We start from the raw sequence: 72,089 nt of genomic DNA, 5'->3' as shown, positions 1-72,089 counted from the left end.
ACCTGTGTAAGGATAAGAGGATAGAAGTTATATTGGTTTTTATGTCAATAAATTCAAGTTTACTGTGGCCATCCACTCTTGTATGTCTTTTGAAGCATTAAAACCTATCTGTATGCATGAAATTGTAAAGTTTTTTTCTCTTGTTACAATTTTGTAGAGTGACATGTTCTCCAGTCCGCGTTTTATTCATCAGGATACATCCCTTTTTTCCATGCTACAGATGATTAAAAGGTCATGGCCACAATTGTGAAGTGAAGACAAAATGATGAACTTGTAACTCTACCAAAGCCAATGTTCATTTGTAGTATATTTATTGTATTATTTAAAATAAAAAAATAAATGTTAAATGATACCATAGTGTGTAAGTGTAAGAGGCCCCCTCTTTACATGCACACAGGAAAACAAACGTTATTGTCAAAAGGTTATTCATTTACCACATGCTGATTTACACAACATATGAGCTCTTTTAACCGAGCCTTTCAAGATGTGTTTGGCCCCATCTTTTAAATATAACATCCTCATGTAAACAACCGTGTGTGTGTGTGTGTGAGAGAGAGAGAGAGAGAGAGAGAATGCATTTACTAATTAAACCCTGAACAAATGAGTGGATGTCTGTTGCTGAATAACAGGTAAGGCTACTATTAATTGCACTATCACATATGTTTTAATAGTGTGAAATAACTCTTGCTCCACAGATGCTCCACAATAATAAAGTTCTCAGGCTGCATCCATGATAGGACATGCAGTCATCCACTGATGCCTCCACCAAAAAAGACTGCTTAAAGAATCTTCCTGGCTAGGCATTTTTGGACATCTACTGTACGTAGGCCTACTTTTTTCACTCCGTGTTTATTTTTTCTACACTGCCTGCAGCGCATTATGATCAGGCAGCAAATATAGATACGATGGGATGTGTGATAAATCCTCTGCTATGTATTTCATGCAAACCTTCATCAGTGATCATTAAAACTAAATTCAGCTTTTTTAACCCGCTCATGAACCACTAATTTCAATATCTGTAATCGTTAAGCTTTGATGAAATCTTTGGTGGTGAAGATGACTTGCAGCACTTCAACTGTCTCATTAGCAGTAAACCTCACACAGTGCACATTAAGCCTAGCACAGCAAAACAAAAAAAAAGTGATGTGCATGATGCCATGATCAATATTTAATGCAGTGTTTACAGGAGGGATATAGGACGATCAGAATGCATGAATTCTACCGAGGCAGCGTCCTCGGTGAGTAAAGCAGAAACCAAAGCGGGAAAGCTAATTCCTCATCTAAGCACAGACCTACTTACAATGCAGGGGCGATGAGTGGATCATCAAAGTGGGTTGAAGATAGAAAGAAAAAAAAAATAGCAGCTAGGGATTTAGCTCTGTCCATTTATGTCAACAGGTGATGTTTCAAAAGTCTACAACAGCCCCTACGTGTAAAATGCTTGTAAAACATTTCAGAAGAGCAGATTCAGGATATGTGAAGAGGTCACTTTGGGACATGTAAATGTGCTCGGAGAAAAGTAGTGAATTTATAGCGGAGCAAATGTATCAACCAAACATTGAAGTGTGCATAACTGAGCTGCTCAATGACTCAGTACTCAGATCCTTTTCTTATTAAATAAAAGTACAGAAGCATGCTTTTTATCAGGTAAATAAACTTGAAGAATCAAAAGTAAAAGTTCTCATTATGCAGAATGGCTCTTTTGTAAAGTATTACCAGAAAATTATTATTATCCATTGTTTAGTACTACAAATACATGTAAGGACATTTTTCACATCCTGTAAGAAAGGTGGCAGTGCTAGTTTGCCGTTTTGTCTTCAGCAAAGAACAGCAACTTTGTCAAGGAAGGATTTTCCAGAAAGGGGAGAGTAACTCTAAGGAAATGCAGACTGAGTCAGTAGTAAACCTTGTAGATGATTGTTTCAATTTAAAGAAAAGATGAAAGAAGAATATGACTTGGATTAAAGACCTCATATTATGCTCATTTTCAGGTTCATAATTGTATTTAGAGGTTATACCACAATAGGTGTTCATGGTTTATTTAAAAAAAAAAACTCCACAGTAGTACTCCAAATTGCTGCAGCTCCTCTTTTTACCCTGTGTGTTGAGCTCTCTGTTTAAGCTACAGAGTGAGGCATCTCGCTTCATTCCCATTTTTGTTGGGAGTCGCACATGTGAAGTACCTAGGCAAGGACTACTAGCTAGTCAGACAAACAAGCTAATGTGATCCAAAACAAACCCCATTCAGCCGGTAACCTATGGCTATGTCTCAGCTGTATATGTTTGAACCTGAGTCTGATCCTGAACCACATCCTTGACCAACTGCCACTTTGCTCATTTAAAGCCAAAATGTTCCTCTCTCATGGGTGGGCCAAATTCTCTGGGTGGTCAAAGCGAAGAAAGGGGAGGAAATTTTGCCCTTTATGACATCATAGGGGCAAGATTTCAGATCGGCTCATCTGAGCTGTCATTTTCTCAGGCCAAGCAGGGTACCCAGGGCTCGGTTTTTACACCTATCATCATTTCTAGACACTGGGGGATCATAGGCATGCGGGGGGAACTCATATTAATGACAACTCAAAGGGACATTTTCATGCCATGGGACCTTTAAATGTTTAGCACTTTGTGATTTTGTATCTGTGAAAGGTGCCAAATAAATAAACCTTACTGACATACTGTATATCAGTATTATATCAATTCACACATATAGTACATAAAAGTCTACATATTAAATGTCAAGGAGTCCTGTGTGGTCCATGCTGGTTAGGGTAGGGATAAAGGGTCAATACATTAAAAGGGAAATTTGGGACGGAGCCCTGTGTTAATGTGTAATTGCTTTGAGCCTGTGGATCTTCGGCTAACAGAGCCCATTCATAGCCGGGCCCCGGCACCACTGACCTACTTACATATGAATCAGATAGGGGAGAGAGGACGAGATAGTGTTACAACACGGGCTGTCATATTGGGATATTAATAACAGGCTTTTCCGCTCCAATTGAGGAGTGACTGTAGTTCAAGATGTTTAGCTTTTCTAATAAAATTATAGGCTGGCCACCCAAACATTACACATGGCTGCACCTTTCCAATATCACTGCTGGGTTTTGTGCTGTTGTGTCACATTGGAGCCTCATCTACATCATTTTCTACTGAAGATCCAAAACTGACATGTTACAAAACACTTTTGTCCCCATTCTGTGACTCAAACGAAAATGTTGTTTAATGGTTAGCAGTTATGATCTCTGGCCCCCATTCTTATTTTGAATCAAGTAGTGATGACGCACCTTGCCAAGCAGATTGTAATGTGACACACCTGATGGACTTAAGGGGCTCACGACCATCCACAACCTTGTGTCAGCTTTAAACATGGTGCACCGCTGTTAGTTCTCAGAAAAGTGTTTGTTTACACGTACCCGTGTATAAATGCCGTCCCGAGCACGCCAAACCTATAGGTGGCAGTGTAACGAGAAGCTCAAGCTCATGTTGGCCAATCAGAATCCCAATAATAGCAACAACAGCAACAAATCACTTCTTCTCCGGCGGCAAAAACCTCCTTTTGTCTCGGCTTAAATGGAAACGTGCAAATGAAGATTTTCAAAATCTCTGGCAGAAATCTCTTAAGAAAGAATCGTTTTCAGAGGCGAAGGTAAACAAAGGGCACAAACAAAGGGAAATGCCTCAGTTTTTCAAAATGACCATGTACGGGTAAATGTGGTAATCATGTGTGCGATGCATCTAACCACATCAACTCAAAACAGTCTGCACTCATTAAACTGGTATAAGAGCTCCGATTCCTCTCGTCATATTTTATTAGCAAAGACAGAATACAGCAGAAAAAAACATGCCCGCCTCAACCCATCTTTAATGTGTTGTAATAATGGACTCCCCCCACCATCTTACAGCTGCAAGCCCTCAGTCATTAGCTGATCCAGTTAGATGATGCAAAAGGTATAAGGAGCAGTAACAACCTCATAGCAAGTCATTAATGTGAGACAGTCTGTTCAACCAGTGAAGAAAAACCCTCAAATTGCAAGCAACCGTTTTATAAAAATCTGTATGTAAAACAAACAAGTCCTTCTAACCAAAAGACCACATAGGTTGGTTGTTCCTACCGTCTAATACAACCCAGCGTTTAATAAATAAGACCCCACCGGGCGCAGGAAATGCAACCCACGTGTGTTTTCCATCCTGAAATTTGAATGTAACCGCCACGGTTTAAAACATGTTGGTTAGATTTAGGCAACAAACTGTTTGGTTAAGTTTAGAAAAAGATAACAGATAACATCAGTACATTTGTTATTTTACTTCACTTCCGTGCATACATACATGACGTAAAAGCGCATGTGACTCAGAAGGTGACGTAGTTCTGTTGTTTAGTTAAAATTACTTGCCGTTAGTTTTGGATTTTTCAAACCGATTTGAAATGGGACAAACTTGACTTCCTGCTTTCTCCCATCTTAATCACTACGCACACTAGAGGGCTAATACGATGGCGTCTCGTAAAACTATACTTTATGAAGAATATTTGGACGTGATAAGAAATCACACATCGCTATGATTAATTTACACAGAATCATCTTATAAAATGTCCAAGAAATGATACTTAGAAGTACATGGCATACTTGTAGTAGGGAGTCAAAAGTTTTAGAGTACAGGGAAAGTGTGTTTTGCATCACCAGATTAAGGCCCTGTTTATTTTGAAAAACTGAAACAGTTCCCTTCGTTTACATGAAAACCGAGAATTTGCCTCTTAGTACGGGTCTTTATAAATCCACCGGCCAGAGTGGAGATTTTGGAAATCTTTTATTCATGTTTGCATGGAAACTGAGACAATCAGAGGTTTAGGCAGCCGAGGAAGTGATTTGTTGCTGTTGTTATTATTGGGATTCTGATTGGCTAGAGTGGCATTGAGCTTCTCGTTACACTGCCACCTACAGGTTTGGCATGCTCTTGAAGAAAGTGACGACATACAGAGAGACACAGGTACGTGTAACCAAACACTTTTCTGAAAACTGACAGCGGTGCACAAAGTCATTTTTGAAACTGGAGGGGTTAAAATGACCATTTTAAAAATAGCCGGCCACGTGTAAACGTAGCCTTAGGGAGGCTGTGGACATATCTTCATTAAGTTTGTTTCAAAACCCCTGCTCACACACAAGTGTTTGAGTTATGAAGGCTGATTAAACCCCTTTTTCAGGTTGACATTGGGTAACTGCCATGCGTTTTGAGGACACAAACCTCCAAGCATTTAAAAACAAAGACATTTCACTGATATTTATATTTAAAAAGGATCTCAAAAGATTGCCAGGAGAGTTGGGCAGGTGTCAATCAGGAACAGTGTGTACCCGCCCACGCAGTGCTGAGAGGTCTAATCAGCTAAGTGACAACACCTGTGCGGGGTGTGCAGAAGCTCAGGAGGCCACCGGCTCCAGAATTGTATGCATTTTGGTGAATACTTGGAAAGTCAAGTATTGAAGCTCACCATAAACATGAATACGTTTATTAACTGCAGCAATGTCTGTCTCTTCTGTGAGATTGCATTCATTCAATTTTAAACAGTGGAGCATAACAAACAATTTCAAGATTATTATTTTAAGATTGATAAAACAAAGATTATAAGATAATTTGGCCCTTTGAGAGGAGGTAGCACCAGAGATAAAAGTAGAAGGCAGGGCATCAGTGAAAAACTAGAAAACAAAAAAAAGAAAAGCAGTGGCGGGCAAGCGAGGGAGATGTTTGATGTGTAAATACGCCACACAGCCGGTGATGTTTTCCCTGCAGAAATGCAGGTAAATAACACATGAGTTTGGTTCATATTTAGAATCCTATTCAAATGGGTGTCAGCAGACATCATTAGCATGCGAGAATGAATCATGTGCTTCCTTGATGCTATTGTCATGAGAGGTTCAAACCGCTAAGATGGCAATACATTCAATTCCTGAGAAGATTTTCAGATGTCTCCAGAATTAAAATTGTTAAAAAGTTCAGATTAAAGTTTACCAAATGAACATGAACAACACATTTCCATATTGTGTTTCAGTGTAGTTGGACATGCAAGGGATTTGTGGAATATTTTTTGGCATTGAATCAATGAATTCTGTGCCCAAAGGAATAGCTAACGACGTAGAACCTTCTCTCAGCAGGAGAAGCTTTGTCCCGCTCATGTAAAACTTAGCACTTGATTTAATTAGATCATCTTGTTTCGAAGCCAGAAGGAAGAGCATATGGTGCACTTTTTCCCCTCCCCTTCGCTCACATACAGTAGCTCTGTTCTATTTTCAGTATCACGGAGTATCAGCTTTGAAGCTGCGGGTCTCTCCTCCAAACTTTGGCGGCGCCCTGTAGTGAGACAGGGTCAAACAGACCTGTGTGGTACAGGACCCGAACAGCAGCCAAGGACGGGCCCACATTAAAAGCATTAATTACTTCTCCCAGACACAGTGTGTGAGCAGCTTTTTCCCCCTTAATGTGATTCAAAAGAGACAAACAAGGACAGGGTGATATATTCACTTAACTGACTCGCTCGTCGGGTCTGTGATTGGTTCTGTGTCTTAGTTTTGCAGCCTTATGCCCCCCTGCGCTAAAACTGTTGTGTTAGCAATGCTGTTGCAATTCTCGGTATGCATACGTTTAGACTTTTTGTAAAAATTGCGCTAAAATACCATGCTGTCTGACTGCATGATTAAGTGCATGGGTGCCTGCTTAAATGTATGCATGCCCAAGCAACAAAGTTGGGGAAAAAATATTTGTTTGCAATTTTTCAAGCGTCTATTGGTGAAAAACTCCATTCAAGGGGGGAACCAAAACAGCATCATGTAAAATAACCTGGTCAAACTTGCAACACATTCTCACTCCCAACGTATCAAAAAGCAACGCTTGGTCAGGTGCCTTTGGAGTTTGTTACCGACGCAAAATTCTCCTTTAGCGTTCTTTGGTTTTCACATTTAGACCCGCTTTCGCGTTCGGACCTCTTGATGCCACTTTTTGACGCTCTCTAAATGCCGAAACAGATATATGATTCGGGAAATGCCAATATTAGATTGGCCAATAATATCGGCCCACCTATATATCGATCGAGCTCTAACATCCACCGCCCCACCCCAATCTCCCTAGGCAGATTTTTGGTCTTTCATACCAATCGTCACAGTTGTCGCTGTTAATACTACTTAATCTTACAGCGCCGTGACCGAGCTGCTGGTGGATTCCATACAGGCGCTAAAGGGTGATTTTTACGTCGGTATGTGACGCTGAGAGCCACTGATCAAACATCAGTATTTAACGTGTTGGGAGTTAGAACAGGTTGCACAGTAAAAAGACGATCGAGAAAATTGCTTTTCATGGTCTTTAAGTTTAATCTGTCAGCTGAAGCCACAGGGAATCTAACCACGTACAAGCCACCAGGTAACAGGGAATTTACGTAACCTTTTTACACCAGCACATCTTCATTTTTTTGGTCAGAAGACACCGTCCTTCATCTAAAAACGCTCTCATAGATTGTTTGCTCAAGCAGCGGTTACGACTCATATTAAAACTTATAGTGGCGCCGCCCTCCAGTAGGCTCCCGTGATTTTTACGGGATTAAAACACGATAGTTACAAAGTATAAGAGTGCCCAATTCCTTGTAAGGAAGGATGGGTTGTTATCAAACGTAACCAAACTGTGACCGTTTCCCAACAGCTGTTGTGTTCTTATGTCTAGATATGAGGACCGCTCCTGTGACTTGTGAGATGAAACGCTCCTGTTGGGTCTTATTTAAAGGTAGGAATTAACAACTTATATTGTTGGATGTTTTGGAGGACTTGCTGGGGCAGAAACCAAGACCATACCGGCCCATTGACTCTAATGGAATGGTACATATATCATGGTATTCTTTCCTGAGCTTCACTCTCCAGTGCACAGAGGGAAAGGTTGTTGGTGGAGTGGCAGGAGGAGATGAAAGTCTTGTGCGGCTTGACATTTGGAGACAAAAAGGAAGAAAAAAATATTATATACTGAAGAGGGCTTACTAGGTCGATGAACAAAGAAAGCAATATGGTTTGCTCTCAGAATAAATTGGGAGATTTTTTATATATGGCTCTGTTAGCTGTCAACAAACAATTTCTCATATTTCTTCGACCCTTCCCCTACCGTCTCCTCCCAGATGTTTTATATCTTTGCTGATGAATTGGTCAAGTACAGTTGGGAAACAAATGTGAAGTTGTTAATGGATTTGGGAGAGGTGAAAAGCAGGCAGTTTCCACATTGTGCAGTTGTTTATCATGCAAGTGCACTCTGTGCTGAGTGGTTGCATTAGTTGCTTAAGGATTCAGCCAACGGTTGTAGTTTGAACAAACATTTTCGATTCATTATTTCTTCTATGGGTTGCTTATTTTAGCTCATAATTGTATATAATGATGTGCAATATATGATATTTGATTAGTTTAGGAAGAAAATGCATGACTAATTGTAATTATACGCACAAAATCTTAGTTCTCAGTTAGCTCAAATGTCTATACTTGCATACCATTTATTAGCATTTCTTTTACAAGATAAGGAACATATAGACGTATTATTATGAATATGTCAGTTTGATTCAGTCATCAGTTCTATCGTATTTCCTCAGTTGGGAGACCACATTTCCCATTTCTCCATCAGCATATGTCTAACAGAATAAGGTGATAAAATTATTTCAGTGAAACTCAACTGAATATTTCATGATGCTGGCAAAAGCTATCGACAGCAGGATCTCACACTTCTCTCCTGTGCTTTTATTTGCCATTAAATCATTCGAAAAATGACAAATAGAATCCAGGCTTTGTCATTTGCTGATGCAAATTCAGCCACTAAAACATATGCATGAGTTAGCATAGAGAGACTTATGCATGTGCACGCTGATTACAAATACTGGCTTTGTATATCACAATGTGACACATTGTGTTTTATGTTCTATATATTAAAAATAGAAGAACCAAGGCCCTTCTCTGTTGCTCTCCGCAGATTGAGACGCCTACAAGAACAGCCACTAAACTAGCCCCTGGTTGGCTCCTTGGACTGGCCTTACCCACATTCAGTGCCTGAGATAGTTCAGTCTGTTTCATACAAATTGCCATTTGAATGATTTGCAATCCTGTTCCTACAATGCGGGGCTTGTCTGTGTCTGTGTGTGTGTGTGTGTGTGTGTGTGTGTGTGTGTGTGTGTGTGTGTGTGTGTGTGTGTGTGTGTGTGTGTGTGTGTGTGTGTGTGTGTGTGTGTGTGTGTGTTTGTATTCTTGTTTAAGTATATTTGTGGGGTCCAATAACTGGGAGTTCAGTATACTTGTGGGGTCCAGACAACTTTGTGGGGTCAAAATGCTGAACCCCATAACTTTACAGGGCTGTTTGAGGAAGAAGATTTGGTTTTAGGATTAGTGTTATAATTAAGTAGGGTGAGGGTAAAAAGTGAATGTTAGGCATTTAGTTGTGATGGTTAAGGTTAGGGTAAGGGGCTAGGGAATGCATTATGTGAATGATGGGTCCCCACAAAGATAGTGCCACGCACTGTGTGTGACTGTGTGTGTGCGTGTGTGTGTGTGTGCTCGCTCTAGTGTGCGCATGTCAATCTGCCAGTTGATGTCTGACCCTTTCTGCTCCTATTCTGGTGTTTTGTCCCTTAGCCCTTGTAATATCTTTCTTTTTGGTATTTCAATTTTAAAAAAACACCTGGGGACCAACTTGCCCAAACTTGATTTTGTATAGATAAGAGTCACCTGGAATCATCCCCCTCAACCGCATTATGCCAAAAAATAAATATATATATTTTTGTAGACAAGGGAATATTCATTTATGGAAGTGTGAATGTACCACCTGAGGTCACAGCACATGGAGGTAATTCATCACTGTCATTTCAACATCAACACCTTTCCGGCAGGTCAAAATGCTTCCTCTGATTAGACATCAAGTGGAGACAGCGATGCCAAGGAGAATCAAACCAGTGAAGCATCTTTGGCCTGCAGGAGGATTTTTGCAGTCAGCTAAGCATCTTCATCCAGTCCTATGAGAAACATTTGATTATAATGAGGTTATGTCACTCACAGCAATTTAACATCATTTTACGGAGTGCTCCTTTGCTCCACAAAGAAAACTGCATCCTTGTGAATCATTTTCAACAACAACAAACAAAAATCAACAATCACAACTGACTTGAATAAGCACCTGTATCTCAATGAGAAATGATGATTATGATTTGCAAAGCCATCAGAACTATTATTTTTGAATGTATTATGCTACGTGTCAACCCTGATTACATGCCTATACCCATAACATTTAAATTGAGTTTAGTGTTTTACAAAATTCCTATTTAAGCACAATTACCATGCATTTATGTGATGTATCAATTTTTAGTATTATCAGTCCTCACAAAATGCATTTCCATTAGCATCCATGTATTTGGTTACCCAGTTTGGATCATCATCATAATTTGGTTCAGATCATGTTCCTGTGGTAGCAGGCCACATCTTGAGTAAGAGTTAATGAAGGTTTGATGTAAAATTACTGAGCCTGACACATACAGTATTTATTGGGAATGTCCTTTTTTCCCAATGTTATGTGTATGTGTCATGAATATTTTTTACAATTGAGTTTCTCTGATTCTGAGGAGGAAAAATATTATAAATATAGCAAATAGGCCTACTTGAACTGATATTGATGTTAATTTAGATGGCTTAAATTTGTTTTGCTGCTGCCCCCCTCCACAGCAGAACATTGCTTAGGTCCTGTGCTGGTACTGTTGCCTGTGTCTTCAAACTGAGAGCGCTAGGTTTACCGTCTACTGTAGCTACTGACTACATTTAGGTAGGCTACTTCATATAACCCTTCATATAACTTTGAAAAAGTAGCACAGCGAAATTCTGTGTTTTCTTAAAAAAATTGGTTCCACAGGCTTGATGTAGCTGTGTGCTCACTGACAACATGCTAGCCAGCTGGGAACATGCTAGCCAGCTGGGAACATGCTAGCCAGCTGCAAACTTTCTTGCATTAGCTAGTTACAATAGCTTTTAAAGCATCTTTTTCTGTTGTTTTCTCTGTACTGGGCTGCTTACTTCCTACTGGCATTGAGTTCTCTGAACTGTTTATCATTTTCTTTTAATAAAGTCATAGAAGTAGGACTAAAGACTGCTTAGCTAGGAAGCTTGCTAACTGTAAGGTAGCAGACTCAATAGCTTGGTCATACATTTTGGATGTTGTTTTTTACTGTTTGTTGTATTGCTTGTTGAATTGCTTCATTAATGTTTTTAGTGGAATTATCTTTTTGTAATCATTCAATTTTTAATTCAGTTTTCTCTCTCTTTTATATAAGGGAAGGACAATGAATCAGCCTTTTATGCTTCTTTCCTCTCCTGCACTGAAATTGCTTGTTTCTATTATCTATTGAATGCATTTTATATCTTTGTGCAAAAAAAACTAAACTGTTTATTTCAAAGACGTAAGCTATTGAGTCCTGCCTCACATCTGTCTTAGTCTTTTGTTAAGCAGTTTATGCTCCAACAGAGTAGAATTAAATAAAAGAGGAGTGGTGCAACGCAGCTAATAAGCTACAATAACTTCTTCCATTTTAAGCACTCTGGCTTTCCGTTCCCTCAAAGCTTGCTATTGCTATTGCGTAGCAATTGCTATTATCATTGCTTTTGCTGACCCTAACCCTTACACTCAAGTCAATTGGACTGCAAGTCAACTTAAGTTAACTTAAATGCTGATGTGACTGGGCCATTACCAGGACACTTAATGTTATTAGTTGTGCTTCTCACGCAACATGTCAACATTTCATTTGTGAAAAAAACGTATAGCTGACTAAAAACTGGCAAACAAACATCACGGCCATGCTTTAGAATCCAGTTGTTAATTGAGTTGTATTTTTTAAAGTGAAATATGTTGTTAACATATGTCTGTTGTTGTTCTCTTCGTATTTGCATTGATAAAACTGGACTGGCTACAGCTTTTAAAGCTTGTGCTATAGGCCCACACTGTCTAGAGCCAAGCTGACTGATGGGGAGAATAATTCATTTAATAGTTTTCAGTTGACACTATTCAATGCTGTCATCAGGCATCTCCCCTGGTACCAGCAGAAGCCCAGACTAATGGCCCTCCCACGCATGCAAGCACACACACACACACACACACACACACGCACACTCCAACATCACTGCAAACAAGAATTCATATATTTATTTACATAATGTCCAGGAGGAAAACTTCCACTCAACTGCTTTACATCTCCCAACTGGTTTCTCTCTTTCTCTCACTCCTACGGTATACTTTTTGCAAAAGAGTAAATCTATTAAACTCAATAAGTTTCATTCCATGTGGAAAATAATAGAGCAAACTGTAAATGGTCCTCAACATATAGAAAACCTCTTCAATCTTGAACTGAGTGTTGGAACGTCTTTACCTGTTGTGCCTCGGCAGCACGGCTCTTATCACCCCTGATTCAGTCAACCTGATTCTGTTTAAGGGCTGACTTCACATTACCTTTGCATGTGCGACGTGTCATCAAACGTTACCCAAAATGACAGCTGGATCAGGAAATGCCAAGCACACGCTGCTAGAAGTACAAAAAAGATGTTTCATCATCAAAACCGAGCTGGATCAAATAAACTTGGATGATGCATCTTTAATAGCGCCAAGGCAGGCATCAGAAAGGTTTTTAAGGAATAATACACCCTTCGGTATTCTTACACTGTTAGTTATCAACAATATGTAAAGCGAGCCTGCTAATTAGTACACGTTGATGTGTGTGTGCATATAAATACTGTCATGCCCTTAATACAAAACTTTGTGTTTTGCACTGGTATCTATTGCATTCTGCTCTGCTGTGGCTACTGCAAGAAAAGAGCGTATCTTCTTATTGTATGATTGATGATTCTAGTCATCCCCTGTCCAGGTCCAGATCACAGAGGGAGAAGGCTAAACAGGGTAGCCCAGACATCCTCTCAACTGACTCCATTCCACTGAAAAGAAGAGTTTTCCTTCTCCGAGTTCCCCTCGGATGTCTGACCTCTTTACCCCTATCTCTACGACGTAATCCCATTCTTTTGATCATTACCCAAAGATCATAACCATATATGTGAGGTTAGGAAAGGAGAAAGGTCGTTAACTTGGTTTTGCCTTTGGACATGCCCCCTCTTCACAAAAGTCAGCTACAAGGCATGCATTTATAACAGTACTGTACCAATCCACCTGTCAATGTCATGCCCCATTTCTGATTTCCACCAACTCCGAAGCAGATGTGCAGAGCTTCTATTTTTGCCGGACGCCAGCGAGCTCCGCAGTAATTCACCACACGACACATAGTGCGGGATAGGAAGTGGAGCAAAGAAACTAAATTAAACATCTGTTTAATTTTCAAAATAAAATACACCATGCTCACCGTGGATCATATTTCCCTGCACTACACCTTGAAAATGTCATAATGGGCAGAGAGAGGCCTGAAGTCAACAGGTCAGGGGTCTTGTGGTTATGTTTATAGAAACTACAGCCTGTTAATTTGTGCGATTAAATGTGAATTTGTGAGTTCTCGTGGGTCTTTGTGACTTCAACTGTCATGGGGACAACCCTTCCACAACAAATCCAGACCTGGTGGGTATTTAAGGACGGTGGGGCACAGAGCCAACACGCAGCGGAGCCGACACGCAGGCGTTCTGCAGTTGGTGAAAATCCAGGGTCATACATCTAGCTCCTGACTCTCATCCTAAACCTTCCCGGTGCCCAGGAGGACACAAGCCGATGGAGCCGATGAAACCTAATTATCCGCAAAAAGCAGACGATGCTGATGCAATGCTCAGATCCCAGTACCAGACATTCTCCACCCCCTCCCGCGCCCTGGGATTCTGTCCATGGCAATCACAAACGGAATAGGCTGCAAGGCAAAATTATTGCAGAGCCAAACACCCACTGAGAGCCCGCTTGCCTTCCTGCTGAGTACACAGACACAACCAATGATTGTTGTCGAGGCGTTATCATGAGCATTCAGGCCCTTTATGGTTGCCCCTGTCAGATTTAAGACCTTGCAGGGAACTTTTCAGTTTACTGTTTATATGTTTCATTTTTCAAAATGTATGTGCAAATGCCTACTATTGAGCAAATTGGAGGCCAGGTATCGTTACAGTATAGAAAAAGAGAATGGCAGCTACAGAGGTTAATAGGTTCCCACCAGCATCTCATTTTTAGTCTCCCAGCAGGTTAGTCTGGCCATGCTGCTCAGGAAGTGTCATGTGATGTCATGTTGTTTTGATTTACTCAGTGATCGACGGGAATAACACAAATCTGGCATGAAACCACAACACGCGCCCTGATAGAAAAGGAACAGAGTCAACATATGTGTTTATTTAAGACAATATTGCAAAAGCAGAAGCCACATGCTGTTCAACATGATGTATCATATCAATGAAGGCAACAGTGTGACAAGGTCTTAAATTTAGTTTTGAACAAACAATATGAACCTATATGACTTCAAGCAGGTAAGGCACACCTGCAACAGACAGTAGCGCTTTATTGTGGTGAATCAATCATGGCTTTAGAATCTTTACAGCCATTAATGGTGATGAGAAAATACACATGGGATATACTTTAAGGTAATTTCGGTTACGTTCTTCCCTTAGGCATCAGATACCAGATGATTTGGATATCAATTTATTGAGATTAGAGGCAAATATAATGAAAGCACCTCAGTACAGTCAGATTCAGATTCTTTATTGCACTTCTATACGCTAAATTGATTTAGTTCCACTTGTATTCCTCTTCAAATTCAGTCTCCTGCTTTTATAGTAAATCCACCTGAATCTACAACCCTCTGACTCCTGTTTTATTTATTAATGTACGTCTATTTTTTATCTATGTTTAGTGTTTTGTTTTACAAATAGTTGCCTTTCTTAGTTTCTTTTGACACACATATCCATTATTTTCATAAATGATAAATCAAGAAGATACATATACATGCCCACTACTTCTTTGACTTGCTTCTTTTGTAACTCCTCCATAAGCAAAAAAGGGGATACGTCTTATGAGCATATGCTTTTCCTAACTAATTACTAACTAATTACAGCGCTAACATTCAACAAGGAATCCATTCGACCACTCATTTGTCATAAAGTGACAGACTATCATCAAAATCCAGACGCTTCTCTCTTCCTTTCCACCCCTCCTTACCATTTTGTTGTTGTCACAAACTGTTAAATTCAGTTGCTTTTCAGAGAAGGGTGCAGCCGTGCCTGTCTGACATGTAGAGGATACTGAGTACTAGCACAGGTGTGCACTTGGCAACTAGAGTCTCACGCAGAAACAGCTCTGACAGCTGAAAAATCAGTATGATATCTCACTAACCTCTTCAAAACACAGACATCACTCCCCTGCGTTTTAATAGCAGTACAAAATAAGGTAGGGAATGTATATAGGGCGGGCAATTTTACTTGTGAATTAGAAGTTTGTACAACACGTGAAAAATTATGTGTGAACTCTGAGGACCAAAACCAAAGCAGACTGTCCACTGTGAATACTAAATACATGGAGGAAACTTGCGCTTAATGTGTTAATGTGTTAACCTACACCCAGGTGCCTGGAAAAGCTCACTATGCCAATTTGTAGGATTCCACCTGCCTAAGAATGACTTGTAGGTTAACAGTCTGGATACATAGCTTGGCATCATGTTCATTCACAACCGTTAGGCCTCCTCTGCACCCTGCGTCCATCTTTATCAGCAGGATTCTGTATTTGTTTTGAAGAGAGCAAAACCCTGCAGCAATCGGTGTGTGGGGGGGTGGTCATTATGGGAGCCACATCTCCAGCAGTAGCTGGTAGCTACAGCCTTCGCTGTGGGGCAGCTGCTGACAGGATGGAATTAAACTCAATTTGAGCTTGGAGAGTGAAGGCTGTGACCATGAGAATTTTTTACAGCAAGCCCTTGGACATCGCAGACACTGTTATGAGGTTGTTCTCAGCAAAGTGTCCTGCATTGCATCAACTGTCAAAGGAGTGTGAAAGTTGCAAGACATGGTGGAGAATTGCAGAACCTCCAGTGTGATATTGTGCCCTATAATGTAATATGTATTGCCATTTCTCTGGCAAATGTGTGTGGTGTGTGTTCGCAGGTTTAGCAGTACTTGTGAGGAACGATAACACAGACTGTCTTGTGAGGACATTTGGGGTTGGAAGACATTTTTTGCTGAATGAAAGTTGTTGAATTGAGAGTGGGAGCGTTCTTCTCATTGAACTCTCGGCAAGAAAGTGACACGCGTACTTTCCAAATATTTCCATTGTTGGTGCGTGTGAACAAATTACAGACAAGGAAATTTTGCTTAGGGTGCCCTCTATGAGCTTTACGTTGGTCACAGAATATACATCTGTGATCAGATTATGTCTGAACGACAACCACATCTTTGTTTTATTTTGTCTGCAGGGGGACATAAATTATTATGTGTGAAAGCCTGTATGTTACATATCTTATGTATAATATGCCACTCAGGAAACATATGTGTAAAAAGGATGGAGGGTTAAATGGGATTGATTCACCAATGCACTTAGAGTACACAGCAATAATAACAGTCGCAGCCTGTTCTGCATTTAATGCATCACTCTGGACATAGGCATGTCCTTGAGTCATCTGTCTTTGTTGACTCATTTCATTTCACCCATAAATCCACTTTTGTCTTTGCTCTTCTTTCTGTAATTTACTATTTCTCCTCGATTATGTCCACAGCGGTTGATGCAATGTGCTAGCAGCCACTCATTAATGCCAAAGTCAATGGGAAGACGAAAGGGAGGCAAAATGATTTGCACAGGACTGTGGGAGTTAGCTGCACGGCTGTCAGATACCCTGGGGTTACACAGGAAGGAAATTGGATCTAGAGGGAATGAGAGGAGGGCGGGTGATGTCATATATTACGATAGATCAGTGGAGAGAGGTGTGGTATCACTCATTACAGAGAGCAGTGAACACAGCCGAGCTGCTGTGTAACATGACAACTGGCTGTATGAGCCATAAACTCCAACAGGGTCTTATACGTTGGTGGCAGTAACTAACGGAGCAGCGTACTGTGAGGGTGTAATTTACTACCAGAACTATGAATCTGCATTGACGATTGCACCTGTAAAAAGGCAAGACAGTCTTCATATTGTTGTCAATATCTGTAGTTATTTCTGTTTGTCAGTGTAAGCTCTTTTAGTTAAGGTTATTTATCATCTCCTGTAACAAACAAACAAAATGTCGAAGGCTCATAACTACTGTGTGCTCGCCTTTTTTTTGTGGTTGCTGCAAATAAAAGACGAATCAGTGTGTTTGCTTTGACACGAAAATAGATTTTGTACTGCGGCCCACATGGCTCTCTCAGTCAGTGCATTATTAATGATGTTGTGCTGCGATAACACTGCAACTGTCCGGTACAGGATGGGCTGGGACACAAAAGGAAAAAAAAGACTGTATTTGGCACCAGGATGCTCAGGCATCCAGGCTTCATGATCATGGCTTAATACGATTAATATTGTGTTAGTTCGTTATTTACTATAATAGGTAAACAGCTTTTTTTTTTTTCTGAGAACCATCTTTCATTAATTTCTTGTTCTTCGATTGGTTTTCTCGTTTCTGGAGGAATGAAAAGAAAATTGAAGCAAATAGACTACAAAATGTTGATGTTTTGGCTCAGTAGTGACAGAAGGAGTTTGCAGTATCGTCATTTTGACACTCCTTAGTTCCAGGGTGCAAATTGGACCTGTGCAGCTTAGTGCCAGCATCCTTGGACTTTCAATTGGGCTCATTTAGGCATAAACTGGCCTCAGAGAGATAATGAGGCTGGGGAACACGGAATTAGCTTCAAGCCAAGTCACAAAGCATTCAGTACCTGATTCTCAGTTGGACAGATGGCAGAATTGCAGCCCGATGGCGTAAATATGCACAGAGACAGAGAGAAAGAGGGAGAGGCAGAAGAACACACACACACATACACACACACAGTCACACAGCCATGTCTCAGTGTTACTCTAGGCCTTTGGCCAAGAAAGAACTCAATGTTTCATACGGAATAAAGTCCCTGTATGAAACCTGGGACTGACTCGTGAGACAATGCCAAAACAGCTGTCAGGGGCTAGTCACAGTTTCGGTCCACAGGCCATTTATTTTGTGATGATATGAGGATTTGAAAAAAAGATTTCAAATTTAGCGACCATCACGCGTAGCACACATAGACCGTTAATATTAATAATATACAGTCTGCGGTAGCACACCATGTTCCAAATCCTCCTCCAGTCAAACGTCATGGACCTCTGAGTTATTGGACTTCCTGTGCTAATAAGGTCCACGGAGCTGATTACTGTAGTTTGAGGATCATGATATCTTTCAAAGTACACTCAAACGTGTGTGGCGGTATTAGCTGTACCCTGCTAAGCTTCCCAGTTTCTCAGGGACAGTGTTAATCCACCTATACTTAGAGTTGTCTCCCACCTCTTCCATGATCCGTAATGATCAGCAGAGCTAATAAAAGCATGGGCAGACAGCAGCTGGTGATAACATGTTATCCTCACCATCTAATCCCCCTTCTAATTAGAGATGCTGATTTAGACAAAAGAAATGTGAAAAATTGAAAGAAGACGTTTTGAGACACCCAATGTGGTTGTTTTTATTGAAGTAGTCAAATAAAGGTCCATACTGGTGGATTTGTATGTCTAAGACCATTAATTCCACATCACACACAACATTGCTGTCGACCAATTTCCAAAGCATACCAGAAGTTTTTAGATTGATTTCACTCCTTCCAGGCAGCCGTTTGTTTCCAGACATTGGTTTCATTTCAGCACTTCAGAGAACCTCATTAACTTAGAGATAAATTAAAAATGGCTTTAAATAGATAATCCATCACAGTGAATTTAGATTTTAATCCTTTTATTTTTGGTATGAGGTGTGTTACCAGTTTGGAGTGCATCGAAAAGTCTCCTTGTTGGAGCATTCACAGACACTGACTTCCAAGACTATAGGCTGCCAAACAACTAAGCTTTAAAACTGAATTTATTAATATTTATTTTAGTTGCTTAATGGCAACACAGTCCACAGAAGTATTACTCAGTATTACAGCTGTTACCTGGAATACAGCGTAGGCTGCAGTCAATGTAGGCAACTTCTGATACGATCCTGTTAGTTATGGGAATTTAAGAATTAAAAATGAACAAAGGCAGAAAAGAATTTAAAAAAAACAGAGAAAGAGATACAAAAAGTTGCTGAGACGAAAAGAAAACCTGATTACCAACTTGTATATGTCACATGTTTTCCTTTGCCTGGGAGGTTGTGTTTTTGGTTCAGCTTGTTTGTTTCAAGTTGTTATTTTATAAAACTTAAAACTGGTAAAGTTTTTAATTTCACCATTCCCCTCTTGATTTGATCCCGGTTTTTGTGTGTGTGTGTGTGTGTGTGTGTGTGTGTGTGTGTGCAAGGACAAGGTAGAGATGTGTTCCCGGTGACATCATCTACTCCTGTCACTCACCTCTCCTCCCCATTATCTTGCACATGCTGTCCTTCCATCCTCCTCCACTTTCTCTGGATCTCATTTTCATCTTTCAGTGAACATATATTGTTTCGCGGAATTTAAATCCCCACTCTCTGTCTTTCACTGCATATTCTCCTCTTTTTTGTCTGTCTCTTTGTTTACTTTCCCTATCTGTAGATTTGTTTGTTTTTTAAACCAACCCACAATTTTCTTTCACTTCTCTTTTAAATTCTATCACTTGCTGTGATTTTTGTTGGCATCATACATCGTGGAAATCAGTTTTGTTCTTTCCCTCTGCTGATGGAGGTTTGTTATGTCTCGGGGAGCGAAGATGTTACAGTCAAGATGTATGATACTTTAATTAAAACAAAGAGAAGTTGAATCTAGATTTATAACTTAAAAGGGAAAACAGCTTAGGTACAATGGATTTGACTATTGTGACCTGAAAAGCATGGCAGCTACATTTCAAAAAAGAAAGAAGCTTTTTTTGTCAGTTTCAGAAGTTAACTTGCCTGGTCTGCTGATGTTTCGAAGATACTTTGCTGACTCTAGAGAATACACCGGGGATAGTAAATGGCCTAATGAAGGCTTTTTGAGGTGTTACTTTAGTATCTTTCTGTTTCTCTCTACGGGACAAATTGAAGCCCTTTTAGTTCTGGACAAATCCTTCTCAAACCCTGGCTGACGCCCAGTGTCAAGAGTTATAAAAGTTTTATTGAGCTATGAAGGTAGTGATCTCTAATTGGCTCAGCATGCCTTGCAGTTAAAGCACTCCTGGTGACTTTTATGACTAATGGACAGCATCAGGAAACACCGATCAAAGATGTCAAAAGGTAAAAGTATGACAGTCAGAGATGTGCTCTCAACGCTGTGTATCCAATAAACCTGAATGGTTGTTTTTGTATCATTACAGTTTATCTCTTACCCCATATCCTGGCTGTCTTCCGCCGACCCCCCTTCCACCCCATCCCTAAACTACCACAACTGATCATTTGTTGACCAATTTTGGCTGTTGATGGAGTCGGTGAGAAAGCCACAGGGTGGTGTTGTCAGACCTATCATTCCCTTCTGATACACAACACTACAGCTTTACTGACCGCAAGTTCAGCAGTTTAATATCATACACCTACTGGGCAGAAAAGAGGGAGCCTCAGTTTTTATTCATAGAGCATCTTCTAGATCACGGTTATATCAATTCCAGGCAGAACTCCAGGCAGTGTGAACTATTGTCAGTGGAATGTAACACGCCTATATTAGCCAGCTGAGAGCAACATTAGCAGACAATGGAGCTTAATGAAGGTAGTGTATCCTCCTGTGGGGAAACGCAGCTTCCTATACTACTAGGATAAAAGCCGGAGCATCTACAGTAGAGGGAAATCTCAAGTTACCCCGAGGCAGAGAGCAGCCTGTCCACTCTCACTCCAGGCAAACCCTCATCTTCTCCATCCTTGCCAAATGCCCCACTGCTTGGCTAAAGAAAAGTGTCAATGTCTCGCTTTCTGCCAGAAATCCATTGGGCTATCAATCTGACAAATTTGATTTCCATTGGATCAGACTACTGTCACTTTTCTGCTTGTTCTGCTAATCGCTGCCTTTCCATTTGACGTATGGATATTTACAGTACATATATACTTTACACACACATTTTATGGCAACTGTGTATTTTGTTGAAATTCTGAGGACAGTTTAAAGTGTAGAAACATGTGTTGTTTTATCCCATTCAATATTTCCTATATTTCTAAGCAGATTTTCTATGCTATATTCTGATAAATTCCCCCGGGCCTCCCCTGACTGATTATTGGTACCTCCTGTGCCACCCCACATGAAATTCCTGGAATAGCCCCTTAGTATTGTTATTTCTGTGTTTTTAAGATGCATATTGTGGTGGAAAGAATCACGTGGGATGTTGAGGTCTTTTACCAATGCAAAAATTCTCCATCAAAAGCGTTTGTCAGCAGGTCGGCCGAGCTTTGGCTTTTAGCAGTTTGAGCTTTTCCGAAACCAAAAAAGAAAAAATTGTAAGGAAGGAATTAAACAGTGTCTTTATTTAGCAGCTGCCTTGCACTGTGAAATAAATGAGGCACAAACCTGCACTTTTGGCTTCAACCAGCCGTTCATTCTGGTAACAACAGAATAAAATTGGAGCTCCCACAGTCAACTTTGTGGCACCAGAAAATACACAAGGAATGACCAATCAGGTTTTATGGGCTTCCAAGCAGGTGAGACCAATCCTTAAATGTCAAATTATAATAGCTCTCAAGAAAGTGTGTCTGCCATTACTTTTTTGTTATTGTCTTCATCCTCAACGTTCCACTTCAAGTATTGCTCTGTTGCCGACCGAAATTCTGCCAGAAGTTTTAAACAACGTGTTCCACCAAAACAAGTTCCTTCCGGAGGCTATTTTGCAGAGTCGCCGTAGCTCCATACGCAGCTTAGCGCCGCCCAAGACGATTTTAATTGGTTTAAAGAAATGCCAATAAACCACAGCACATTTTTCTCCCAATTCGGAATGCTGTGTGGACTAGCCAGACCTTATTGTAACTCACTGTTCTCTCTACTCAGTATGTCTGAGTACCCCCTGCAACCCCCTGCAATCAAGTCTCCTGACTGGCTCCCAAATGTAGGATTCAATGTAAAATCCTCACTCTAACGTATGGATCATTGCATGGTCTGTCACTTGAATGTACAGTATAGCCAACCCTAATGCAACCCTGTTTATCAGCACACTCGCTAAGGTTCGATATGTCCGATCTCTGTTCCTCACACTCGGGTTAGGACCCATGGCGAGTTTTCAAGTCGGCAGTACCGAGGCTTTGGAATGATCTGCCTCCTCCAATTTGGTCTACTACTACCACTGTCTGCTTTTTTAAAATTGGCCTTTGGTTAGTCTATAACAATGATGTTCCACTTCCGGGATTTCTCTGTGGCAGCCAGAAATTCCGTCAGATGTCCTTTATTTTGGCTGGATATCCGTCACCTTCCGCTTTCTTCGTCTTGTTGTTCTAAACTCCAGTCGATTTACGAGGACTATGGTTACCTGCAGGATTAATCCTAGCAGCTAGCTAGATTCTCTGTCGAGTTTTCTGTTGCTTGAGTAAAACAACCTTTGAAAGCACACTTTCCACCACGTTTACGTTCCGAGGCTATTTTGCACCGGCGCCATTGCTCCCTCTGGGGTTTAGCGTTGCTCAAGACGATTGAGATTGGTCTAGTAAATACCAATAAAGTAATCCACTTTTTCCCCACTCCGAAAAGCTGTGTGGACTTGCCAGACTTTCCTCTGCAGCGCTGTGGAGGAAGGTCTAGCAATGCAAGATCAACCTTTGGTTGACCTGTCTGCACTTCTTTTATTTATTTAGGTATTACCTTGTGATTTTAATTGTTTAATTGTCATAATATGTGTAATATTGCATGTATTTTGTAAAACACTTTGTGATTTTTTTATCTGTGAAAAGTGCTATATAATTAAATTTTACTTTACCATTCTTCATAGACAGGAAAGTTCAAGCTAATGTTCTGTTTAAACTGTAACTGATAATGCTGTTCCAACATACACTCCGATGAACTTAAGTGCCTAGATTGAAGCATGTGGCTCTTCCCAGCAACTGAATAATTTAACTGGTGATGATTCAACTTATGCTAGAAGAAGCAGACAGGATGTTGAAGGACAGCCCCAGCGAAACAGCTGGTTAACCAGAGCTTAAATCTGCTCGTTATTGTTGTAATTTCAGCCGGAAACATTTTTTTTTAACTCCATTTGAAATCCGGGAACTATTGTTCCAAAAAACCAAAATGGTAAATCTGCCACTGTCAACTGCACACAAGTCTTAGTACAGTGGAAAACATAACAGACATAGCAACAGTAGTTTAAGGGGGGTTGGGCTTAGCAAGGGGCCAATTACTTGCAATGGGTGTTACTTTAACATTAGCAGCCTATTTACATTATTTACTATAATTAATTATTCACACGATGAAATTAAGTCTTGAGAAAAGATATTTTTTGTCACAGAAGTAACTGCTTCTTATCCTGCCTGCAGAGTTTGAAGTTGAAAGACTGTGCTTGTGTCATCAAAAAAAGTAGCAACACTCACTGTCTCAAGATTCATAAGGGCTGCTAATGATGCCCAATGTGATGCAAATGACTCATTCAGTCACTGCCTGGCTTTGCCTGGAATAGATCGGAGAAAACTCAGATCTAATGATGTTTGGATGGAATTCTGTTCTACATTAGGCCTCAAATTCATTTGCAAACAATGACTTTTCTTGTATACCATTCCAAGTAAATCAAACAAAGAAAGAAATTCAGATGAAGCCTGCAGATGGTTGTTCAGATTACATTAGAAATTCTATTTCAAAATGAGCAGTCTACAGTGGCCTGCCTGCTCATCATCACACTGATTTGACTGCGCTGCTTTTTTGAAGTCGCTGGAGAAGCTGAGCGTATGGTGTCATATTCATTCAGAGAAGTGTTGGTGCAGTTTAATAAAACATGCTTTTGGGAATCAAGTTAGGACTGTGTTGTGTATGCACATCAAAACTGTGCAATCAAATTCATCTCAAATCAATTTTTTTCTGCTTTATTCTCCAACACATCAAATAAACAGTCAGACGAAAGAGAATAGTGAGTGTGTTTGGCACGATGGAATACAATTCATTTACTGGGTTCCAGTTGGAGCAATATATATTAAAATCATCTGTTCCCTGCCAGCTGCAGCCCACTCTTACATGATGTGGATCTGTCAACACAAATCTGATTCAGGCAGGCACTGTGTTCACAGACAGTGCTGAAATATAAAGATAACCGTAAGAGACCCACAACTTTTTCCTGTAAAATGAAAAAAAAATGGTCTTCTCAAAAAGCAGTTCTGCAGGGTTATGTTTATTTACCCTGTTCACCGTGCCGCCTCCTGAAATAATAGAGGCGCAGAGACTTTATAGAGTAATCATAACAGTTTGACACCCCAAGCTAGATGAGAATATATCTGCTGGCATGCTGCATTAATGCTGAATTATTTTATTTATTTATTTAACAACCCATACTGGTGGCAATGACTGACAATGCATTGTGCAACTGATTCAGTTAATCACAAAGTGCCTACTGGTGAATAATTGTGAAGTATATAAAAAGGAGCTGCATTAAAAGCCTCACAATTTGCTGAAAAAAAATTAATCAATACTCATCAAATACCTTTATTTATTTGCTCAAAAGATTTTAGTACATGATGACAAATTACTGCCGGAAATATATAGACATTTTCAATGCCAATAGTATTCCATCAAAATCTGAACATTGCACAATGCAGCAATGACAAATGTCTGTGCTGTGCAAAATAAATATTCACAGGCACACTGTTGCTAATAAATTCCCCGGGATGCATACTGTAAATGATTGCTGTACTGTGTTCTAGATTTGACAAATATCAACCACTGGTTTGTTTGCTAGCATCTTTTTACATCTGTAGAGGACAGCTGCCTGGCTGTAGGCTCCAGAAATGGGGGGAGGGGCGGATGAGACTGAAAGTCTCAAGCACTGGGGTCTCTTTCTCTCTCTCTCTCTCTCTCTCTCCCCCCATCACAGTGTTTGTGTGAGATTTTTGTGAAGGGGATTAATGTTCCTGTGTGCATGCCAACTAGCAAGATGGATGCTTGCTGCAACGCAGGTGTAATTGGACCATGCACCTGCCTCTGCTGTGGTCATTGATCTCTTCCCCTGCCGAGCCCAATGTTTAGGGTGGCAGAGCTGGGCGACTCAGCTCCTATTGATTTTACCCTCAAATTGATCATGAGTCTTTGGACACATGTGATCAACATTAATCTGTGGTGCTGCACGATTGACTGACTAACAAGGGCGTAGCCGTTCCTTTCAACAGATGTTCACTCAGTCCAGATAACCCTGAACAAGGTGTTTAGAACGGAAAAAAAGAGTGCTCCACTGTTTATATAAAATCAATGAAATTGTTGGCCTGTGTTGACATTTTGCTGGATTAATGTAGCAAAGTATTGACATTTCAGGGTTGATGATCGATGACACAACACAAACACTGAGGAGAAAGGGAACAGAATATGGGATCATGAAAGGTTTTGCTTCAAATATTGTTTTATTTCTAATCTAGGAGGAATTCTACTGGGAAAAACATGAAACGTTTTTGTTTGCTGGTGACCTATCAATTCCTTTGCAGGGACTCGTTTTGAAAACCACCAAATCACTGTTTATTTACACTAAATTCAGAATTCATTATGGTGCCACCTAATCAAAATGCCACTTTCCAATATTGGACTGCTGACTGTGTGGCGACATATGCGCTTATACCGTCTCACATGTGAAATAGTGGTGTGCTTGGAGAAGGCACACGGCAAAGCATTACTTGACAGGTGACACTGTATTCATTCTTGAATTTTTACAATCTATTAGTACACACTGAAAATACTGCTTTCTGGAAGTTATCATTCAAGTGCAGTTATTACAGCACACCCTACTGTATATCTATGTTTTGTCTAAGGTTGCCACCAACTGCACACAAGATAAAATAAGGTCACTCCCAAAAATTAAATTAATGTTAAATTAGAGCCCCTATTGAATCTTTCACATTTTGACATCTGTTTCATGATTATACTTCTAATGCATTTATAAAACAGAACACAAAACACAGTCAGGAAGCTATCTGGAACCAAGCGTGTTTTATTCCCCTAGATGTCATTTACTTGGCTTTGATGGCATTCAAACAAACCCAGGGGACTGCATTGCTTGGGGGCATTGAAAAAATAAACAGTTAAACTGCATCATTATCATCCAAAGGCAAACTCATTTCATTTTTAATGCATATAAGTGTGTCTATACGTGTATCGCACACAGGCAATAACAAGTCAAAGGAAATTACATTTAGATAGGAAACCCTCTGGCTTTCTCTGCAACTGTGTGTGTGTGTGTGTGTGTGTGTGTGTGTGTGTGTGTGGGGGGGGTGTCCACTTGCATGTATAATCTGCTTAGGAATTGTGTAATGGACATATATGTGGAATAGTTCAAAATGAAGGATATTTACTAAGTGCAGACCTATTATGAACATTTGAGTGTGTGTGTGTGTGTGTGTGTGTGTGTGTTTCGCACAACATATTGTACCCTGAATAAATATTTGTTTATAGTTATACTGTGTGTTTTCTGACAGTAGATCAATTACATATGTGCTTGAGAATATACACTCTATTTGAGTACATTCCGCTCATAGTAGCTTGCCAATACTGGAGTCATTTTACTGCACATTGATTCAGTTGTAATATATATGCTTTCATTTTTTAAATGCTTGCAAAATTGTTTTACACATAATGCACATGTGTAGGTCATGTTTCCCCACATGTGTATTTAGGTGTGTGTGTGTGTGTGTGTTTGTGTGTGTGTGTTTGTGTGTGTGTGTGTGTGTGTGTGTGTGTGTTGGACCTTCTTTCCAGCAAAAACAATATTCCTCAATAGCCATTTCTTTCATCTGGGAGTTCCACAAGATACTGCTTCATTTCACACTTTTCAATGATGCTCTTTGACCGGTTTGCCTTAGGCACCCAAAGCAGAAATATTAGAACCATGATGAATATCGAAAAAATGCAGTGTCATGTTTTTAACAAGTGCTTATACAAGGCGCATTAGAATGATGAATTCCCCTGCCTGGGCACCCTCCAGAAACAGCACAAAAAGATGAAAACTATGTCACAAACGGAGAAGGAGAGAGAGAGGAGATGTAGCCTACATATAAAAAAGAGGGAAAATACCAGGGTGTCTAAACTAAAGATGCACTGTCAGAACAGGTGGCGGAAATATTATGTGCAGTTAGGAGTGCACTGCAATCAATTAAACCAACACAAACAGCATCAAAACTGGCAATAGAGTTGCATAGAGGTGGGAATCACTAGAGGTCTCACAATACGATATCATCACAATACTTATGTCACAACATGTAATTATTGCAATTTTAAACAATGCAATATTCCGCGATATATTGAAATGTATTATCTTTTTTTACAACATAACATTTTTTCCAGTTTCAAATTACTACTACATTGCAAGTTGAAAATGTGTCTGTTTGGAACAGGCCGATTGCTTGGGCCGTGGAATTGCTGCTTGTAGATTTCTCTAAAACCAAATGTTCCCACAAAAATACTCACAGAAGTACCCCAAACCACTTAATGTGCAACTTCACTGTATAGCCTACAACTGACTTACAATGTACTGTACTTCTATATCAAAGGAAGACATTGTACTATTACATTTCCCTGACAGAGAATGTTGCAAAATCTCGTCATGAGATTTGTGGGATGCACATCCAGGGCACGAAGCTCCCGTTCCACCACATCTCAAAGATGCTCTATTGGCCTGAGATCTGGTGACTGTGGGAGTCATTTTAGTACAGTAAACTCATTGTTATGTTCAAGACACCAATTTTAAATGATTCAAGCATTGTGACATGGTGTATTATCCTCCTGGAAGTAGCCATCAGAGGATGGGTACATGGTGGCCATAAAGGGATGGACATGGTCAGAAACAATGCTCAGGTAGACTGTGGCATTTAAACGATGCCCAATTGGCACTAAGTGGACTAAAGTGTGCCAAGAAAACATCCCACACACCATTACACCACCACCACCAGCAGCCTGCACAGTGGTTACAAGGCATGATGGATCCATGTTCTCATTCTGTTTATGCCAAATTCTGACTCTACCATCTGAATGTCTCAACAGAAATCGAGACTTATATGACCAGGCAACATTTTCCAGTCTTCAACTGTCCAATTTTGGTGAGCTCTTGCAAATTGTAGCCTCCTTTTCCTATTTGTAGTGGAGATGAGTGGTACCCGGAGTCCACCTCCCCTTCCACCTGCACTCATTTACTCCGGCTGACCGGTCCGGAGCCTTCTTTGGTCTCCTTTGTCGCCACCACTGGTGTCTGGATTCCATCGGGGGGTCTGATGGTTCTCTACCCCTATATACATATATGGCAATGTTCTCCCTCTGTTTAGAAGTGGTAAATGTACAGCTCCCAGCGACTTAATATGATATAGTGTCTGGCTTTTATTTTATATTTAGTGTGGTCAAATGGCTTTTTTATTGAATTTCCTCTTAGCAAAATAATAGACAAGCCAGTGTTACATAGTGCCTTCTTTCCAACCTTATTCAATAAAAAAGTTGTTCCAGGAACATGAAGAAGAGTTCAGAAAGCCTTTGGCTTTCTCTGAAGCCGGTGAACCTCCTGCGACCCTGCTGCAGCTGTCCAGAACGTGTCACCAATCTGCTGCATCAGCACCTTATTTATTTTTATTTATGTAATGTTCAATCTCCAATGCCGTTCAAATCGCTCCAAAAAATCCAAAAGATTGGGTGAGTGGTTCATGAGACATTTCAAAGGCAAACCTACATACGTACATACACACAACAAAGGGCTTCCTGCTTTATTAGATTGATGTCCCCAAAAGGCAACTTTGCCAACATCTGTTTTATCTAAAAAGATACATTTCTCTGTTTGTTCATCTCTCTGCAAAATGGGATTTTCAAGCAGATGAACTGACCAAGACATACAGTATATAATAATAGATCAATACCTGGCATCTGTGTATCAATACAGTATTGCCACAGAAAAGATCGTGATACTATGCTATATCAATTTTTCCCCCTCTCCTAGACTTGCATCAGCACATCTCTGACACAGTTTTTTAATTAAAAAAACAACAACAAATTAAAAGCTTCACAGCTCACAGGTGCATAAAGATCATATAGGTGTTCATGAGATAATATCCACCATCTGGTAGAACTGACATCAGCTGTCAAAATGATCCTGTATATAGGAGAGAGTATGCAGATAAGAGCCGGAGCTTCTTTTGGATGTTCGCAAGATTATCCTCATACAATACATTGAAGACGTTTATCTCTGTCGGATTTATGGGCTGTCTTTCTTTCTACAAAAGGCTTTTTTTTCTCCTGGTTTCTATGGCACTCTAATGTTCAAGCCAATGGAACTTGCAGTCGCCACTTTAAAGTTGTAGCACTCAAACTGTGATGTGCTTTGAAATAGTGGTTAACTGGACTCCGCAGTGCTAGTGTATATAGGAATCCTGACACGCATTCAAATCACTATTAAACTGAGAAGGCAGTTTTACGCTCTTGAACGAATAACACATATTCAGCCTCATAAATCAAGCAGCTTGGCAAAGTTTGCCTTCGACCAACTTTGAATACTAAGTCACTTTTCTTGTGTGCTCATCTCAGCGTTCATTTTCTTGAGGCGCGTGTGCTGTTCAACCAATTTCACTCCTGATATATAATTGAACAATTTATGTATGACATAGTTGCATGGTGTCACACTTGCAAATCTCACAATAATACATATTGAGATATGATTTCCTGAGAGATATCAACCAAATATTGTGTACTGATTGAGGTTCAAACAAAAAGAACACGTACGTCATGTATCCTACAGCATACTGTTTGTAAAATCTGTGTTGTAGCTAAGGCCATCTAAACCGAGACCAAGTCATAACCAAGATTGTGTCAAGACCAAGTCAAGACCAAGACTTTGAGGGGTTGAGACCGAGTCAAGACCAAGACCAAGGCAGGGCGAGACTGAGTCGAGACTGGGACCAGACCAGTGCCAGACAGCCAGAGCTTCTCCTGTCTCCTGCATTCACTTTCTTGGGAGTGCATGTTAAGGGGGCAGTAGAGGGGGTTAACAGGAACAAATTTCAGGAATGATTAGAGTTATTGGTTGCATTTGAAGCTGGACATTAACATCCAATCACAGATTGGATGTTAACACATAACATTCATAGTTATCAAGGTGTTTTGCTTAAACCTATAGTACTTGATTTGTTAGTAATGGAACAGTGGAAACAAGTTGGGAACACAGTACTGACACATTAACGTCAATTAAGGTGAAACAATCACATGCAGCATGTAGGTAGCACATTCATGTTTCTGGCCGATGAATGTAGGGGTGGAATGTAATTCAGTACAGTTACTCAAGTACTGTTTTTGCAGTAATATAAAATCCAAGGTAATTGTACTTTACTTAAGTATTTCCATTTTATGAAATTGTATAGGTCAACTCCATGAGGCAAAAACTGTACTTTTACTCCACTAAATTTGTCTGACAGCTATAATTATGCTTTTCAGATTACACTCCATCCCTATCTAGTGAAATATATGTATCAATCAATCAATCAATCAAACTTTATTTTTACCACATTTATTATGCAAATCAATGAACCACAATGTGCTTCGTACAAAAGCGACATAAAAACTTTGTGCAATGATATGTATGTCCAAGTGTGGAGAGTTTGAATTATGATTATTTTCTTATAAACTAAAAGTTCCCTTATGTGTTGAAATAAGATAATCCTACTTCTTAATCTACATAAAGTCTTTAAAACCCCTTTTCGATCAGCTGGAAAATGCAATTATAAAACCAAAACAACGAGGTAAAATATCCTAATAAATCTGTGTATAGATCTGAGGGGAACTGCAGATAACTGATAATTATCAGTGGGTTTGTCAAAACAAGCAACATCTTTCACATATATGATCAGTTGATCCTTTCTTAATCTACAAATATTGATTACAGAAATTTCAATCACTACAGAACTAGTACATGATATTCATAGCAACTGCAATGTACAATCATCAAAAATCAGTGAGTTCATTGCACTCTTAAACCGCTGCAATCTACACAGCTATAGTAATAAGCATTTTAATGTATGTTAAAATATACTGTGTTAACCTTCACAAGAACAAATCTTTAGCCTGGTGGACGCTTTTATTTGAGGACACGCAGAATGTGAGGCATTGCTGCAAGATCATGCGCCGTAATTAAGACATCACAAATCTGGCAACCCAGTAGGGTGGAAAGCACATTGCTAAGATGCAGCTTCGTCCTCTAACTACTGATCTGGCAACTGGCGGCTGTAATTAGCTCTGACATGAATACAAGAACCACGCCGACAAGCTGTGTGTGATGTGCAAACAAAGGACGGTACCATATGACAGAAACACTAACATCAAAAACTATTGTGAGCTCTCCCCTTCCTTCTCCGTTACTCTATTCTTTCCACTGTCTTCTTTTGCTTGACCATCCGTCTGTCTCATGCAGCATGGTTTTCTGACTATTTGTTGTATTGTTTACCGTTTATCCATGATGGCCTCCAGTCTGTTCAGCTTCTCCCTGTCTCCCATTGTCTGTCAATGTCCCTGTTTTTATTTCTGCTGCATCATTCGAGCCTGACCTACATAACCTCTGGTCATCAATTTTGTATATAGCTGATGCATTATGATGCATGGATCTCTACGGCAGAGATGTCCCTCAGGGGGCTGTGAGCAGCGGCATGTCACTAAAACACATCCACGCACACGCAAACACACGCACACACACACACACACACACACAAGCATAAATCAGAGCCATTGCAGTAGTTCGCTGACATGAAGCCCCCCAGCAACAACACACGCAAACAGTACTGCAGCCTATTCAGGGGCAGGCAAACATGGAAAAAGACTGCATAGTCTGAGTGATGATGATAATATCTCTGCTCAGAACACTGGGTGTAGTGAATAAAGAAATAAATGGAATGGATAATTAAGAGATGGAAGGCAAAATACAAAAACCTTAGTTTTAATAGAGGGTTGAAGCAGCTGCATGAACACACTGGAAAACAAATAGGCTAATACAGCATTTACACACATTGAAACCTTCTAAACCCATGCAGTCACTCAACTGTAAAGCTGTTGTGAGCAACCCATACCATAAGTGTTATCAGACTGGAATCTACCAAATAAAAGAGCATCGACAGCAAGCGTGAAGCACAGTGAATGTGTCTGGTTCTTTTTGGAATGGGTGCGTTCATGGCAGCAGATGTAGGTGTGACATGCATATTTGTTGATTTAGGGTTTTGTGCTTTTGTTGTAAATGTTTGCATTAGTCAAATCACAGCGCTTAGTCGGTGAATCAAAGGCAGGGCCTGAGGGATAGCCTGTAGGCTTCTCCACCCCAGGGACCTGAGTTGCCTATGTTTACTGTAGCAAACTGTGTGGGTTCAGCAACACTCACCGCGGCCTACACCACCTGCAGAACAATCAGCTCTTATACATGTCTCCATCAGCTGCCTAAATACCTGCAGCTGTACAAAATACTGATTCAGGAGGAGTAGGAGGAGGCAAAACTGACTGTTTGCTACACCCATAGACTGTATATAAACTAGGCTTGGTTACTGACTGTCAAATTTTCTGTTCCTCCACGGCACATTGTCTCACTCAGAATCCTCATGTTTGAAACAATAGATCCTTGATTTCATATAAGTAGACAAAAGCCGGCTGCTTTCATTTCTAGCTGGCAACTGGCAATGTTTGCCGGCTGAAATAACAACTACCGCTTGCATATTATATCATAGTTATCTAGGTACTGTAGCTAATTATCGTTGCCTCCATGACTGACAAGTTTGTGTCTAGAACTAGAATCCTTTACTATAAAAAAAGGTCCTATAAATACGCCCTTGATGGCTACATACATTGTATCATGCTAAAGGACTGAGGCTAAAGCTAAGCTAAAGTTGCAGACAAAAAAGTCAGCACCCTTACCAGCTTATGATCCAGATAGAAGGTCACAGAGAAACTCGCAAGTTTTAAAAGGTTTTTATACATTTACATGTGTCAAGTCGATGTGTGAAAAGAATCCCCCATCCCTCATCATTAAAGGACACTAACAATACACTGAAATATTATCTATCTATCTGTAAATATATATATATATATATATATATATATATATATATATATATATATATATATATTGTAATAGCATCCAGAATGATGGGTAAATACTACACAGTGGAAGAAGTCCTTAAGGGGCCTTTTTCTCATATTATCCCACAAAATAATGCAGTTAGCTGATGATATTGTAGGTAATTAGCTAGTATTTGCAGCTTATGTTAGAGCAGACAGACTCCCTGTTTAATCAAATCCTCACACTTTATCTCTTGTATGTTTGGTTTTAGAAAGGTTTAAAAACAGACACCATTGCCAAATTCTGCTTCAACCGCTTCAAATAAGCCAAAACCAAACGCTTGATCAGCCATGACTAGTTGAAGCTATGATTGGACGGTCACTGTTCGTGGGAGGAATTTAGCTAAATGTCAATTTGCAGGAAATGTCTAAAACTTCTTGTTGTTCTGTAAAATTCCCCAGCTGTATTTAGTGAGACATTAGTCCATCCTTAAAGAGCAAAAGCCTTCAATTCTTTGATGAACAATGTAACGTAGGTCATAGACGTTAGATGTTAACTATCCAATTCCTCTCTGTGATTCTGAACTTCCCATAAAGCTTTAATGATTTTGAATGTGGTGATTGGAGAGGCCATTATGATGTGTTTGACTTCATCCCGACATCGATAAAAAAAACAAAAAACTGCTTGAATTGCTGTAGCAGTGTGTCTGGTGACATTACCATGCTGCAGTTTGGGAGCACCATTGAAATAAGGTATTTGCTTCACAATGTACACCTGATGCTATAAACACAGTCTCATATCTCTCAGCTGGTAAACAATCATGTAGAGCAATCATCTGAACTAATGTTTTGCAATAGTTGGCTGTCTGTATCAATTCAGACCCAAAACCATGTTTAACATCTGGAAAGTGACAGCGAGCGTCAAAGGCTGCGTTTTTGGATTCCACACAAATCTGTCCGGATGGAGATAAATGAGTGTAAAATGATTCATCAGACACCAATTTTTCAACTGCAGAAATCCAGAATGTGACTCCTACTGTAATGCCAGAATAGTTATCTTTGTCTAATAGCCTTAAATATCTGCTGTTTCGGAAAGGCAGCCGTGCCATAAAACACTACTTATCATTTGGATAGATAGATAGTTAGATAGATAGATAGATATATAGATAGATAGATAGATAGATAGATAGATAGATAGATAGATAGATAGATAGATAGAAAGAGAGAGACACATTGAGAGAGAGAGAGGGAAAACGAGATAGGTAGATAGATATCTTTTCATTCTTATTCTCTTAGACTCTTAGAATTTTTTTAATTTCCTCTTCTCCTTTCTCCTCTCCTCTTTACTTTCTCATTCTCTGTACAGCAGCTGGGACATTTTATCCTCCCAAGGTCTGAAGGCTGAATGCCGACAGGGTGATTATCCAATGTATTTATACTGACTTATAACACTGACTCAAGATCAGCCCACGGGGGGGGGGGGCTGTTAATTTATTCTTTTATGGAACTCATCCTGTAAGTGCAAAACTGATCAAGGTCTTGGACCCATGCAGACAACTGAATGAAACGGAGCCTTACTGAGATACAATAGACGTGTGAAACACATCTTTGATAGCTATCTGTAGCCTCGACCCTGCAGAGAGCACAGGGAGCGAAAGCAATGAAAGGGGGAAGAAATGGAAGCTTGCCAAAGAAGACAGACTCAAATTCTATAGGGACCTAAATTTGAAATGGAGCTCTTTTACTCACTTTCTCTCCATCTCTTGAGCTCTCTCTCTCTTTCGCACACTCAAACACTGTGTACTCAAGAAACCTAACTAGGAAGAAGGAAATAACTCAACTTGTGAAAGAACTGGGCCTTTCTTAAATAAGAACACATTTGGGCGCCTGGGCAGCTCAGTTGGAAGCGCGCGCCCATACATAGAGGCTTACTCCTTGACGCAGAAGCCGTAGGTTTGACTCCATCCTGCAGCCCTTTGCTGTATGTTGTTCGCCCTCTCTCTCCCCTTTTGTGTCCTCAGCTGTCCTGTCAAAATAAAGGCCTAAAATGCCAAAAAAGGTGTCCATTTTTCTGTGAAACTTGGAGAACCATGCCAGAACACAGCTTTTAAGATAATTCTGCAAGCAAAAAAATAACCAAAGTAAGTGTGAGGATGCATGTGGTTGTGTTCAATCAGTCTCAGTCACCTCACAAATCCAATGCAACTTCACAGAGCGTTAATGCAGCACATGCATTTTACCCAGTGACTTCCCTTCCGATGCACCTGCAATAAAGACATTTTACATATATTTGCATACAAACAAGACAATCAAGTTATTTGTATTCAGAGCTCAACGGGTAGAATATAAATCTTGAGGGGAAATATCCATACGAGCGGCAACATTAAATCAGCATCCCTGTTCAGCTTTGTTTAGTTTGAAAAGCGTGACTGAATTCTTCCAAATCACAGTGGTGCTGCTCTATAATATCCTATTTCCTGTGTTGATCACTTGTTCACCACTGTCCTCATCAAAATCCTCTGTGTGCTGGCATCAGAAGACTAGGAAGTGAGGAGGCACATTATCTTGTCCTTACTTCACACTAACATGCACAGAATACCAAAACCTGTCGCCATATTCGATTTGTATTTTTGCAAAAATTGCAAGGCAAAAATATGGCAGGACACGCAAATTAGATTAACAGGAGCTGGACGTCTTGTCTCACACTAAACACCCAAAGACAGACACACACACAGTCCCTCTCTTGTTCCTGCAGTCCTTCTTTGCAATACCAAAAGAAGCTCATCAGACATGATCAAAGGGTCTGCTTTGCTTCGTGCTGGTATCCACTTTGGCTTCATGCTACAGAGGCAAACTTTAATATTGGCCAAAGTGCCAGTGAGAGGTGTCTCCTGCTGTCCAGTGTGTGGGCTGTGTACTACCACGCAGGGAAGGGCTCCTGCCGACAAGCAAATGTTCCTCTTTGTGTTGGTAGCATTCCACTTTTATTACTCCCAGATCTCCTTCCCCTACCCCATAATCAAATCCTCATTGAGTGAGCTGAAACAACTGCTACTTGCACTTAATACTACGTACTAGCACGGCTTGTAGCACGCAAACACACATGCATTTGTGCACGTACACACATGCCTGATGGAAACCATCATATGAGTTACAAAAACAACCAGTGGTACAAGAAGCAGGTGCTGTGCGCTTTATCTGAAAATCATTATCCAACTCTTAGAGCCTATAAACCTCTTCTCAGTCTGACCTTGTATCGTTCCGTTCGGGTGCACAAACCAGCCAAAATTTGCTAACAGACAAATGAGAGTCCACATTGTACAATACAGAAATGAATTTGCCCTGGTTCCATTACCAAGGTGATTTGTGCATCTTAGTGCTACCAAAAGAGCATGAATATAATCTGAGTCTATCTACAGGCCACTGAGCTATTACTGTATAATGTAGTTCTGCAGGCAGGCAGAAGCAGAGCCGCTTCAGAGCCATATTACAACCCAATTAAGAGCCTATTGTTGACATTCACAATGGTTCCGTACTGCCCTCACAAAGTGCCAAAGTGTCAGAGTAGTTTTCAACATGGCTCCAGGCCTAAAACATACTGATAACCTCACACACACAGACCTGAGCTATGAAGGGACCAGGAATAAAGTTATTTTTGTCACCTAGAACACTTTGAATCGAAGGCCCCCACGTGTTTCCACTTCTTCTGGTTGATGAAACATTTGCCCATGGTGGAAGGTGAGCTATTATTGGAATTAGATGAGGTCACCAGACTCCACTGAGAGGGAGGAGGATGCAATTTGTCCCGCCCCTTACAAGTGCAATACCGTTAACAGGAGGGTCAGGGAGCTGTCAATCAATTCTGTACATACCCATAATGACCCACACAGTCATGAAGAGGACTAATCTGGCCAAAACAATCCTAATAACTTTATACCCTAAAGTAACACATTCAAGTACACAAATACCAGAACCTTTTGAGTATGTTGCTACTTTATTTTTTACTACTTCTTTACATTTTAGAATAGGAATACTTTTAACTCCATGGTAATTGTTTGGCAGACATATTTAGTTACTTTGAAGATAGACTACATTTTACATTCAAAACATATGCTTAACTACTTTAATAGGATGCAATGTTACACACTGATGTCTCCAACAGTACAGTTCAAATTTGCTTCAACTGAACCCACAAATGCTTAAATAATGCATCAGTAATAATACTCAGAAATCCCACATCCAAGAATAATATAACAGTGGTATTCTGTCGCTACTATTACTACTTTTACTTTTGATACTTTAAGTACCTTTCGTTGTAAATACTTTTGTCACAAAATGGTAGGCCTACTTCATTTTATTTAAGTAGGAGCAGAAGAGGTTTTGTAGCCTACTTCTACTTATGCTAAGTTATGAATGCATGACTTTCTGTAAAGGAGTGTTTTTATAGAGTTGTATTGCTACTTTAAAGATCTCAATACCACAACTAGCCTACTGATTTTAGCACTTTGTCAAACTAAGACAAGCACTCAAAATAACATTGGACAAGGGAAAATGCTTTTTTATTTGGAAAAATCATTTTGGATTCCTTTTTGACCTTCAATGTCAGCCTCCACTGGCATGGATGTAGGCCTACAACAGGTTTCCTCCAATCAGCTGTTGTAAATTAATATCAAAATCCAACCCAGTGGAGATGTTGATAAGGCAACCGTTTTGTTTTATGATATAATTAAGAGCAAATCAGCTTGGTAAAAAAATAAAAATTTAAAAAAAATCCCTCCTGTCCGCTTGCAAATTTAAATCTCCCTCTCTTGGCGAATCAACTTCCGTTTTCAGCACCATGTACAGCGCCGTCACTCTCATTTTTTTTTCATCGACAGCTTTTATACGGCAGCTTGAGGCGGGGAGGTAAACTTTTGGCAATATCGGAGTAACGCTTTCTAGCCGTGTGTCTACGACAGTGTTTGCGCGTCTTCAGCCCAATGCTCATCCCAGTCCGTCGCAGCGAGAAATAAGTGCGGCCACGGAGAGCGAAGGGGAGAGGCACCGAAGATAGGCTCCCGATATGAAATGAATATGCACAGAGACGATTCCGTGAAACAGATCTCTCGCTTTCTGCCACTGGGTTGCTGAGGGATAAAATAATACGAAGGAGAGAAGAAGAAGAAAAAAGGGAGAATCGAGCGACTTGAAGCGCAAAAGAGAGCCGGGAGGAAAAGGACTGCTGTGAGGGGGGGACGCGAAGGGACTGGATCTGCATGTGAGACCGCTGGTCCACACACACACCGGAGGCAAGAGATGCAGCCTGCGAGCAAGCTCCTGACTCTGATTCTCCTCATCTTCATGGGCACAGAACTCACCCAAGTAGGTGTTTAACGCCATTTTCCACATCCTGTAGGTACCAGAAGCTAAGAAACCAGCGATTAATTGGCTTCAGATGCATAGAGAGATTACCCGGTTACCTCGCATTAAGGAGCCCCCGTGAATTAGCCCTCTACCCTCGTTTAAAGAGATTAACGGGTGGGATTACATGATGTGAATACATTGTGCTTGACGGGCGCGGATAGATCCAGCACAGCCCTAATTCCACACCGCCCGGGATGACAAACCGGCCAGATAAAGGGGAAATGATTACAATTATTACTGTCAAACCCCTCTCTTTATCAAATGGTCAGATTAACCAACTGCGTGGCTATTCTGATACAATATGTTGCCTGGAGCTGTCTCGTTAAAGGCCATTGTTGAACAGTGGGCTTCTGCTCTTAAATCAGGGCTTCACAATCAAATGCAGGGTCTCAAAGAAGGCGTTTTGAGCATGCTCAATGACCACAGTGTGATTTAGTGTTGCCCATGTAAAGGGGGGGGTTGGGCAACATTTAGTCCAGCAATGTAAAGACACCCAACTCAGCAGTAGTAAACTAAATTTAATGGTCAATAAAATGCATCTCTCGGAACTAGTAATTACTTCCTGATATCTAAAAGGGCATTTGCTGCAATACATATAATAGCTACTGTTGCGTTAAACCATTGCCTTTATAAATTCTCACAGACAGTATCATGGTGGGAGTGAGAGTGAGGGAGTGTGTGTGTGTGATTTATTTATTACCGTGCCCTGCCACCACTGGATTGAAGAATCTGATGAGTTAATTGCCCTTGTTTGAACAGGGAGTCATATTTCATGGGCTTCACTCTTGTGTGAAACCAATTGTCATTGGTAATTGGAGACAACCAAAATAAAAAAATCCAACGTGCCACAGAGGTACTGTCAATAAATGAATCACTGTTCCCAGTGTATCTGTAATATACTCTACTCCAAGTGACAAACTCAATAAAATGTGCTGGAAGTCGATTGCTGTAAGCCCTGCTATGAGAACAGTATTGATGTGATATTGCCTTGACACAAATTGATTACAGCAAATTGTATAAGACACGTTAGCGTGCAGTGAGCGGAACTTTTTTGATTCATAGAGCAACAGCATTCATGTGGAATTATAAACAGTCATTACCGGTTGTGATTTTATCTCCCTACATTGAAGCATCAAATGTAGGCCTGTAATCTGAACTGGACATAAAGTGCAGCGGCAGAGTGCATAGAAAATGCTGACACAATGGAACAATGGGGCTATTTGCTCTGATTGATGGAAGACATGAGTCAGAGGAGGGAGGGAAAGCGAGCGTGTTTCACTTGGGGTTTTCAGGACAGTTGGGTTTGGGTCCTGTACGGTGCGGGTCAGAGGCCCATGTTACAGTGACAGTGTTTCTTTGATGGCCTGATAGTGTGTGTCATCTGTTTGAAGGTAAGTCGATACAAGTCCACAGCCTTGCCTGTCCGCTCCCTTCCACGAGAACAGAAACAGGGAGGACACTGACAGGCACTCTATTTATACAGCCCCTGCTATTGAAACCTACATTTCACTGTAGGTAGGCCAGGCCTCTCCACATCTCATCTCCGTTTGAAGATATAAAAAGTGAGAGGTGTATCCACAGAGAGAAAGATGGAGAGCTTTTTATTGCCAGATTACTCATGAGAAGAAACGACGAAAAAAAGAACCATCCGGGCAGTACGGCCCCGACCTTTGATGCTGAACAGTGACGCTCTCATAATGATCACATTAACCACCTTGTTTCAAAAGTCTCACACAGTTTCAGGCAGTCTGGGGCAGCTGCGAATCTTTTCTTAACATCTGGCCGAGGAAGCAAGGAGGCGCCTGATTAGTAGCTCGCTCCCCTTTTTAATTCCGCCCGCGTTTGTTCACCTCTATCCCCTCCACTGAAGGATTCGGCTACTGCTTAGTGTTCACACAGAGAAGAATAGTAAGCAGCCAGAGCGGCATCTGTTCCTCACCTAGTGGCTCCCCCATGGCTTCAGGCCCACCTCCTAAAGCATCTCACAGACACCTGACCTAACACAGATGGCGCTACTATAGCCACCACCCTGACACCATGCAGCCCACATACCATAGGGATTGCTGTTTTTTTTTTTTTAAACAACCAAATATACTTTGCCGACACGTCCACATCTCAAGCTGAAACTATAAGGGATCCAGCAAGGGAAGATTTTGAAACGGTTTAGGATTTATAATGTATGAAACCACACAAATCAATCAGTTTTTATGAGAGAAACTAAGACGTAGTCGAGCTGAATTGTAATATGTGTGGTGTGATTGGCAGCTGGGGCTGAGGCTATTCATTATTCAGTATGGGTGGTGGAGCGACAAAGAAAGTGTGGAGAGAGACAGAGAGTGAGAGAAAGCGAGCCGAAGAGGAGTAGGTGGAGGTACAGAGCATTTTTTAGTTCACTTGCAGGCTGGAAATAGGATTTTTTGCTACTTTATGAACATGTATTACACTGGATACTGAGTGTGTCACTGTCATCCTGCTGTATATATGCAATCTAAATGCCTGCTCGCTACAGTGTAATACAGTCCAATAGCCCAGTCAGAAATACTGCTTTTATGAAGCTTTTTTCATTATATGGCGTTATATTATATATGTGCCTGCTTTATATTATATATGTGCCTACTAGACTAGACTAGGGTGGCAGTAGCTCCGTCCGTACGGTGATGGGTTGGCAACCAGTGGGTCTCTGGTTCAAGTCCCCTTATGGACCAAAAGTAAGGCGTGTGGACTGCCAGCTGTAGAGATGCCCCATCACCTCCTGGGCACTGCCAGGTGCTCTTGAGCAAGGCACTATACCCCCTACAACCGCTCAGGGTGCTGGTCCAGCTGGCAGCCCACTCACTCTGACATCTCTCCATTTGTGCATGAACATGTGTGTTTCAGGCCTGTGTGTAGTGATGACTAACAAAACAGAGTGTACATTCTAATTTCCCCATTGTGGATCAATAAACAGTATAAATCATAATACGTGGCCAGTATTGTAAGGTGAAAATAACTTTGAAGGCACACCACAAGCTACAATCTCTTAAAGCTACCATATGATTTGATCAACAGCCATCTTCCACAATCTTATTTACGCAGGGTAACTATATCAGACTGCATAACCAATCTTTTTTTTCACTTTTATTATGTTGAAGATGTATGCAGAATTGAAAATCAGTTCTTCTGCACTAAGTGTTGTATTGCAAGGGTTAAGAGTGGCTTAGGTCTTTCTATAAATCACTCAATGAATAGTATGATGGATTGATTCATTGATTGACTCATTGATTGATTCATTGATGAGTCATGACTTTTACCAGTGGACCTGTAGTCTCCCTCCTGAAGCTCGGCCATTTGTCTCACCTCTATTAAAAACCAATTGGAGCCACACCTGTGAAGCTTAGAAAACTAACTGTATGTCATTAGAGGCCGCTGCGCTGCACTGGACCGCACAACACTACACAGGACTAGACTGGACTCTGGACAGCAGTGCACAGCGGTGATGTGAACCCCGCCTATTCTTTTCACAGTAATCTGGGGAGCATGACTTTTGTGAGCTCTCACCTCAAAAGGTTATATGGAAGCGAGATAGATAAGAGAGACAGTGTGGTGGGGGGGGGGGGGTGTTAGGTGAGTGTAGAGTCCCCTCCATCTTTCAGTTTACCAGAGAAATGCATTATGAAGCTGACAGAAATAGCTGTGGACACAGAGCCACTCTGGGGACGTTGTGCACGATGCAGTGCTGCAAGGCCATCATCTGGAGCAATAGCCTTCAGCCATGTTGATGACAAATGAATTATTTGTCATTCTAAAAAAAGTTATCATTCTAAAAAAAAAAAATGCAACATCTAACTGAACTTTCCAACGCTCACACACACAGTTATAAGTCTAAAGAAAACATGCACTAAGTGCGTAAACATGACATTTTTTCATCGGAAGTAAATAGAAATCGACAACGTTTTTAGTTTTGTTTGGATTGTTTAAATGTTGCGTAATTGTTTGGCTGCTTCCTTGCATTTTATAAACACTTCCCTTTTAATTCCAGCAACGCCCAAAATCAGCTACAAGATGGCGCCAGAGTCACACAAATTAAAATCTCTCCCTCTGCTTGAGCTCCGGGCACCCAGTAACCTAACCCATCAATAAAACATACCCTGAGTCCTTACACCCTCTCTCAGTGAAATGCGACTTTCTGCACAAGAGCTTCGTGTGCATTTTGACATGTGTGCTGTGCAGTCACACATTACATCGATTGATTTAGTTTGAATGAGCTTTACCATGCATGATGCTCGTTTCAATGATAGACAGCCTTCTGTCCTTTTGGCGGGGCAGTGGAGAAAAAAATGTCACTGTCCGCCATAAATAGTCCCTCAGAAGGAGTGTCGGCCGACCCCAGCCTCACTGCTCATTGCCATTCCCTCCGGGGACAGTCAGTGTCGGGCAGCTATGGGCGAATCACGCGCAATGCCAGTTATTACCATTCACGGACCCCAACCTGGCTGACATCATTGCGTCTGGCGAGATCTAGATCCGTAGTACCTCCTCCTTTCTCCTCTCATCCATTTGGAGCAGCCTGTGTGTAGTCAGTGGCACTTAATCACAGAGCGCACCGAGGCAGGAGGCGGACCGTCGGGCTTGAACGAAATAGTAACGTTGAACCGGAGAGGCAGCAGTGTGCGGGACAACGCAGACACAGGAGCTATCCAGAGGACGTGTCCAGCAGTTTTTCCCCTCCTGTATCTTCCACTGGGAAGCAATTGGTGCAGTTTTATCTCCGTTCCGACTCTTCCGTTTAGGTCGTCTCTACCGCGTCCGACTTGTGCCATGTTGGAGATGTCCAAAAAAAGACCAGCCGAGCCGGAGTCCCGGGTAAAACAGCCAGCCGCACTGGGCAACATGACTCGCCTCCCTTGTTTCTCACCGGAGTCTGTAGAATGAAGACGGCTTAAAAAAAAAGAAAAGAAAAAAAAGCGCGCAAAGATGTCGGTGCCTTTGCTGAAAATTGGCGTCGTGCTCAGCACCATGGCGATGATTACCAACTGGATGTCGCAGACCCTCCCCTCACTGGTGGGGCTCAATACTACCAAGCTCACGGCTGCTCAGGGAGGGTACCCAGACCGGAGCACAGGAGTAAGTGCGCAAGTTTTGCATATTTCCTTCGGCTGGTTCGTTTATTTTATTTAATTTATTTTTTTGCTGAATGAATGTTGCAATTTAATTCCTATTCAAAGACAGGCATGTGCTCTTTGGTTCGTAATCATGAGGAGCCATTCTGTCAACGTGATGCTTTTGCAAGGCGAATGCAAAAGTGAGAAAGACCTCCTCCTCCGTTTGATGTTGCTCCAGATGCCACTGGGCTGCTGTCCCTTTCCATATGAGTAGCCTGCTCTAAGTGGAAAGTTATCGGTCCCTTCTTTTTTGTTTTCTTCCTCTGGTTTTGATATAAATGATAGATCCAGGGTGGAAATAATTAGCCGAGTGACATTTCAAATTCCAGGGGTCCGCGTTCTTCCTTTCCCCGTCTGTGTGAATGGGAGAGGCGTTCAAAGCCAAGGTACTGTTAGAGAGGAAAGATGAAGCGTTTCTTTGTTTCTCTGTCCGGCTCCTGGCAGATACTGAGCTGTCTCTGTGCCAGGATAATAATGTGAGTGCTCTGTCAACTGGAGTTTTGCACTGGAATTTAGAACAATATGTTGAAGGCAAATAAATAGATATATAGTGAGAAAAAGAAGTTGTGGAGTGATTTACTCAGTTATCCTAGATGTGATATGTTTGTTTCATGATTTTAAGCAGATTGAAGCATTTTTACATGACTTATGAGATGCGATTTGATTTAATCCGATCATCTTTGATATTGCAGTTGCTTGATAGGGATTTTCTTTGTCTTGTCAGCACATCCTTTGGTAGAAAGCTGTGTAGCGGACTGTCAGCCGCTGGGTTTGCTCCTTCTGGATTCTGTGAAGTCACTCCTTCTCACTAATTGGCTCAATCAGCAGATCTGTCCAGTGATTTTTCGTTATCGCTGATGCAGTGATGAACATCTTCTTCAAAGTCACTCACTCTGTCTTATCTGATCAGCAGGTTACTCTCTCTCAGAAAGGAAAAAAAAAAAAAAAAACTCTTTCTGACGTCACACTTCACACTCAGAGCTTCCACACACCCAGTCCACTGAATAATGGGAATTCAGCAGTCTTGATTGGCTACATTTTCTCTTTGTGTGGCTTTAAAATATACTGTATGATGGTGCAAAACGGGTGGAGCTTGGTGGTTTGTGGTGCCCAGATGGTGATGAATGCAATGCAGCTTTAGCATCACATAGGCAGAATACACTTAATGGGCAAATAGCAGCAAAGTGACCTTTGTAATTTCATAGACATATACCAGGAGGTGTTTTTGTGGTACCCTTTTGCCTTTTTCTGTTTTAGTCTGAGCTATTTTCCTGTTTCTGCTTCACTCCGCTCCATCCTCGGCATTCAATCCCTTCTTCTGTATGTTTCCACTTTTACGTTCTCAGGTGTTGCCAGCGAACCCAGAGGAATCGTGGCAGGTGTACAGTTCAGCCCAGGATAGTGAGGGGAGGTGTGTCTGCACTGTGGTGGCGCCCCAGCAGTCCATGTGTTCACGGGATGCCCGCACCAAACAACTAAGGCAGCTGTTAGAGAAGGTAATTACCGCTTAACTCCTTAACTTATGACCATAGCAATCAAAGTCATACGATACCCAGAGTGACTGCCTTTACTCATTTCACCGATAGTACTTTACACACAAAGACATGTGCTTACACACACACACACACATATTTACCCATGTTTGTGGTCTGCCTGTTGAACAAGAATAGGAATCATGCTCTAATGAGCTCCCTGGAAACCCGACAGGCATCATGGGAGGCAGCTATTGCAGCGAGGTTGTATTGCACACGTCCACTTGTGATGATGCAACCCGGCTCAATACTGACTGGAAGCTAAGGCTAACCCGTATACACAATTGGAACATTTAAGCACATATTTCGATCCATAAATTAAGTTAATCTCCACACAATGTGGAATAGCTGATCCCCACACAAAAATACAACAACAGATCCTCTCTTAATTAGTAGATGTGTTAAGTTACTGGAGTGTATGGATCACAACAGTTTTGGAGAAACCAAATGTCTTAACAGTATGCATTCTACACTTCCCCCATGTGTCTGAGGCCCCTGACTAGTTGAATTGTGAGAATTTGTGAGTCAAGAAAGCCAAGCCAAAACAACATATTGACAGTCTGTTGCTGGGTTTGTTTCTACAACTCATGCTCATTGCTCTAATTAGACTGTATATAGAGATAGATTTCACGACTCAATCCAATGTCTCCATATGGCACCTCAGGTCCAGAACATGACCCAGTCCATCCAGGTCCTGGACCAGCGAACCCAGAGAGACCTGCAGTATGTGGAGAAGATGGAGGTCCAGCTCCGTGGCCTGGAGACCAAGTTCAGGCAGGTGGAGGAGAACCACAAGCAGAACATCGCCAAGCAATACAAGGTACGGAGCCAGATCTCCAGCCATTGACCCAACCACCATTCTGTCATAGCTGCTCAGTAGCTCATTATACACAACCTTACCCATTTTGTGTTTGTGTGTTTCCCACTGTGGAGATGTTTAAGTATTGACTAAACCACCATACTTGCATACCAAGAACTCCATAATGTATGCATAATCGAAGAAGTTCAATAATCGGATACAAAAACTGAGCTGCTCAAATTCATGTCCTTATTTAACACCAATTTACTTTATAAATCCATGTGCTGTAATCCTAAATTATCTTGCAAATGAGGAGATTATAAAATGTTTATTGCACTGAGCAGATAATGGTGAAATGTTGTACCACCAAGATATCTGCACATGGAACAGACATTCTTAATCTAATCGGATTAAAGAGTAGACACAATCCTTTTGCTTCTTGAAGAATTTAGTGTCAAATCAAAATGGAATAAAGCTGTTTTAAATAACCATTTTGCAGCTAGGGTGGTGTATCATTTGACGTATTTCAAAACTACTGCTGATATGCCTCAGCTTCTCCACCGATACAGAATTTATACCTTCTTTAAAATCTTTCTTTTTTCATTATTGTTATGCAGATTATTGTCTCAGTTCACTGATTAACTGTTTGGCCTATAAAACAGTGAAATGCCCTAGGTAAAGTCAGCAAATGACTTGGTTTATCCGACCAACAGTCCGAGACAGAGAAAAGAAGCAAATCTCCACAAATAAGCAGTTGGAGTTGAGGAATGTTGGCCATTTTTCTTGAAAAATTACTCAAACGATCAACCAATTTTTAAAATAGTTGCCAATTATTTGGCTCCCGATTGACTAATTGCATAATCGACTAATCGTTTCAGCTCTCCATTCAACAACATGAATTCTAAATATTGTCTTAACACAAGCAGCCATACAAGAACTTTCAAAGTCAAAGAATGAATAAACAAGATTACGAATTTCACATACAAACACTTTTCAGGGAGTATCGTATCTGGATACCCAGCCCTGTTTGCAGTTAGTCACACAAATAAATAGTTTCAGTTTACATGTATTCTCAGAATCAGAATGCCTCAGTGTTTGCGTCATCTTACCCACACCAATACATTTGTGTGATCTTGTCACCGATGCATGCTCCAATACCTCATGCAACCAACCAACGCCACATTCAGTGCATGTGTGCAATCTTCTGTAACGTGTCTAAGTGCATAAGTGTGTGTGCGTGTGCGTTTGTTTGTGTGTCTTGTCAGCTTAGGTTAGCAAGCTCTAGCCCCTGTCAACAGTTTGTCATTTTCTTGCTTGCAGGGCTAACTTTAAGACATGTAAAGAGAGCCACAGAGAAGAAGAGGCAGGTCAATTCCAGATTCCCCTGAACTGGGCCACAGTACTGAAAGCATTTGGGCGTCAAAGAGTTAATTTACCTTTAGCACCATTGAGACTAAGAAAACCCCACCCTTCTCCCAAACCAACCCACTACTGATCTCTTCCTGCATGTTACTGCTGTCAAAGTTTTCCATTTAAAAGCTTTTTTAATCGTAAATACATTTATTATTATAATTATTAATTGCTGTTATTCATTTTTATTTTATTTTGGCTTTTGTCTATGCATATTTGGTTACTCAACACATCTATACGTAAAACTATAGACGTAAAATTCGAAACACTTTGTTGTGTGTGACATGTAAAAGCATGTAACCCTTAATACGATGTTGCATTTTAAACGATGATGACCAATAAAGAGCTTTCCCAATTGTTGTCGGTGTACCGAGGGCTTGCTTTTTAACGGCTGGTCACTGCCAGGGACGGAGCCACTGACCCAGCCCGTCCAGCGGGCGGAGAATATTTTCCGGGTTTGTTTGCTCAGACACACACCTGCACAGACAAAACACAGGTGTTCACACACAAACACTGAACACAGACACAAACAGGGGGGTCATCATCATGTCAGGGAAGAGGCAGGTTAGAGTGAGAGTAGTCAGGTTCAGACAGGTGTTTTTTTTTTTCTTTTCTTTTCTTTTTCTTTTATGGACAGTCTCCTTTTGTCGCGCATGACACTCAACCGAGCTTATTCTAATCCTTTCAGGCCATAAAAGCGAAAATGGAGGATATTAGACCGTTGATACCAGTGTTGGAGGAGTACAAAGCCGATGCCAAATTGGTATTGCAGTTTAAGGAGGAGGTCCAGAATCTGACGTCAGTTCTAAGCGAACTTCAGGAGGAGATGGGGGCCTATGACTACGAGGAGCTCCACAACAGAGTGTCAAATCTTGAGGAGAGACTCCGAGCATGCATGCAAAAATTAGGTAGGCACAGAAAGTTGTTGGCACACACTTTGCTTCAAACATGTGCATGCACAAACACTCCCACTGACATAAAGTATGTTGTGAGTGGCCAGAAAGAGATCCTCAGGCATATTCACACGATTCGCAACATCACAGGAACATTATGTGTGGCTGAGCTACTCGAACACTCAAATGCATATCACACAGTCTTATAACACAATTGCCATTTAGATTTTATGGTTATACTCTGCACATGCTCGGCCTCTAACTTACTTTGCGTTTGTTATACTGTTACATTTTCAAAGTGAACCATTAGTGGAGTCCATTAGATGGCTACACATGTACTCATAGAACTGAAGTTGCATCCACGTACTTCTGTACTTTTTAATGGAAAATAAACCATTGAATGGTTGTCATTAACAAATCAATCAGCCAAACATTTCCCAGGTTCCATCCCTTTAAATTGAGAATATGCTGCTTTTCTGTTTTATGTAATTAGAAATTAAACTTGAAATAAAAAATTTTTTGGACAAAAACAAATAATTTGAAGAAACCAGTCTGGGCTCTGAAAAATCGTCTCAGACGAGTTTCACTATTTAAGGACATTTTATTGAATAAATCATTAATTGAAAGATGAAGTGATGTGGACATCTAGTTACAAAGGGCATTTCTACAAGGCCCACCTTTAAACTTTCTGTTTCTTTGGACACTTAAACAAATTTCGTTGTAACACACACAACGGAATTTGTGAACCCACATGAATCTATGGTAGCATTCCAAAAAACTGGCTTCATTTGATGAAATAGATGAGGGATCTTAAAAAACATGATTAGGCATGAGGTAGGGCATGGCAATATGGAGAAAATCAAATATCACTATATTCTTGACCAAATACCTTAATATCGATACCGCAATAATATTGTAATATTGATTATTGGTGTTTTCACTAAATAGTTACACAATTAGATTGTAGATAAATACGGTAATCATCAGTGTGGATATAATGACTAAATGGGTAAAGAAAAGTATTAAAACAGTTACAAAAGTCTGGTAAGTTCCAAATATGGCATCTCTTTACTGTAATGCAGCCTCTAGAACCAGGAAAGGACAACACCTGCCATATCACGATACTACGATATCCAAAATCACGATATCGATACAATATCGATATATTGCCCAGCTCTAGCATGAGTTGTTTTGCATGGTTTCACAGGTACACACAAACACACACTCATGGATAGCATACAGAGGAAGAGAGCTGCAGACAGCAAGTTCCCATCTCAGTCTTATCTTTGCTTTTAGCCCCTGTCTCATTCTCTTCACACCTCAGTCACAGTCCACAGTGCTAATAGATGCGCACCCACACCACAGTGACTAACATATATTACAAGAGCAAAGACACTTACACATCACACATTATGGGTATATTGTGTCCCTGTTTCAAATTATTCACAGTGCAAACTGATAGAGAGATAGTGGGAAAAACTTTTGGTTACAATGCCGACTGTTCGTTTTGGACGGTCAGTGTATTTCAATTGAACGTGTAGAGTGCACAAAGCAGACACCCAATCTCAGCTCCCCAGTGACTTTCTCTTTATCTATGCACACAGAGTTCTTTTTTCTGTTCTTTTTTTTTACATCTGCTGTCACTACCTTCTGAACTGGAGAAAAAGTCTTGTCCGTGTTTCCGCTTTCAGTTCAATAAACATGCCCCTCCTCACATTTGTGGTCACCCTGCCAAAGATAGAAGAGCAGAAATCTACTTCTTGTGTGTGTGTGTGTGTGTGTGTGTGTGTGTGTGTGTGCGTGTGTGTGTGTGTGTGTGTGTGTGTGTAGGCGCAATCAGACGAGATAAAGGCGAGGTCACCCAGTGAGGGACTGGCTCAGGCAGAACAGAGGGTGGCTATTCCTTTTATCTTCACACGATTGCAGAGGCACTCATGCATAGTGCACACAAATACACTCCACTACACTCCCGTTATTAAGATTAAACCTGCGAAGGTCACTATTAGCATTGATAAAAGCATGACAAATTAGCATCAGCGGAACAACAACGTGGGGGGGGGGGGGCGGGGGGTCCCTGCAGAGCTGTCCTTCAAACTGTTTTGTGCTGGTGACGGCTGCTGGGACACAATGGCCATCGATCAAGGGGACATGCCAGCTTGCTGGGCAATAATCAAATAAATAAATCACTCTGTGTCGTGCCCCAGCAACTTGGTGGCACAGTGAGCGTCAGACATATCCAATCTCTTCACACCGAAACGCTGATGAATGGAGCCGTAAAGTCCTACCGGCACATAAACCTCTCTGACACCTGTCTTGCAAATGTTGTTCTCACCTTCCATTTTTCTGTCCAGAATAACTTACTGATAACTTTAGTTAGTACAATTTTATAATAACTGTTAGAAGTTACACCCAGAACCACAAAACTATCGCCCAGATTGAAATAAACCCAAAAACAAATATTCCACTCTAAATCCTTACATTTCTGGGTAAAGGCTGTTGCAGTTTCTGTTATATTGGCTCTAGTTCTCATCAGTTTTTCCATTGCTCTGCTTTGGCCTTGGCAAATTCAGGTCAAAGGGGGATTAGACCCTGTGTGCATCTCCAGAATGCAGATCCATCAGCGGGCTCCCCTGCAGCCTGCAATAGTATCGTGATCTAAAGATAGAGGGCGTGATTATAGAAAATAAATAAATAAAAAATGCCTGATGTATTATTGCAGTCTCTAATCCCACTGAGGGTTACATAAGGGACTTAACCCCAACTAGAAATAGTAGATGCTGCTCATGTGACCATGTGTTTGTCTCCTAGTGTGCAGCTGAGGTGTGAGGCCCACACATACTCAAAGCACGACATATGTGGCAAACACACATACACATATGCAACATTTTCATTATGTGGGAGAAAGAAATTTGACCAGATAAGATGATGGAGTTTGACAGATAGCTGTATGAGACTAGCAGAGGAAATGTAAATCAAATGTGTACTGTGTGACTTTAAAGTGAAATGACATTTCACAGCCATTAAGAGCAAGAGGGATGATACAAAGAACGGGGGATGATGAGTGTTACAGTGAGGGGTTAATGGATGCAACACCTCACCGAGAAAGATGTTAATGAAACCTAAAATGAGCCATCGTCACAGTCCCACTCTTTAAATTAGCATGTCAGAACGACTCATTACACCCATACGTACATAAAATGAACTAGTCAAAATCTTCTAATGGACTAAAAGCCTATTTCTGAATGAATGGATGTGCTGCAGTGGCGTTGTGATGGGTTGTTATTTGGGGAAAAAAACATGTCTAATTTCTTCATTAGTCAGGGAGGGACACATAACCCAGTGTTAGTTTTGTCAGATTTACATTAACACCTCTTTCAACACTAATTAACACTACAGCAGTTTACAAGCAGCACACTGCAGCAGAATACACAGAGGCTCTCCCTTTTCTATTCCCTTTCTCTCACTTTCTCACACGTCCACACAGAGATAGTAAAATAGGCATTAGCATGTGTGAACTGAATAACAAGCGCCTCGTGTACGGTGTAGCATGCTTAGAGAGAGGCAACAAGTTAGACTTTGACATCCCTCAATCTTTAGGCAAACCCATTTGGATTTAAAGTAAATTAAAGTGAATCCTCTCTAATAGATTTTTAATTAGTCTAAATACCCAAATGGGTGTTGCTCTGGATGTTCCCATCTCACTTCTTTCCCTTGCAGCATGTGGCAAGCTGACAGGCATCAGTGATCCCATCACCATCAAGACGTCTGGATCCAGGTTCGGTTCCTGGATGACCGACCCTCTGGCTCCTGAAGGAGATACGCGGGTATGTACCGCTGCACACAGTCACACAATGGATGGGAGTCATCTCCTAATAAGATGTTGAATGCACGGCTGGGATCGGACTGTCAGTAAAAAGCTGTTATGGAATCGGTTAAAGTCATAATTTTGCCAATTTGAGTCCAAGCTTGAGGTTTGGTTTCTTTTGCTGAATAAAAACAAGTGTTTATATAAAAACATCAAACTGTTTTAGTGTACTGAACCTTTGGTATCCTGTCCACGCTACTTGTGGAAAATGTAGACTGATAGCCAGTCCTATTCTCAAAGCTGCTGTAAAAACTATTTTTATATAAAATTCTATAAAACTCTGCACCAAAGATCAGACAAAGTTAGCAACTAGCTGATAAACATTTAGAGACTTAAGAGACAGATATTTCCTTCAGGAGTTGGCAGAGATCAGACCTGACCTACAGGTAGAAGGAGAGTGAATATTACTTTTCTCAGGTGGCCAGAAACATGATTCCAAATGGATGCTTGTTTTTTCTGCCTGTCTGCTAGATGTATAAGTAGGAAACTGTTTGCTTGTTTGTTTAAATGTTTGCAATATCAGCTTTTATTTGGAAAGCGATATAGGTATATTTCAGTGTTGCAGCAATTTGTTTTACAGTGCTGTAATAACCAGATCAGATAAAGCATTGTTTGTGATTTCTGATTCAGTTTAACATTATACAAAAGTGTTTTTAAAAAACAGGCCAGCACTTACAGTGTTGTTTAACGTTCTCTGATCATAGTTACAATCATTTGTGACATAGAAATTGTCACATATTAATTGCAGTTCATAAACCTAGTTTTTCCTCTGTCCATGCCACACATAAAACAAAAACATCATACAATTGCACTGCAACCATTCTGATTCATTAATTATTATGAGTTGTTTCTTAAGCAAAGATTCACTGGTTTGACCTTATTCAATGCGGTGGGTGAACAACACAAAGCAATTTGAGCAATTTGATATTGGCAAATTGTGGTAATCTGCAGAGTAATCTTGATAATGATGATCCTAATGCAATCAGACTGGCTGTAAACATATAATGCTGATGTACCTGAAACAAACCAGACCTTAAGGTAAGAGGTGGCCTTGATCATTGGTGAAGGTCAACTCTCGCTGTGAAACTTAATAACGGTCTGTGTTAATTGGTCACTGTCCTTTTATCAGCTGATTGCATCTGATTTCCCTCTGACTGTGCGGAGTGGGGCTTCTATTGGCTCAATAAATGTGTTTGCATTCATTAGTAAAAAACATTCAAATCAAATGCCAGGGATACATCTATGTGGTGTGACCAGGAAGTTGCCCAGTGGACAAGGAGCTGGCAATGAATACCGTTTAATTGTCGGCTGCTTACTCTTTGTGCACCTGCTTTATGAGACACATTAATAAGAGACAGAACTCTCATTATGGCAGGAAAGGGGACACAGACTTGAGAAGAACCTGCAGCATACAGTACAGTAGCTGTGTAAATCTGCAGTTTGCTTCCTTAAGGGTAATTGTCATGACAACACAGGTTGTATAATGTGTATATTAAAAACTCCTCAGCAGCAAGGGTTACTGCTGACTAACATTATATTAAGAATACAGTAAAAAGAAACTTTTTTTTGGAAACTAATGAATTTTTGAACAGAACACAAAAGGTGGGCTGTGTTATCAAAGGGTAGAGAAAGAAGAATGAATGTAATTGATAGGAGCGGACAGTTCTGCTCCATTTCTTTTTATCTTGAGGTTTCCATACCTTGGCTTTTTTTTCTGGGCCCTTGGAGACCTGCTTCCTTCATATGAATCATTTTTAAGTCACTCACAGGAGCTCATGGAAGCAGGTAGGGGAAGGGCTGCAGGTGTCTCAGTCCCTCTGAGACTCAGGAAGTGTTTGAGCCTCTAGCAGCTCCGGAGTAAGAGCTCTCTGCCCACCACCGCAGGGGCCAACAGGAAGCAGTATGGAAGCAGCTGAGACAGGCCTTTTCATCTGGAATGATGGGCATCATCCCTGCGGGGCCTAGCTCATGCCACCCTGTGGCTTGTTTGTATTCAGAAGCTGCTGGATCTCAGCTATGTGTGCTCCTTGAGAAAGTCTCAGCGCTAACTTAATTGGGATGCTTGTTGAGGGTGTGATTTGATTTGTTCTGTGTGTCTGCATAAAAGACTCAAATAATAGATTATAATATAAAAGATTTATTGTAGACACACTGACGGATGATGAGGATAGGGGGTTTCTAGCTCTGAGGTTTGTCTAATGCAAATACTTTTTGTATTCTTGTCATGATGTTTAGGTCTGGTACATGGATGGCTACCACAACAACCGCTTCGTGCGGGAGTACAAGTCAATGCAGGACTTCATGACGTCAGACAACTTCACTTCCCACCGGCTGCCCCACCCATGGTCGGGAACAGGTCAGGTGGTCTACAATGGCTCCATCTACTTCAACAAGTTCCAGAGCCATGTCATCATCAAGTTTGATTTCCGCACCTCTTCCATCAGCAAGTCCCGGCAACTCGACTATGCCGGCTTCAACAATGCGTATCACTACGCCTGGGGCGGCCACTCTGACATCGACCTGATGGTGGACGAGGGAGGCCTGTGGGCTGTCTATGCCACCAACCAGAACGCCGGCAACATTGTCCTCAGCAAGCTGAACCCCAACACACTGCAGATCATCAAGAGCTGGACCACCAACCACCCCAAAAGGAGTGCCGGCGAGTCTTTTATGATCTGCGGCACGCTCTATGTCACCAATGGCTACTCAGGAGGCACTAAGGTGTACTACGCCTACTCCACTAACTCCTCTACTTACGAGTACATCGACATTGCCTTCCAGAATAAGTACTCGCATATCTCCATGCTGGACTACAACCCGCGTGACCGAGCCCTCTACGCCTGGAACAATGGCCACCAGGTCCTCTACAATGTCACACTGTTCCACGTTATCCGCTCAGAAGAGCTGTAACCACGGAAAATGGATTACATACATAAATACATATTGTCTGTGTAGAGAGCTCCCCATATAGCCTACAAGAATATATCTGCGAAAGAAAAAAAAGACTCTATAGCAAGATCATTCTATTTATATTATCAAATAACTTTTACTGAGAGACGGCATCAGCAGTGAATGCAACTTGGATTTGAATGTGAATATACATGACACTGAAAACTAAATCAAAAATTGAAGGGTTTCATTCCAAAATGTGATATATTTTAACCGAAAATAAATGCTTTATCAGTTAATATCACAGGTGATTGTTAATAAAAAAAACAGAACTGTTTTGTAAATAAAAGGTCTTAATATAACTAATAGTTAACCCTAGTAGACTTTATTTTAATAGTTGCCATCATTTTGGAGGTATTTTATTTTGGAATGAAACTCTTTAATTGTTTGCAGAATAGAAAATGATTGTAAAAGTAGACAAATTATATCAGATTAAAAAATAATAATAATAACAGATGCCAAAAAAAGAACTCATCACGCCTTTTTTTTATATCATGGATATATCGTGTGGCTCCAGTTCTACTGTAGAAATCCTCCCGGCTGAACTTTTCTTTTGGTCATTGGGGGTCCTGAAACCAAGACTGTTGATAATAAACTGTTGGATCCCCAGGCCCCATGGACAGACAGAAAAGTGGAGGGTTACTCTAGTCAGAAGACCTGATAGCCTAATGGGTGCGGTCAGTCTTATCATTTTTATCAAGAACAGTAGCAAATCAAAAGTCTGTAGAGAAACTACTATAAGGACATCCACTAAAAGACCTGAAGGCACTGACTGTTGACAGCGCTGTTGTTTGAGATGATTTTTTCCGTGTTAGTGACTTTGTGTGAAAAAGCCTTTCTTTGCATGAGTGTTTTCTATCACTCCGGTCTGCTCTTCTGAATGTCTTTTGCTGTTAACTATTTAAAAATGAGGGGGGGATGGGGAACAAGGTAGAATACCTTTGGGATTTGAGGAAATGCAAAAAAAAAAAGATTTTCCTGGTTGGGTTCTTGTTTTATTAATTTATTTTTTCTTTGCAATAGTTTTCTTTTTCAACTGTTCTTGTATCATTGTAACTGTTGGCACCGGTTTTGCCTCTCTGTATTTGTTTATTTGGACTGTGTGGGATGAATCTATCTAGCACATATTGCTACAAAGGAAAAAAGAAGAAGAAAAAAACAGAATGTATCGAGTATTTTATCCTGGGAACCTGGTCCTCCGATCTTCAGTTCACATCATGTGACTGTAGTAGGGAGTTTTGTTTTCTTTTTTTATAGAGGATAATCCTGTCTTATGTCATGCCCCCCACCCCACTGCTAGTGAAAGATAATGCTGTTTAAATGTTTACCCTCGCAGAGGACAAAAGCTTTTCACCCTTTTTGTGCTTTGCTGGATGTGTTGTATCTGAGATGAGATAGTTAATGATTCGTGTCAATAAAACAGAGAAAACTGACGCTCGGATTGTTGCCTTAAAAAAGCTACAAGCCGCCATGTTACGGTACACTTAGTGCATAGAGATTACTTCTTCTTTTTTTTTTGTAATGCTCTTAATACCTGCTTTTTGGGTTCTCCTTCATTACGAATGCACAGAGAGTTCACTTTGTTTGTTTGTTGACTTGGGAAAAGATTAAGCATTTACAGACAGTAGCTTTAGAATACTTAAAGCGAGGCTACGTAGCATTTTCAAAGCATTCTTCCTTTTACCAATCAGAAGTTGCATTCATAACCAATAAAACCTACTGTTGCTCAGTTCGCTACACTCAGGGACAGAGGTGTCTTCATAATACTTTAAGCCCTTGGACTACAGACATTTTAATTAAGGAAAACTCACTCAGGAGCAGCGCAACTCATTTCACAAACGTGAAGAAGATTCGAGAGGTACCTTGATGAATTATTTAATGAACACACAACTTAGGAAATAATTTAAGCAGTACAGTTTGTTTTATTTGTGTGTGTTATCATGTTATGCCGTCCCAACTCTCTGAAATTTCTGTCTTCCTGAAGTTGTATTTAAACTCATGCTGGAGGCGTTACGTGCTGAACTATCAATATAAACAAAGATATTGCAGGTGCCTAAAAGACAAATACTCAAGCCTAACCTATCTCTCTCTCCAGGAAGTAGGCAAACGTGTCCGGTCCTGAAACAAAACATTTCCTTATCATGCTGCTGCCTAGATTCCCTGAATTTAAGAAGGAACCAAGTTGAAATACTCCTCTGCTTGGAAAGGTTAGGAGTTTAAGTTGGACACTGTCTTGAATGAGACGGTCTCAACTCACATAGGATGAGTTTGTTAGCTGGAAATTCCACCACAGTTTTGAAGGTCCTTCCCTCACTTTACAATATGCCACACTGCCAAATGGTGACTGGTTGTAATTGCCCAAAACTTTGCAAGAATAAAAAAAAAAAACATTCTCCCGTGAGAAGACGAGCAACAAAGCACCCTCTGGACACACATGCTCTCCGTTCACCAGTTTTTGTTTGAAATACAATCTTGAGAGGTATCTATTCTGTAGGCTATACTGCCGTTTGGAGAAGCAGAAGTCAGAGCTTTTACTCTGATAGGATTCAGGTGCAATTTTGGCCTAGTAGGAGTGCACCTCTTGGTCTATTCTGTTGCCCCAGGGACCTGGGTCAGTCCTATAGGGGTCTGACATGTCTCCTACCGGCGCTTCTCCTCCTGTTGTCGGCACCACTCCTTCTCTTTCCTTTACCTCAGCACGTAGTCCTCCGTCCTCCTCCACAGCAGAAGGGGGGTGTCCTCCCGGCTCGAGGTCTCCTCCGGCTTACTGCTCCACTTCTCCTCCCCCATCCTCCACTGCAACAGATGTGGTAGGCGGCTCTCTTTCTTCACTGGGCAGCACAGAGGCTTGTTGATCTGCTTGTCGCTGCTGATGCTGCTTGCAGGCTTAGTAGAAATGTTGAAACTTGATTCTGTTTAATTCGTTTTTGTTTCTACAGTGAAATTGAAAGGCTAGCCCACTCTCCTGAAAGCCCGCTCACCATGCTACAGCTAAGTGATTTGTTCTTTAAAAAATTGCAAAACGCGGATGTATTTTGTTCAACGGTGCATTACTGCGCTTACAGCCGGCGGCATTGTGGGACCAAGCTGGACCGGACCCTGGCCTGATATTGTTCATGGTGGCGGTGTTGCATATCTATAATATTATAACCTCTTCTAGTGAGCACCTGCTACTTGGTCGGAGGCCCACGCATTACGGATGCACTGCTCCGGGGTTTGCTGCTACAACCTTATTTGATCTAGTATGAGTGTAATGAGTATATAGTGTCTAATGCTGCCACATGGGCCACAATGGCTGCTCCTCATTAGAAGATACACAGTCTCTCTTTAAGGTTTTACAAATACATAAATCATCTGAGCTTGTAAAGTTTTAAAGCTATCACAGTTTTACAGTATTCTTTTTTTACAGTATTCTTATTTTTTATTTGCTTCTGTCACCTAAAAAGTCATTAGATAACAAATACCTTTAGATTATTTGGTTTTTATTAGTTAATTGATGCTAAACAATTCTTTAAAATCACAAGGATTATATCTGTCATCGTCTAACAGTGTGTTAACTGGGAAAAAACTACCGGTGTTTCCTTAACTTGACATTTAGTATCTTGTGATGTCTTCTCATTAAGGCAAAACTGTCCACTTTTTGCTCACTTAACAATTTCCTTTTGTCTTTGTTCTTTTGTCTGTTTCACTTACCCCCACCGCCGCCCTTTTTTCCCCTCCAGCCAGTCTATCTTTCCCGCTCTTTCTTGCTCCCACTGCCTCTTAGTCCTCTGATCTTTCAATCGATGAATAAATGATTGCTTCTATTTTCAGTGTTCACTGTGTTTCACTGAGTACTTGGCCAACACAAGCTGCTTTCCTCCCCAGAACGAGTTAGAGATAGGATTTGGGAGACAGATTCACACACAGAGAGAAACATGTTCGGCGGAAGGTCTCGCAGCGTATGACACAATGAGTTGTCAGTCCGGAGCTGAATATATTTGCATCTTTAACCGGTGATTGGCGCATCAAGAGACGTTGCAGCACTCCCTCTAGTCCCAGTCTTCCCCAACCCCAACACACACATATGCCTGAGAACTTGACAGTTGTATTTGATTTCATCATTTTAAGTGCTGGTTCTCTCTTTTCGTTTCCACATCACTGTCTTGTTTACTCCAGACCTAAAATAGTTGCACTAGGCTAATTATCTTGTGCATACTTGCCCTCTAAATGCCTCAACTACTGCTGCAGCACTTCTGGGTATAAAGGACGGACACAGTGAGAGGTTTCACCTTGCTGTAGTGTGCATCATTCCCCCAAGGACAAAACCACTTATCATTGATAAAAGCTTAGTGTGTATGTGCCAACAGGAGTGTTGCTAAAGTATTCCATAGCACTGCAATTTACACTTTATAATGCTGCAAAAAACGTGAAGGTATGTTGTTGTCCCAATTGTAGACTTTTCCTGGCACCATATTACATAATTTACCTTTGAAACCTGTCTATATCAACGATGTTTAATTTACGTGATTGTACTGGTGCTGCCGGAGGTTCCGCGGGGGTCCGTCACCTTCCGCTTTTTTTGTGTTGGCATTCTAAACTCCGGGCGATTTATTAAGACTTTGGTCAATTGCTTCTCATATCTCGGCAGGATAAAATGCTAGCCAGACTGTCTGAGTTTTCCCTTGCACAACTAAAACAACTTTTGAACATATTCATGTTCCATTAAAAGAAGCACACTGTTGAATCATCCATCTGACGTACTGTAAGTCTTCAGTGATTGCACACCACCCTCAGTCCTCCTCCACGTAGTTGCTTGTAGCCAAGGAGGACACAGAGGATTTAACAAACGTGATGGCTTCTTCAGAAGAGGTAATTATTTTCTGTTTTCTGCGCACAAAAGTTGCCAGACTGCACCATTTTAGAAACGAAGCCATACTGAAGAATAAAGAAAGAGTTTTGTTGAGATGATACCCTTAATTAGTTTTGTATTAATGCATTTGGCAATGGCTTGACTGTAACAGATGTTCATTAATATTAAAGAGTTGCACACTATAGCTTTAACATAATTCATTTGTGCTGCTGCCTTTGTGTGAGTGTGTGTGTGTGTGTGTGTTTTTTAGTTATTTTTTTTCTTTCAGCATAATCCTTGTTGCTAATCAGATTTCTTAAAATCTCTGAGCAAAGCTTTCTTTGCTAAATCTAATTTTGTCTGACAGAATGAATGCCCACAAAATTGCCTATTGATTTCACACCTCTGACCGTCTGAATGAATACCGACCACTATGAGCTTCACTAGATTACCATACTTTTATGCGTGCACGTAGGCACACACATGGATGCAAATGCCTGGAATTTTTGGTCATATTAAATCAAGATTTAATTAATGACATTTCCAATTTTGAGCCAGCTGCCTTTTACCTAAATGGTTTATTCAGAGATGCAGCTTTAATCACTGCAGATCAAAACCTGTATTTATATGTTGGTACCAAGCACTTGACTTGAAAGGTCAGACATTCCGCAAATTGATAAATTTTAATGATACTACTGCAGTATTAAAACTATCCCTTGCTTTTAGTTGGAATAATTCCATTAAGAGTGCAATTTTATTTAGAAGTTGCTAACACACTTGGCTTGGTTATCCCTTGTGTTCTGCAATCCACAAAATAGTTATGATTTCATTAAGATTTAAAAAATGTGATTAATCCCTTACATTCAAGAGAACCACTGCGGTAAATAACATTTTCCACGGCCTAGGACCCACCCAGTACTCAAGCAATTACTGAGCCCTTTGGAATTAAATGCAAGGTGACACATACTGGCAGTTTCTCAAACACACTCCTTTTACTGTTCTACTACACATTTTCCATTCAGATTCATCACAATAGCAGTGGAACAAAACTGAAATAAAGCCTAGGTCTCACGTTTGCATCATAGCTGGGAGCAATCTCCAAGTTAAAACTATTACAAGCCCGGTGTGGTTTGGAATAACAACCAATAATAAATCAATGGAACCATAAAGAATAGGATGGAGGGAGAAAAACAACAACAATAAAGACGATTCATTTTAATTATAGTGCAATAAAAAGGCAAAGAAAAAGAACTCAGATGTCCCGTGTGTGATTCTTTCATTTACAATTGTGTCCTGTCAGCAATTCAACACCTGCTCTGTAACAAAATGTATTCTTGATTAGCATTAACTTTAGTCAAGGGTGTGGGCATGCATACACATACTATACAACTGTGTGAACCACATAAAGACATGTTTTTTTATTACAGTATATATTTTAACACTTACAACTGCATTTACTGTTTTTTTCTCCCACTTGGGGAAATCAAGCTGTAAACAAAACAATGCCATTTTGTCGTCTATGCTCATACGGCCTACTTGTTAGCAAACAGTTACTTATTTTCACATCCAGCAGACGCACGGCTAAATAAATATCAATTTGTAGTTATGTTTCAGACCATGTAACAAATGTAAATTACATTTTTACTCTTCTTTTTTGCTCAGTTTTGATCTCCACCAACTCCTGAGAGAAATATTTGGCTCTTTAGCATCTAAAGGGTTCAGCGTTACAGTAGGTAGTTGCTAACTTAGTGTGCCGGCTGTTTGATGCTGTGCAGACAAAGTTAAGTGTTTTTTCTGAGCTTTATCACTGAAAACAGCATCATGCTGCAACTGGACATGACCTATGAGAGCCATGAGACTGAACAACAACAGAAAAGCTGTGTAAAACCAAAACAAATCGCTGAAAAACACCACACACTCAATAACTTGTGAGTTCATTACCACTAGTGACCCCTTAAAGTAGTTTGATCCATTGTTAATGTAGCATCCTGCTAAATTTGTTTACATATTGTTCTTTTATGTATTTCTGTTAACAAAAATATATGGGCTGGTTCAGTTATCCCTGGTATATTAACGTTTGCACAAACATGGAGAAATAAATAGTTTGGTAAAATTCTGAAATGTCCTCTGTTACATGTAGCCCTTGAACCTCTCAGGTGCTCTTTCTTATGTATTGGGTGTGGCCAGGTGTCAATTTTGTTACTAACCAATCAGTGCCAATCAGAGAGTAGTCTTTGTTCTTTTGAGGGGGCGGGACTTAACGGACCAGTGTGTAACGCTGCTGAAACGTGAGAGGAAATTGAATCTTCTGAAGTGGAGCTAACTCATACCCATAGACATTAACGGTCTATGCTAATACCTACGTGTGGACTGTTGCTAATAAGCTAGCCAGCTAGTTAACTGTCACCCTCATGAGCTGGGCAAAGAGACTGCGTGCATGCCGAAAACCACTTCGCCACCAACTTTCTGAATAAGTATGGACATTAAAAACGAATGATACAGACATTTATACTTAAGCTTTAGTAAACTCATTAGTATTTGTGAACTACTGGATAGTGAAGCTGCCACGTGCCTCCATGCTGCGCAGTAGAGGTGCTCAGGACTTGCCACCTGCATGGTAGAGGGGCCTGTGTTTTGCACCGGAACAGAAACACAGAACATGTTTCTTCATCGAGGGTTTGACTGCTACCAACAGCTCTCTGAGTTACAGAGGAACAGTGAGTACAGACAATATTCTCCTTCAAATGAGCTCCAACAAGCGTGCCAACATCACCACAAACTTGAAAACCCCCATTATTTTATTTGTTTTCGGGTCAAAAGGACATTATCAACGGTTAAATTTCCTGTTTATGGAATAAAACAATTTCTCATATGACATGCAATCAATGTGGTTTAATTTGTACTCAGTTGGCGTGAGGAAAAAAATCAATACAGCATAGTATCACAATATTTTCAGTGGCAATACTGTATCGATACAGGCGCCAAGTATCGATCTATTATAAATGTGTTGGTCAGTTGGTGTTGGTGTGTCTGCTTGACAATCCAATTTTGCAGCAATAAAATGTAGCTAAGCGATATGAACAAACAGAGAAATGTGTATTTTTTAGATAAAAGAGATATTGAAAAAGTTTAATTTTGGGGACATCTTTTGAAATTGGTTAAAATTTGAAGTTGGAAAAAAAAAGTTATAAATTGCAATATATCGCAGAATATTTAAAATTGCAATAATATTGTATGGCTGCATAAGTATTGTGATGATATTGTATCGGGAGGCGTCTAGTGATTCCCACCCCTAGTATTCTGGGGCCTGCCTGGACACCAGGCATCATCTTTGGGTTGCCATATTGAAAATATGGTTGACATGTTTTAAACTGCTTGTTTGGATCAATTCATTTCTCATGTAACTATACAACACATTTTAATAATGAAACAATGAGATAATGGCTTGGAGTATAATTCCCTGTCCCTTCCAGATATGGTTGCAACAGATCACAAAACACACGGATCGGATCACTGTTTTGTGTCACGGATTGGACTGACTTTCGAATCGACAAAAAAGGGGGGAATTTAAATTATTTATTTTGAAAAACAAGAACGTAACACTGATTACTTTTTTCACCAGTAAATTGCTGTTAAGACGAAAACAGACAAGAAAAGAGTATTTTACATAACTTTGAATGCACAACACGGTTTACCAGTTTACCAGTAAATGCAACATTTAGTTCCATCGTTTTTTGTTCCCTAGCGGTGACCATAGTGCTAGTTTGTGTCTTTTAGCACATAGCTTTAGAGGCCTACCGTTGTAAGTGCCACTGTTGGAATCCTCTAACGTGAAATACAGTCACACTTTTACACCGTTTAACTGTCAGCATTTTAACTGTGTTTAATCCAGTTACTACTGTAGCTAACGGAAGGTGTCACTCCCCAATGTGTGTCAAGTGCAGATTTGAGTTGCGAATGGCATATTGCGTCATTCTGAAATTTGTGAAATCCATTTTCTCATTACAAACAATAACAGAAGATGGAAATCATTTTCAACGTTTCAGCTATCTATGATTGATTGCTAACGTCAGCGCAAAACGCCATTCAGCTGACAACCTTTGATGTATGTAATTCGTAACCTGTAGTCAGCAGTGAACCAACTTCGTTAAGTTCGTTCACTGCCGACTTTGTTAGAATACTTAGTGCTACTTTTTGCACTCCTTGCATCAGGGAGTGACACCAGGCTAACGTTACCTGCTTTGTAATGTGTTATTAGTGTTTACTAGCGTGACATGCAGTGACGCTTCTCTTACTTTTAACTTCTTCAGAGCATCGGAGAGCAGTGCAGACATTAAGGTGGCATTGTAATGAGGCACTGAAATCTGCATTGCTATTCCGTCCTGTAGCTGGCTGAACAGAGCTGAATCAGCACAACATTCATGCATTTCTTTCACACCTACAGCAGTCAGATTCACTGTGTTCAGCCGAAAGGAATCAGTTCACATGGGTAGGCATTTTAATGACATTTTGAACGTGTTTAGAGGCTAAAAAACATGTTTAAAACTTGCCCTGTTTAAGCCTGTTGGGTGCTAACTCTAGCAGGAGGATAACACGGTGTAGGCAGCACTGCTTGTTTTTTTTTTCCTCTCTACAGACAGCACTCCAAATTTACAAACAGAGCTACGTGTTGAAATCAACCGGAATTCTCCTTTAAGGGGCCACATGTAGCGGTGGCCGTTGTGCTGCACACAGCATTTCAATATGGGTGGGCTTTTGCCAAGGGTCAGTTTATGTGTCCATATTTGCACATACATGTATATTTGTGTGTGTGTGTGGTTGTGTATTACTAACAAGCTGTGGCGACAAAACGTGTGCCATCTGTGCACGCGGGAGACTTCACACTCTTGGTCATGTTTGCCTTGTGCCAGTATTCTCATCGGGAACACTGGCCAATCATCACAGGGAAGCAAAGAGCAACAAGCTCCAGCCTGTTAGCCAGTCACATGTTCGCCACACTGATTTTTTTTTAATAATATATGTTCTCCAAATGGGGAGAACGTGTTAGTGCCTAATACTAGTTTGTGGTATTTTTTAAGTCCATGGGACATTGATTTTTCAAGCCTGAAAATATTGTATTGGTTAAACAGTGGGTGTTTTTTCAGGTGTCATTCAGATGCTTTTCTTTTTTTTTTTTTTAACAAACTCTGTGAGCAGTGACTGAAATCTTTAGATTAGGATCTTCAGTGACTTTAAATTAATATTTGTTGAGTGGTGAGTCATGGATTCTGATCCACTACAGGCATTTCTAGTCCCTGCTTCCAGATGATTTAAGGACAAGCTGTGACAGAACAATAAATTATTCAGTATCAGCTGCTCACCTGGAATGAAACCAAGGGGACGAAATCAAAATGATGTGGGTGATTGAAATTAAAGAGCGATACTGACAAAGAACAATCTCCCTAACTTGTTTCAAACTATCAGAGACTTGCATGTTTTCAACATCACTCCCTGCCACTGATAAGTGACTTCAAATGGAGCCACAGATTCCTGCACCTGTGGAGAGGCTTATTACAGCAGCACAGGTTTTCGTGTCTTTCTTGATTTGCCACTGTCTGGTGACTCCCCCGTAAGACGCCAAATCACGATTACTTTAAATCCATAAGGGCCTGCTCACATAGACAGCCTAGCTATTGTCGAAGATCTTCAATTTGAAAACTAATCTGGCGCTGTGTTCATCCATTTTACTTTGCTGCTGTTCTGCAGGACTGCTGTCAGTGCCGCCTGATTACTTTGTTTCACCTGACACCACCAAGTCTCGACAGAAGCAGTGAGAACAGCATTTGATGTAACCGGATCAATATCTCCAGGCAATTTGCTCCCTTTGCACCATCAACGCATAATTATGTGCCTAACCTCTCCACCTCAATCACACGTACAGTGTATGACCTGCACTCTGAAGGTTGCATCGCACGCATAAACATCACGCGCCACTCTTTCCCATCTCTCGTGGAATTGTAATGGTGTGGCTTGTCTCTGTCGCTGACTCCCCGCCACATTTGTATCTCATGCTGTCTCTGCCTCACGCATCAAGAATGCAAATTGGGAGTGACAGAGCAATTATGAATTCCTTCACAGTGAGACAGCTTGGTCAAGATCTGTGGGAGAAAGTTGACTGCTGGTGATTGAACTCTTTGGTAGCTTTGTCATTTTGTTTGCATGTTTGATGATAGATATCATCTATTAATCTCTATACACTCATGGGTATAAATCTCGGATTAGCCTCAAAATGATTGCAAACGTCATCCTTATTCTAACATTATGATACATAATGCACAATAAATCAACCCTAAATTAGACGTCCAGACCAGTGCAAGTTATATACTGATGCCTGAACACCAATCATCACTGACTATGTTTACATATGATATTCCACTTATATTCCCATTTATATGTAGCAGTGCAAAATAAGTTATTTATTTTTCTTTCTTTCTTCAGAGTTTACCAGCGGTGGCAGACTTGTTGGACCGTGCTAACACAGCGTCTAGGGCTGCACAATTAATCAAATTTTAATCATGATCACAATTTTGGCTTCCCACAAAAACATTTGCATGATCGTGCGATATTTTAAATGCATCATCGTTCATAGAATGCTCCGGGTTTTTAGCAAAGCCAATCTACTGCTCGATAAACCACTGTCTGATCATATGCCAGTCAGTTGTTCCCTGCATCGCGCAGCTTAGTTTCTAGATCTATACAGTCACAGAGGACAGAGTAACGTGAGGAAAATTCCAAAACAGATAGCAGTCGGTCACAAGGTTTACCAGAGAACGCAACATTTTGTCCCGTCTGTGTTGTTTTTCTGACAAAGCAATGGTGTTTCTGTCAATATGGTTTAATGTTGCGTTACCTATGACCAGTGTACAGCCCTACCTGTGTTTGTATTTCTCCTCTTATTCTCCGCGTAGACCCCCCCCCCTTCACGCACACAACCCAGCAACAGAAACACAGCGGTGACACTGCCCGTCCATACTTCTGACATTTGTCCACAGTTTTAATTGTTATTAACACATCTGTATATTGTTAAGCAGGCAAACCTGTATTTGAACCAGTGTTTCCGCGGGTAACTCTGCTGCTGCGGCGGCCACGGCAAAAAACACAGAAGTTATTGAAGGCAACTGACTTCAGTTGGTAGAATAATAGCGTTTTGTTTATTTTATTTATTTTTTCTTTATTTTGTGTACAGCAACCATAGCAATGCACAGAGCTGACCATAAGCCATAAACAGGCAAGAGGCCAAGAACTGCGGTAAAAAAAAAAACTGATTGAGATGTATATTCCAAATGCGCTGGATACATGTCCAAAGAATGCTTATAATATCGGAATATCCCCTGTCTTAAACGGAAAAAGGCCTTATTTGGAATATCCAACCAAAATATGCTGTTTACATGATCTTTATCAAATTCTGAATATTGTCATATTCTGAATAATAGTGGCACATTGTTGTGCATGTAAACGTAGTCGCTGACCAATGGCTAATCCTAAACCAATTTCACATTCCAATCTAAATCCCACTGATCCCTGTACGTCTCTGTACAAATGCACATTCATAAATTGGGGCATCCACATGTACATATGCATGTTGCATTTAGAGATATTGTGATGCCGTTTCAAAACCCTGCAACATCCATACACTGCTCAACGCAGCCCCATGCAGCTCCCCACCCGATCTCTCTGCTCCCAGGTGCACTGAAGCAGAGAGCAGAGTGGAGCAGAGCTGTGTGTGGTGACAGTGACATCCATCGCATGCAATGAATAATCAATGAACACCATCTGGTGCATACAACGGGGGGGGGCACAGCTCCAATCGCTTACTCCAGGATGGCTCGCTCTCCCTCTGTCCAACACACTGTCTCTCACTCTTTCATCGTCTCTCACACCTGCCCTTTCCCACTTTTCCCACACATATTACCACTGCACAGCAATTATCTTGCATTCTCTCATTGTCTCTCCGACTTTTTTCTCCATCTTAGTCGCTATGCTCCGTTTTGCCCCATCACTGCTCCCCATGCTCCTCAGTGGCCTCTGTGACAGGCTAGCTATGGTAGTCCTCATTCTAATTCAGTGGTACAATTCCTGGGCAGCTAATAAGGTGACCTGTTGCCCTTTTTAAAGGACATCCGCCTTTATGATTTATAGTAACTGAAGAGCTTGTTAGAGTGGTCTAAAAGTACTGTAAAAGCATTTCAATTACATAATCTAAAGGACAAGCGGTTTAGGAAAACTGTTTCTTACAGAGATTCTACAGAGGACAACAAGAGTCATCTTTTTATCCTTCATCCCCCTTTTCAACATTTCATGGCTTCAGAAATTAAAGAATAATAACGATACTACCTATCAGATTCTCAATTTCAGACTTCTTTGCAGCTGCTGTATCCAGAGTAGCTGTCTGAGCAGGTCTATAACTCCTTTCTGGCTTGGCACTCTATTTAGCCCCCTGTATTTCATCCTGAACTGCTGTCTTGACTTGCCGTCAGCTTCCCTACACGCACCTAAGTCGCCCATCACTTCCATTTTCTCCCTGTGGAAGCCTCTATCAAAAACTTTAAAGATTTCTTAGACCTCAAAATCTATCACAAAGAACCCATATTGTCAAGCTTACTAATGTTTAAAGAAGTTTAAACACAAAAGTTTAAAAAGGGCATAATCTGCTAACAGTCCTATTACCAAAAAACTAACAAAGTTAGGGTGGGACATAGACAACGTCCAATTGAGTATTTATTTCCAAACAAATTATGGCTCATCCTTACAGTGTGCAAAACACTTATTGTGGGAGGCGTTTCTTTGCAGTAAAGAGTGCTTCGCATAGCAGAAAATGCTCAGTTCTCTAGTGTTTGAATAGACAGTCATCGCCATGGTCCAGGAAATATAGCATCTGATGTCATTTTGGTCAATTTCATTAAGTTTAATATCGTCTCTGAAATGCTGAGCAAGCCTGAACAACTGGCTAGAAGTACAGTATCACTGGCTCCTCGGCTTTATTAGAAATGTAATAGCGTTCAATCCTCTTCCCAATTGTTTACGCCAAAACATATCAGCTAATGTAGAGAGTGTTATTAATGTTAGATTGATTTAATTTTCTCGGTAGCTTTTCATCATTTGGGTTTGTTCTGTAAACATACAGTCTTAATCAAAGCTAAAAGAGTTCTCTTAAAGGGATAGTTTGGATTTTTGTGGAGTTTATGAGGTAATCTTTAGATGGCGGTCAATGGGAATACATTCCTTAGCCCCAGTGTCGGTACTTCTGCAAGTTTCTCCAAAATGGGGGCGTACCAACCGACATCTACTGTCGCTAATACACTACTGTATTAGTACCTCATACTACCCAACTCCAAAAGATCCAAACTATCCCTTTGACAACAGATGCTTGTGCGAGTTTTAGTCTTTTTTTTTTTTGTTAAATAGAAGCCTATAAACAAGTCTGCTTATTTGGTAAGTGATCCATCCTCCCAGTCAGCTGTAGCTATGGACACTCTGGATTTCATCTAAGGTCTTATTTTGATGCACAATTTGTTCTACAATTTAACATCTCCGCCAGCATCCGGAGATTGCACTGAGGATTGTATGAAATACCATCAAGTCAGCATGCACAGAAAAGGCTTTCATTTCATCATGGTGAACAGGTGTGAATTTAATTTTCATCAAAATCTGGTATGGCTTGTTAATGAAGAAAGGAGATTTGGGCTGGAAAACTGCATTGCAAATCAGATCTGTCACTTTTAATGTAATGTAAATTGTTGCCATTTTTGTTAGGGGTTGAACAACATGTATTTGTATTGAACCAAAGCGGTACAGGCGTCTCGGTTTGATACATGAATTTACACGTGGAATACACTGTATAAAAATAAAAACTTACATACAAATGAATTAAACTAATGCAAAACTGTTAGGTACGCTGGTTTTAGGGACACCTAACCTGTAGCCCCACCTTAGCACTGAAGCCAGCCGAGCTCCACCTACATGTAGTTTTTTGTCAGGTAAACGGTCCGATGAGTGAGTCAAAGACAGCAGCACTAAGGACGAGTATGGCAAGAGGTGGCGACCGACAAGAGTTAGAGGACCCGCTGGCCTCTTTAAGATTGCAAGTTTGGGAAAAACTTGGGGATTTTGGCATATCCGACGCCAGCACCCAGATGTCCCAATCATTGAACTTCTCCTTCCTACAGTGCTGAACTAGCCTTTAGAGACAAACACAAATATAGCTTTAAGTATTTGCTACATGTACTCAAACCTCGTTTCAACTTGACATCCAGTCCACATATTTTTTTATTATTCTATGTAATTTGCACTTTTATAAATAAGAGATGCTGCATTTTCTGTTCATTTTGTCTTATTTTGACTATAAGTTCCAGATGGAGTCTGGAGATGATGTAGGGTACTTATTGTTACTATTTACATCTGACTTTACACACTTTAGGCCGTTTTGGCTAGTTCAGGAGAGAGACTGTATGACACTAGGTGGTCCAGCCTGAGACATGCGCAATAAAATTAAATGCACAATAAAATTAAATTTAAAAAAAAAAAAATAATAATTAAATTGTCCTCATTTAGAAATCGCAAACAAATTAAATCCCATTTTATAAGGGCAACAAATTTTCTTCAATACATTTAGGCTTTAACAACCCTGCCCCTTCTTCAAAATGAAATTGACTTTTCTCTATATATCCAAATAGTTTACACTCCAATGACCCCATGGCATAATGTTCCATCCCAAATCCTTATTTCACCAGTAAAAACATCAGATACAGGAAGCCAAATGCTATCGAAATGTAATTGTTTGCTCTAGGTGTGACTTATTATTCAATTTGACCTCTTTTTCTTCACTGCCTCCTTTCTTTCACGACCTAGACACTGACATAAGTGTCTTGCTGAAAACAAACAACTTTATCTCCTTTTGTAGCAAGATTACACTAGACGCTGTACCCAAATACAAGCTGCTATGCCCAAATCTGTGTAAAGGTGACACATGAATGAAAAGCTTTTTGCGCTCACAGTAATTGAGCAGGGTTGGCATAGGCACTAAGATTATAGGCTAAACAAAATGGCTAAAATGCGGACCTAAACAGAAGCCTACGTTAGGTGCTCCTACTCCTATAAGTCCAAGATTTAGAAGACAGAAATGCAGAAATATGTATTTACTCTTAGTTGAAGCTCAGTTGTCTACAGGTCTTTAACTTTGGCCTGTGAACTCGGTCTGTTACTGACACAGAGTCAGATGATGACAGAAGGGAGCAATTCCGTCTTTTTTCAAATGTTAAAGAGTGAGTAAAATAGATTGCAGTTTGAGATTGACAGCAACAATCACGACGCAATAGCTTCAACACTACAATGATCATACATTCTGTGATGATAAATTTACCTTAATATGATGGGCTTGCCAACATAGTTCAAAGGAGATGAACACTTTTGCTGTATCGAAATTCATTGTCACAAATAAACTTTTGAAACGAGATTTCACTGTGTAATTTACTACAAATACACATCACAAAGCTCTCCTTTTGTTTTCTGAACAGCAGCTGCGGCGTGCTGGTCTTCTGCTGTGTGCCAGGTACTCTCCCAGAGAGACAAGACTTAGCCTTTGATTAATTTTCTGAATGATTGAGCACATTTAATAATCATGTCCTCGCTGTCCAGTGGTGATAACGGAAGAAGCAGTCAAATGAAAGGAAAGGCTATTTCTATAAAAACTGTCCTATAAATTAACCTAGACTCTTATCGGTTCTGTGAGTTTTTGGAAACCGCGCTGAACGGGATGCATTAAGCAGATGAGGTCAGGATCAAGTAAGTTACATAGGGTGATCAGTTGTTAAACTGGTTAATAGCCTATAAACATTTACAGCAAGTGTGAGCACATCTGAAATGGATGACTTTAGTGAAAAGTGTAAAAGACAAGCAAGTCTTTAGTGTCTCTGAGGAACGATGATATGTTGCCCTCTTTGACCTGCTGGAACTTCTCTGTTGTAAGGCAGATCTCCCAGAAAACACCAGGAAGGACTTGTCATGTCC

At 40.7% G+C, this 72,089-nt stretch overlaps 2 protein-coding genes and 1 long non-coding RNA gene across 6 annotated transcripts in view; all 3 read left to right on the top strand.

The window, feature by feature from the left end:
• col5a1 (procollagen, type V, alpha 1) overlaps positions 1 to 402 on the top strand; it is an 84,876-nt gene extending 84,474 nt beyond the window's left edge. For all 3 annotated transcript variants that reach the window (XM_034895607.1, XM_034895606.1, XM_034895605.1), the window contains exon 66: positions 1 to 402. This exon is cut by the window's left edge and continues 2,268 nt beyond it. The gene's annotated coding sequence lies outside the window, so the exon portion shown is untranslated.
• Positions 403 to 38,052: 37,650 nt separating this feature from the next.
• olfm1b (olfactomedin 1b) lies at positions 38,053 to 56,646 on the top strand. 2 transcript variants are annotated; one of them, XM_034896253.1, is made up of 6 exons: positions 38,053 to 38,582; positions 45,112 to 45,261; positions 45,962 to 46,117; positions 48,195 to 48,414; positions 52,117 to 52,223; positions 54,500 to 56,646. In XM_034896253.1, the coding sequence occupies exons 1-6, from the start codon at positions 38,517 to 38,519 to the stop codon at positions 55,172 to 55,174; spliced, it is 1,374 nt and encodes a 457-aa protein (XP_034752144.1). In that variant the 5' UTR covers positions 38,053 to 38,516; the 3' UTR covers positions 55,175 to 56,646. The 2 variants fall into 2 exon arrangements, with proteins under 2 accessions (XP_034752144.1, XP_034752142.1); XM_034896251.1 differs by lacking the exon at positions 38,053 to 38,582 and adding an exon at positions 42,819 to 43,727.
• On the top strand, positions 49,135 to 50,463 carry LOC117959248. The gene is made up of 2 exons (XR_004659903.1): positions 49,135 to 49,233; positions 49,586 to 50,463. It is a non-coding gene; the product is annotated as an uncharacterized LOC117959248 (long non-coding RNA).
• Positions 56,647 to 72,089: the final 15,443 nt, after the last annotated feature.

Source organism: Etheostoma cragini, chromosome 16 (genome assembly GCF_013103735.1).
Source record: "Etheostoma cragini isolate CJK2018 chromosome 16, CSU_Ecrag_1.0, whole genome shotgun sequence".
NCBI classification, from domain to species: domain Eukaryota; kingdom Metazoa; phylum Chordata; class Actinopteri; order Perciformes; family Percidae; genus Etheostoma; species Etheostoma cragini.
This window is presented reverse-complemented; position numbering and strand designations above follow the sequence as displayed.

Excerpts from the sequence above, each read along its gene's own strand:
- olfm1b (XM_034896251.1), top strand. The coding sequence starts at position 43,578 with ATGTCGGTGCCTTTGCTGAAAATTGGCGTCGTGCTCAGCACCATGGCG. Across the intron at positions 46,118-48,194 it reads ACATCGCCAAGCAATACAAG|GCCATAAAAGCGAAAATGGA; the intron begins GTACGGAGCCAG and ends TAATCCTTTCAG. Across the intron at positions 52,224-54,499 it reads CTCCTGAAGGAGATACGCGG|GTCTGGTACATGGATGGCTA; the intron begins GTATGTACCGCT and ends CATGATGTTTAG.